Source organism: Bos grunniens, chromosome X (genome assembly GCF_055505025.1).
Source record: "Bos grunniens cultivar Pamir isolate PY7600 chromosome X, Bosgru_T2T1.0, whole genome shotgun sequence".
In the NCBI taxonomy this organism is placed as follows: Eukaryota; Metazoa; Chordata; class Mammalia; order Artiodactyla; family Bovidae; genus Bos; species Bos grunniens.
This window is the reverse complement of record NC_141194.1, coordinates 69,861,406-69,933,494: the sequence shown is the minus strand read 5'-3', so window position 1 is coordinate 69,933,494 and position 72,089 is coordinate 69,861,406. Positions and strand designations below refer to the sequence as shown.

The window sequence follows — 72,089 nt, the reverse complement described above, 5'->3', positions numbered from 1 at the left end:
AAGAATCAACCTACCTGACTTCAGGCTCTACTACAAAGCCACAGTTATCAAGACAGTATGGTACTGGCCCAAAGACAGAAATATAGATCAATGGAACAAAATAGAAAGCCCAGAGATAAATCCACGCACATATGGACACCTTATCTTTGACAAAGGAGGCAAGAATATACAATGGATTAAAGACAATCTCTTTAACAAGTGGTGCTGGGAAATCTGGTCAACCACTTGTAAAAGAATGAAACTAAACCACTTTCTAACACCATACACAAAAATAAACTCAAAATGGATTAAAGATCTAAACGTAAGACCAGAAACTATAAAACTCCTGAGGAGAACATAGGCAAAACACTCTCTGACATACATCACAGCAGGATCCTCTATGACCCACCTCCCAGAATATTGGAAATAAAAGCAAAAATAAACAAATGGGACCTAATTAACCTTAAAAGCTTCTGCACATCAAAGGAAACTATTAGCAAGGTGAAAAGACAGCCTTCAGAATGGGAGAAAATAATTGCAAATGAAGTAACTGACAAACAACTAATCTCAAAAATATACAAGCAACTCCTACAGCTCAACTCCAGAAAAATAAATGACCCAATCAAAAAATGGACCAAAGAACTAAACAGACATTTCTCCAAAGAAGACATACAGATGGCTAACAAACACATGAAAAGATGCTCAACATCACTCATTATCAGAGAAATGCAAATCAAAACCACTATGAGGTACCATTTCACACCAGTCAGAATGGCTGCGATCCAAAAGTCTACAAATAATAAATGCTGGAGAGGGTGTGGAGAAAAGGGAACCCTCTTACACTGTTGGTGGGAATGCAAACTAGTACAGCCTCTATGGAGAACAGTGTGGAGATTCCTTAAAAAACTGGAAATAGAACTGCCTTATGATCCAGCAATACCACTGCTGGGCATACACACTGAGGAAACCAGAAGGGAAAGACACACGTGTACCCCAATGTTCATCGCAGCACTGTTTATAATAGCCAGGACATGGAAGCAACCTAGATGTCCACCAGCAGATGAATGGATAAGAAAGGAGTGGTACATATACACAATGGAGTATTACTCAGCCATTAAAAAGAATACATTTGAATCAGTTCTAATGGGGTGGATGAAACTGGAGCCTATTATACAGAGTGAAGTAAGCCAGAAGGAAAAACATAAATACAGTATACTAATGCATATATATGGAATTTAGAAAGATGGTAACAATAACCTGGTGTACGAGATAGCAAAAGAGACACTGATGTATAGAACAGTCTTATGGACTCTGTGGGAGAGGGAGAGGGTGGGAAGATTTGGGAGAGTGACATTGAAACATGTAGAATATCATGTAAGAAACGAGTTGCCAGTCCAGGTTCGATGCATGATACTGGATGCTTGGGGCTGGTGCACTGGGACGACCCAGAGGGATGGTGTGGGGAGGGAGGAGGGAGGAGGGTTCAGGATGGGGAACACATGTATGCCTGTGGCGGATTCATTTTGATATTTTGCAAAACTAATACAATTATGTAAAGTTTAAAAATAAAATAAAATTTAAAAGAAAAAAAAAAGCTTTTTATTCACCACAATGGATTTTTAAGAAAAATCTAACAAACTTGGGGCTTTTCAGGTGGCACTAATGGTAAAGATACTGCCTGTCAATGCAGCAGACATAAAAGACATGGGTTCAATCCATGAGTATGGATCCCTTCACAAACATCTTCTTTAAACTTCACTGAAACAGAGGTGACACCAGTAGTGGGCAGAGAGTCTTACTCTTGAAATCCCACTGCAAGCACCCATGGCTTGGTCAATGGCCTCTTGAGGATTTCTTCAGTTTCCCTTCATAGGCCTATAGTTAGACTATATTGTTTAGAGACTATGACTCTTAAAATTGCTTTATGAGTGTCAAGCTCCATTTATTTCATTTAAAGTTTTTAGCCCTTCTTGAAATACTAGCTCTGCAAATATCTTTTAGGCAAATGGTAATCCTTCTAGACTGAAGACCACATCCTCTTTTTTCCAACTACGGGACCATGAATGCTTTCCACCTCTGTTTGTCAGTGCTTGCTAGACACAGCTGCTGGTTTTAGATAACAAAGGCTTGGATACAGAATAATCTCACCACTATTTTTCTCCATTGGTTTCATCTGAATTTCATGTTTCTTTCTAGAAATTAAGCCAGCAGAGATGGTTGCAGAGTATTACCTTTCCAGAAAGATTAACAATAAGAAATTACCTGCTTCTTCATGGCCCAACACATTGGCCCCAATGATGGAGGATTCTACTCACAGAAAACTTTTCAAATAATTTGAATCTTCATATTCATGATCTCATTTAGTAAGGCACAGGCACAAAGTGGTAAAGTAACTTGCCTGAGGATAAAGAACACCATAGTTGACTTTGAAATGTAGCTAGAAATCACCCTCTCACTCTAATAATCTTTCTACTTGACCTGGCTGCCTCCATGATGAGAAAAGAAAGTTCTATATGAACCTACCCAAAGACATATACACTTAATGGCAGGAAAAAGCATGGAATAGTTGAGTCGTGGGTTCAGGGGAAAGACGGATGGGTATCCATAAGAACTTTTTTGTCTTATTTTAATTATTTTATTTTTTAATTGGAGGATAACTACATAACAATATTGTGTTAGTTTCTACCATACATCAGCATGAATCAGCCAAAGATATACATGTGTCCCCTCCCTCTTGAATCTCTTTCCCAACTCCCACCCCACCCCATCCCTGTAGATTGTCACAGAGGAAATGTTTTATTACACTAATTTAGCCTTTCCTATTCTCCTCCACCTATAGCAGTCGTTCTTTGAAGTACGCACAGGACTTGGGGCCCTTCTCTTCGTTAGCTTACTTTGTATAATTCAAGTACAAAACAACCCCCATCTGGGCCTTAGAATGCAACTTTCTCTCTAAATATAATAAATATTATTTAATTAATGTAACATTTTAACATGGTTTTAATATGTTAGACATTGTTTTAGGTAATGATGATAAGGTGGTATATAGACAGGCATACTCTCTGCTTCATGAAGCTTTTAATCTCATAGTACTATATCTACCCCATTGTCTCTGCCCCCCAAAGTAATACTCACCCATCAAAGTTATATTTAAGTTGTATATTCTTAATGACGGTTTCTCTGAAAGCCTTTCATAGCCCTCCTGCTACATTCTCTTGCTAGAAATAGAATAAGTAATGCAATGAACCAGTTAACATTGAAATATTAGTTACTGGCTATAGCTTAAAACAGTATTTGTACTTAAGGGGTAAAGGATTAAAGGGAAAATAATTTTGTTTAAATAAGAAAGCTGTAGTACATATACAGAATGGAGTATTACTCAGCCATTAAAAAAATACATTTGAATCAGATCTAATGAGGTGGATGAAACTGGAGCCTATTATACAGAGTGAAGTAAGTCAGAAAGAAAAACACCAATACAGTATACTAATGCATATATATGGAATTTAGAAAGATGGTAACGATAACCCTGTATGCGAGACAGCAAAAGAGACACAGATGTATAGAATAGTCTTTTGGACTCTGTGGGAGAGGGTGAGGGTGGGACGATTTGGGAGAATGGCATTGAAACATGTATAATATCATATGTAAAACGAATCACCAGTCCAAGTTCGATGCATGATACAGGATGCTCGGGGCTGGTGCACTGGGATGGCCCAGAGGGATGGTATGGGGAGGGAGGTGGGAGGGGAGTTCAGGATGGGGACCATGTGTACACCTGTGACAGATTTATGTTGATGTATGGCAAAACCAATACAATATTGTAAAGTAATTAGCCTTCAATTAAAATAAATAAATTTATATTAAAAAAAAGAATTGATATAATTTCAAACAGTAATGTTACAATCAAAAGATAAAAGGGGCAAGGGATCTTTTTGCACCTCTCAAACCATCACTATTGACTAATAAATTATTTTGTGCCTGTGTAAATCCAGCTCTGCTCTAAAGCTTACTGTTTCTTGATGAGAGTAACACGAAATCTTATGCTATCTATATCAAATTGTATTATTTGTCTGTCTCCTTTTACACTCAAGGAGGGTGGCATTGGAAAATAAGACCCAGGAAAGGAAAGCAGTGGCTAACTTTATAGAAAAAACCCAGTGTTCTATACAGAATCTAATACTCTGTGGTAACTTTAAGTTTTTTTTTTTTTACTTTTGTTCCATGACTGCAGGAAAACATAAGAATTAGTAGTTTATGCCCACACAGTGAAATAAAATGTTTTCTTTTCTCCCCTGGCCCACTATCTTGTTTTTCAAGGCCACAAGAATGCCCGAATGTAGTCTATTAAGGAACCAAATGAATAACATTTCATTGGTAATTTAGCATCTTGAAGAAGATCATAGAATTTAGTGTTAAACTGTCTAATTTTGAATACTGACTCTGTCACATACTAATTGTGGGTAAGTTTATTAACCTCCATGTACCTTAGTTTCCTTCTTTTCAAATGGAAATAACAACAGGCTTATTGCAAGTACCTAGCTTACAGTCCAGAATGGGCAATGGCACCCCACTCCAGTACTCTTGCCTGGAAAAATCCCATGGATGGAGGAGCCTGGTAGGCTGCAGTCCATGGGGTCACTAAGAGTCGGACATGACTGAGCGACTTCACTTTCACTTTTCACTTTCATGCATTGGAGAAGGAAATGGCAACCCACTCCAGTATTCTTGCCTGGAGAATCCCAGGGATGGGGGAGCCTGGTGGGTTGCCGTCTATGGGGTTGCACAGAGTCGGAAATGACTGAAGCAACTTAGCAGCAGCAGTAGCAGCAGCTTACAGTTAGCACTTAATTTATAGCAACTATTATCATTAGTATTTAGCAGTCATATATGTCTGTGGCCATCCTTCTATAAAGTCAATGGGAAAGGCTGTGCTTTGGGTAAAGTTGTGTGAAAGGAAGAATAAAGAGACTGGGGCAAAAACAGACTAGCCTCTGTGACTGGAATAGTTCTTGGTCCTGGGTTATACAAGATGTATGCAATACTTTTTCATTTATTTAGCAATATGACACTGTCATGTGTTAAGCTTTTTGTTAACTTTTCCTTTCTTACATTTTACTTAGAACTTCTTCAGCTAAACTGAAGAGTCAGAGAATCATAGTTCCAGAATAGAACCTAAGGATCACCTAGTATATGACTTTTGTGCTAAAATGAAGAATCTGAAGCCCTGAAAGTGAAAGACTTTGCCCAATGACACCCAGAAAACTCCAAAATAAGCAGGTCTTGAATCCAGTTCTTGCCCTGTTCATCATAATTTTCCTACTATATCATTTTATTCAACATTTAATTCTATTCAGATTTGAATTTTTCTACAGTCATTTTACACTTGTTAGTCCACATTATTCCCCAAGTCTGGATGCTGCCACACTGGGTAGAGACTTGTCAATATGTGGATTACATTTGGGGATATAGTAGTAGTTACACATGAAATGGTATCTAGGGGACACTGCAAAGGTACCACCATACTTACTTTGGAAAGCTGTCTCAGAATATGTAAGAGCATATTCACGACTCAAGTATCCCATAGGATTGAATAAAGATTCAGAATGCATAGATGCTAATTCATTATAAAATCTAACATGCAAAGTTTAAAGATCCTAAGTTGCAAGCTAGAGCTGTTGTTCAGTCACTCAGTCATGTCTGATTCTCTGTGACCCCATGGACTGCAGTATGCCAGGCTTCCCTGTCCTTCACCATCTCCCAAAGCTTGCTAAAACGCACATCCATTGAGTTGGTGATGCCATCCAACCATCTCATCCTCTGTCGTCCCCTTCTCCTCCTGCCTTCAATCTTTCCCAGCTTCAGGGTCTTTTCTAATGAGTCAGTCCTTCACATCAAGTGGCCAAAGTATTGGAGCTTCAGCTTCAGCATCAGTCCTTCCAATGAAAATTCAGGACTGATTTCCTTTAGGATTAACTAGTTTGATCTCCTTGCAGTCCGAGGGACTGTCAAGAGTCTTCTCCAACAGTTCAAAAGCATCAATTCTTCAGCACTCAGCGTTCTTTATGGTTCAACTCTCAAACCTACGTGTGACCACTGGATAAACCATAGCTTTGACTATATGGACCTTTATCTGCAAATAATGTCTCTGTTTTTTAATATGCTGTCTAGGTTTTTTATAGCTTTTCTTCTAAGGAGCAAGCATCTTTTAATTTCATGGCTGCTGTCACAGTCTGTAGTGATTTTGAAGCCCAAGAAAATGAAGTCCAATAATTTTTTCTGTTGGCTCCCCATTTATTTGCCATGAAGTTATGGGACCGAATGTCATGATTTTAGTTTTCTGAGTGCTGAATTTTAAGCCAGCTTTTTCACTTTCCTCTTTCACATTCATCAATAGTTTTTTTATTATTATTATTCTTTGCTTTTTGCCATAAGAGAGTATAGCAAGCTATAGGGAGTATAGAAAGCTGGTTTTAGGTCTGGCATATACTCTTTCTGCTGCTCCTTTCTCCATTTTTGATAATGCATTCATCCCTATTACACACCTAATGTTCAGGCCTTCTTATTATTTTTAGTTTACTGAAACCTGCTTTCAAGAGAAGTAGTTCATTTTAAAACATAAATGACCAATTACAATTTTCACTCCATCTAAATAAAGTTATAATTTAGCAGTGAGCAAAGCCATAACCTGTCTGTCTTGGGTGCCCCCACATGGCATGGCTTAGTTTCATTGAGTTAGACAAGCTGTGGTCCATGTGATCATATTGGCGAGTCTGTCTGCTCTCTGATGCCCTCTATCAATGCTACCGTCTTACTTGGGTTTCTCTTACCTTGGATATCTTGGGGTATCTCTTCACGGCTGCTCCAGCAAAGTGCAGCCACTGCTCCTTACCTTGAATGTGGGGTAGCTCCTCTTGGCCACAGCCCCTGATTTTGGATGCAGGGTAGCTCCTCTCGGCTGCCGCCCCTGAACTTGGACGTGGGGTAGCTCCTCTCGGCCGCTCCTGTGCCAAGAACCGTGAATGTCCAGATGTTCAAGCTGGTTTTATAAAAGGCAGAGGAAACAGAGATCAAATTGCCAAAATCTGCTGGATCATCGAAAAAGCAAGAGAGTTCTAGAAAACCATCTATTTCTGCTTTATTGACTATGCCAAAGCCTTTAACTGTGTGGATCACAATAAATTGTGGAGAACTCTGAAAGAAATGGGAATACCAGACCACCTGACCTGCCTCTTGAGAAATCTGTATGCAGGTCAGGAAGCAACAGTTAGAACTGGACATGGAACAACAGACTGGTTCCAAATAGGAAAAAGAGTACCTCAAGGCTGTATATTGCCACCCTGGTCATTTAACTTATATGCAGAGTACATCACGCGAAATGCTGGACTGGAGGAAGCACAAGCTGGAATCAAGATTGCCAGGAGAAATATCAATAACCTCAGACATGCAGATGACACCACCCTTATGGCAGAAAGTGAAGAAGAAATAAAGAGCCTCTTGATGAAAGTGGAAGAGGAGAGTGAAAAGTTGGCTTAAAGCTTAACATTCAGAAAACGAAGATCATGGCATCTGGTCCCATCACTTCATGGCAAATAGATGGGGAAACAGTGGAAACTGTGGCAACTGCAGCTCACTTTGTTTTTTGGGGCTCCAAAATCACTGCAGATGATGTTTGCAGCCATGAAATTAAAAGACGTTTAGTCCTTGGGAAAAAAGTCATGACCAACCAAGACAGCATATTAAAAAGCAGAGACATTACTTCTCGAACAAAGGTCTGTCTAGTCAAGGCTATGGTTTTTCCAGTAGTCATGTATGGATGTGAGAGTTGAACTATAAAGAAAGCTGAAAGCCAAAGAATTGATGCTTTTGAACTGTAGTGTTGGAGAACACTCTTGAGAGTCTGTTGGACTGCAAGGAGATCCAACCAGTCCATCATAAAGGAGATCAGTCCTGGGTGTTCATTGGAAGCACTGATGTTGAAGCTGAAACTCCAATACTTTGGCCACCTGATGTGAAAAACTGACTCATTTGAAAAGACCCTGATGCTGTGAAAGATTGAGGGTGGGAAGAGAAGGGAAGGACAGAGGATGAGATGGTTGGATGGCATCACAGACTCAATGGACATGAGTTTTGGTAAACTCTGGGAATTGATGATGGACAGGGAGGCCTGGTGTGCTGTGGTTCATGGGATTGCAAAGAGTCAGAAACGACTGAGTGACTGACTGAACTGAAAGCCATAACCTAATTCATTTCAAATATTTTTTCTCATAAAAATCCCTAGTGATATTTTCACTGCTAAATACAGTAAATTTATATATAACCTCATAATATCTGACTTCTGCTCAGCATTTGGTTCTGCCAACTACTTCTTATTCTTGAAAAACTTTCTTCTTTTGGTTTCTGTCATTTCACATTTTTTTTAACTCCTCTTTTTCTGATTACTCTTTATCTTTTTCTGATAATTCCTCTGATAATTCCATAAATCATGGTGTTCCCTGGGTGTTGCCCTAAGCCTTTCATTTCAGTCTATGTGCTTTCTCTAGACTACCTTATCTACTTCTATATCTTCAACTATTGGATATAAGCTCATGATTCTCAAATTTGTAGCTTAAACCTACATCTATTTCCTGAGCTCTACACACACACACACATATAAATGAATTGCTTATTAGACTATTTGTATGTTTCATTTTTACTTCAAATTAAAACTTTGAAAACAAAGTATAAAATTTCTCTAGAGGTGGTCCTAAGATGGTGGAAGAATAAGACAGGGAGATCACTTTCTGCCCCACAAATTCATCAAAAGAACATTTGAACGCTGAGTAAATTCCACAAAACAATTTCTGAATGCCGGCAGAGGATATCATGCACCCAGAAAAGCAGCCCATTGTCTTCAAAAGGAGGTAGGAAAAAAATACCAAAGACAAAAAGAGGTAGGGATGGAGCTCTGTCCCCGGAAGGGAGTCTTTAAAAAGAGAGAAGTTTCCAAACACCGGGAAACAGTCTCACTGCCAAGTCTGTGGCGAGCACTGGAACCACAGAGGGCGACATAACCGGGAGGAAAAGTAAATAATTAAAACCCATAGATTATGTGCCCAACAGTAACTCCCCCAGCGGAGAAGCAGCACAGACGCCTGCACCCGCCACTAGCAAGCGGGAGCTGGGCAGGGAGACGAGAGCTGCATTGCTTAGAGTAAGGACCTGGCCTGAATACCCCGAGGGCAATCTGAAGGAACTAACTTGGGCTAGCAAACCAGACCATGGGATAGCAACCATGCAAAAAGCCCTAACCTAAGACACTACCAGGCCCACTCACAGAACAAAGGACTGACTAGAGCTACGCAAAAAGCCCTAACCTAAGATAACATTAGGCCCGCTCACTTAACAAAGGACTGAGCAGACTAGCTGGCTGCAGGCCATTCCCCTCCAATGACAGACAGCCAGAGTCAGAAGAGGGCAATTGCGGCCCCAGAGAGGCATTATCTACCAAAATGCAATCAGACTTTTCTGCTAACTAAGACTTCTTGGGATTTTGGATGGTCAACATCTTGCCTGAGAAGGTGTGCCGGTTGTACACCCAGAAAACCGAGCAGCAGAGATGGGGGAAGTGCTAAGTAGCAGGGACCAAGCTCGTCAAACACCTGGTCACCTGAGCTGCTTGGACCTGGGAAGGGCAGAAAACACAGGCCCAACTGAATCTGTGTCTCTGAGGACTACCCGAGTACCTGAACCTGAGTGGCTTAGACCTTGGAAGTGCATACAACCCAGGGCCAGCCTCAGACAGTTCCCAACAGAGCAACCTAGAGCCTAAGCAGTGTTGACAGGGAAAGCACACACTCCAAGAGCAGGGGCAAACCCAGTTTGGCTGAGACACTGCTAGCACATGTCACTGTTATTTGTTAGCAGCGTCCCTCCCTCCCTACAGCACGACTGAACAAGTGAGCCTAAAAACGTGTCCACTACCGCCCCCTTGTGTCAGGCCGGAAATTAGACAATGAAGAGACCAGCATACAGAAGAAGCTAAAACAGAGGGATCGTCCTTGGAAGTGACAGGTGCAATAGATTAAAACCCTGTAGTTAGTACCAACTATAAGCAAGCGGAGAAGGCAATGGCACCCCACTCCAGTACTCTTGCCTGGAAAATCCCATGGACGGAGGAACCTGATGGGCTACAGTCCATGGGGTCGCTAAGAGTCGGACACTACTGAGCGACTTCACTTTCACTTCTCACTTTCATGCATTGGAGAAGGAAATGGCAACCCACTCCAGTGTTCTTACCTGGAGAATCCCAGGGACGGGGGAGCCTGGTGGGCTACTGTCTATGGGGTCGCACAGAGTCGGACACGACTGAAGCAACTTAGCAGCATCAGCAGTAGCACATAGGAAGGGGCCTATAGATCTTGAGAAATATAAGCTGGATAAAGGAACTATCCGAAAATGAACTGACCCCACACTGCGCACAACAACACCAAGGAAAGTCCTAGGTATATTTCTACTATCATTCTTTTTTAATTTATTTTATTTAATTTTAAGTCCTCTACTACTCCTTTAATTTTCATTTTTATAACCTACTAATACTTTTCAAAAAAAAAGAGACCCTATCTTATAAAGCAAATTTCATATATATATATTTATTTATAATTTTTGTGATTTTTTTAATTTAATATTGAACTTTTGAAAATCCAACTTCTACTCTAGATTTTTAATCTTTGCTTTTTGGTATTTGTTATCAATTTTGTACCTTTAAGAACCCCATCTTCAGTACCCATTATTACTTGGGAGCGAGATTACTGGCTTGACTGCTCTCTCCCACTTTGGACTCTCCTTCTCCAGCAGGTCTCCACTATCTCCTCCCTCCCCCTTCTCTTCTCTACCCAACTCTGTGAATCTCTTAGTGTGTTTCAGACTGTGGAGAACACTTAGAGAACTGATTACTGGCTGGATCTGTCTCTCACCTTTTGATTCCCCCCATTATCCTCCTGGCCACCTCTGTCTCCTTCCGCCCTCTTCTCTTCTCTGTATAACTTCGTGAATATCTCTGAGCAGTCCAGACTGTGGAGCACACATAAGGAAGTGATTACTGGCTAGCTTGCTCTTTCCTCTTTTGATTTTACCTCATCTCATTTGGGTCACCTCTATCTCCCTCCTCCCTCTTCTCTTCTCCATGTAACTCTATGAAGCTCTCTGGGTGTCCCTCATTGTGAAGAAACTTTTCATCTTTAAGCTAGATGTTTTATCAATGGTGCTGTATAGATGGAGAAGCCTAGAGGCTACTGTAAAAATAAGACTGAAAACGAGAAGCAGGAGGCTTAAGTCCAAATCCTGAGAACACCAGAGAACTCCTGACTCCAGGGAACATTAATTGACAGGAGCTCATCAAACGCCTCCATACCTACACTGAAACTAAGAACCACCCAAGGGCCAACAAGTTCCACAGCAAAACATACGATGCAAATTCTCCAGCAACACAGGAAAACAACCCTGAGCTTCAGTATACAGGCTGCCCAAAGCCACTCCAAACCCACTGACATCTCATAACTCATTGGTGTACACTTCATTGCACTCCAGAGAGAAGAAACCCAGCTCCACCCAACAGAACATCGTCACAAGCTTCCCTAAACAGGAAACATTGACAAGCCACCCATACAACCCCAGCCACAGTGAAGAAACTCCACAATAAAGAGAACTCCACAAACTGCCAGAATACAGAATGGCCACCCCAAACACAGCAATATAAACAAGATGAAGAGACAGAGGAATACACAGCAGGTAAAGGAACAGGGTAAATGCCTACCTAATCAAACAAAAGAGGAAGAGATAGGGAATATACCTGATAAAGAGTTCTGGATAATGATACTGAAAATGATCCAAAAAATTTGAAAACAAAATGGAATCACAGATAAATAGCCTGGAGACAAGGATGGAGAAGATGCAAGAAAGGTTTAACAAGGACCTAGAAGAAATATAAAAGAGTCAATATATAATGAATACTGCAATAAATGAGAAAAAAAGAACTCTGGAGGGAAACAACAGTAGAAAAACAGAGGCAGAAGATAGGATTAGTTAGGTAGAAGCTGGAAAGGTAGAAATAAATGAATCAGAGAGGAAAAAAGAAAAACTAATTAAAAGAAATGAGGACAACCTTAGAGACCTCTGGGACAACATTAAACTCCCCAACATTTGAATCATAGGAGTCCCAGAAGAAGAAGACAAAAAGAAAGACCATGAGAAAATACTTGAGGACATAATAGTTGAAAATTTCCCTAAAATGGGGAAGGAAATAATCACCCAAGTCCAAGAAACCCAGAGAGTCCCAAACAGGATAAATCCAAGGCAAAACACCACAAGACACATATTAATAAAATTAACAAAGATCAAACACAAAGAACAAATATTAAAAGCAGCAAGGGGAAAACAAATAACACAAAAGGCGATTCGCATAAGGATAACAGCTAATCTTTCAATAGAAACTCTTCAGGCCAGGAGGGAATGGCTTAACATACTTAAAGTGATGAAAGAAAATAACCTACAGCCCAGATTACTGTACCCAGCAAGAATCTCATTCAAATATGAAGGAGAAATCAAAAGTTTTACACACAAGCAAAAGCTGAGAGAATTCAGCACCACCAAACCAGCTCTCCAACAAATGCTAAAGGATCTTCTCTAGACAGGAAACACAAAAAGAGTGTATAAATTCGAACCCAAAACAATAAAGTAAATGGAAACGGGATCATACTTATCAATAATTACCTTAAAAGTAAATGTGTTGAATGCCCCAACCAAAAGACAAAGACTGGCTGACTGGATATAAAAACAAGACCCCTACATATGTTGTCTACAAGAGACCCACCTCAAAACAAGGGCCACATACAGACTGAAAGTGAAGGGCTGGAAAAAGATATTCCATGTAAATAGAGACCAAAAGAAAGCAGGAGTAGCAATACTCATATCAGATAAAATAGACTTTAAAACAAAGGCTGTGAAAAGAGACAAAGATGGACACTACATAATGATCAAAGGATCAATCCAAGAAGAAGATATAACAATTATAAATATATATGCACCCAACATAGGACCACCACAATATCTAAGACAAATGCTAACAAGTATGAAAGGTGAAATTAACAATAACACAATAATAGTGGGAGACTTTAATACCCCACTCACAACTATGTATAGATATATAGATCAACTAAACAGAAAATTAACAAGGAAACACAAACTTTAAATGATACAATGGACCAGTTAGACCTAATTGATATCCATAGGACATTTCACCCTAAAACAATTAATTTCACCGTTTTCTAAAGCACACAGGGAACCTTCTCCAGGATAGATCACATCCTGGGCCATAAATCTAGCTTTGGTAAATTCAAAAAATAATTGAAATCATTCCAAACATCATTTCTGACCACAACGCAGTAAGATTAGATTTCAATGGCAGGGGAAAAACTATTAAAAATTCTAACATATGGAGGCTGAACAACACGCTGCTGAATAACCAACAAATCACCGATGAAATAAAAAAAAGAAATAAAAATATACATAGAAAGAAACGAAAATGAAAACACAACAACCCAAAACCTGTGGGACACTGTAAAATCAGTGCTAAGGGGAAGGTTCATAGCATTACAGGCATACCTCAAGAAACAAGAAAAAAGTCAAATAAATAACCTAACTCTACACCTAAAGCAACTAGAAAAGGAAGAAATGAAGAACCCCAGGGTTAGTAGAAGGAAAGAAATCTTAAAAATTAGAGCAGAAATAAATGCAAAAGAAACAAAAGGGACCATATCAAAAATCAACAAAGCCAAAAGCTGCCTCTTTGAAAGGATAAATAAAATTGACAAGCCATTAGCCAGACTCATCAAGAAACAAATGGAGAAAAATCAGATCAATAAAATAAGAAATGAAAATGGAGAGATCACAACAGACAACACAGAAATAAAAAGGATCATGAGAGACTACTATCAGCAACTATATGCCAATAAAATGGACAACTAGGAAGAAATGGACAAATTCTTGGAAAAGTACAACTTTCCAAAACTGAACCAGGAAAAAATAGAAAATCTTAACAGACCCGTCACAAGCACAGAAACTGAAACTGTAATTAGAAAACTTCCAGCAAACAAAAGCTCAGGTCCAGACAGCTTCACAGCTAAATTCTACCAAAAATTTAGAGAAGAGCTAACGCCTATCCTACTCAAACTCTTCCAGAAAATTGCAGAGAAAGGTAAACTTCCAAACTCATTCTATGAGGCCACCATCACTCTAATACCAAAACATGACAAAGATGCCACAAAGAAAACTGCAGGCCAATATCACTGATGAACATAGACGCAAATATCCTTAACAAAAGTTTAGAAATCAGAATCCAACAACATATTAAAAAGATCATACACCAAGACCAAGTGATCTTTATCCCAGGGATGCAAGGATTCTTCAATATCTGCAAATCAGTCAACGTAATACACCACTTTAACAAATTGAAAAATAAAAGCCATATGATTGTCTCAATAGATGAAGAGAAAGCCTTTGACAAAACTCAACATCCATTTATGATAAAAACTCTACAGAAAGCAGGAATAGAAGGAACATACCTCAACATAATAAAAGCTATATATGACAAACCCACAGCACACATTATCCTCAATGGTGAAAAAATGAAAGCATTTCCCCTAAAGTCAGGAACAAGACAAAGGTGCCCACCTTCACCACTACTATTCAATATAGTTTTGGAGGTTTTGGCCACAACAATCAGAGAAGAAAAATAAATAAAAGGAATCAAATTGGAAAAGAAGAAGTAAAACTCTCACTGTTTGCAGATGACATGAACCTCTACATAGAAAACCCTACAGACTCCACCAGAAAATTACTAGAGCTAATCAATGAATATAGCAAAGTGGAAGGGTATAAAATTAACACACAGAACTCCCTTGCATTCCTATACACTAATAATGAGAAAATAGAAAGAGAAATTAAAGAAACAATTCCATTCACCATTGCAATGAAAAGAACAAAATACTTAAGAATATATCTACCTAAAGAAACAAAAGACCTATATATAGAAAGCTATAAAACATTGGTGAAAGAAATCAAGAAGGACACTACTAGATGGAGAAATATACCATGTTCATGGATTGTAAGAATCAATATAGTGAAAATGAGTATACTACCCAAAGCAATCTATAGATTCAATGCAATCCCTATCAAGCTACCAATGGTGTTTTTCCCAGAGCTAGAACAAATAATTTCACAATTTGTATGGAAATACAAAAAATCCTCAAAGAGCCAAAGCAATCTTGAGAAAGAAGAATGGAACAGGAGGAATCAACCTGCCTGACTTCAGGCTCTACTACAAAGCCACAGTCATAAGGACAGTATGGTACTTGCACAAAGACAGCAATATAGATCAATGGAACAAAATAGAAAGCCCAGAGATAAACCCATGCACCTATGGACAACTTATCTTTGACAAAGGAGGCAAGAATATACAATGGAGAAAAGACAATCTCTTTAACAAGTGGTCCTGGGAAAACTGGTCAACCATTTGTAAAAGAATTAAACTAGAACACTTTCTAACACCATACACAAAAATAAACTCAAAATGGATTAAAGATGTAAACGTAAGACCAGAAACTATAAAACTCCTAGTGGAGAACATAGGCAAAAAACTCTCCGACATACATCACAGCAGGATCCTCTATGACCCACCTCCCAGAATATTGGAAATAAATGCAAAAATAAACAAATGGGACCTAATTAAACTTAAAAGCTTCTGCACAACAAAGGGAACTATAAGCAAGGTGAAAAGACAGCCTTCAGAATGGGAGAAAATAATAGCAAATGAAGCAACTGACAAACAACTAATCTCAAAAATATACAAGCGACTCCTACAGCTCAATTCCAGAAAAATAAGTGACCCAATAAAAAAATGGGCCAAAGAACTAAACAGACATTTCTCCAAAGAAGACATACAGATGGCTAACAAACACATGAATAGATGCTCAACATCACTCATTATCAGAGAAATGCAAATCAAAACCACTATGAGGTACCATTTCATGCCAGTCAGAATGGCTGCAATCCAAAAGTCTACAAGCAGTAAATGCTGGAGAGGGTGTGGAGAAAAGGGAACCCTCTTACACTGTTGATGGGAATGCAAACTAGTACAGCCACTATGGAGAACAGTGTGGAGATTCCTTAAAAACCTGGAAATAGAACTGCCTTATGACCCAGCAATCCCACTGCTGGGCATACGCACTGAGGAAAGCAGAATTGAAAGAGACACATGTACCCCAATGTTCATCGCAGCACTCTTTATAATAGCCAGGACATGGAAGCAACCTAGATGTCCATCAGCAGATGAATGGATAAGAAAGGAGTGGTACATATACACAATGGAGTGTTACTCAGCCATTAAAAAGAATACATTTGAATCAGTTCTAATGAGGTGGATGAAACTGGAGCCTATTATACAGAGTGAAGTAAGCCAGAAAGAAAAACACCAATACAGTATACTAACTCATATATATGGAATTTAGAAAGATGGTAACAATAATCCTGTATACGAGACAGCAAAAGAGGCACTGATATATAGAACAGTATTCTGGACTCTGTGGGAGAGGGAGACGGTGGGATGACTTGGGAGAATGGCATTGAAACATGTATAATATCATATATGAAATGAGTCACCAGTCCAGGTTCGATGCATGATACTGGATGCTTGGGGCTGGTGCACTGGGATGACCCAGAGGGAGGGTATGGGGAGGGAGGAGGGAGGAGGGTTCAGGATGGGGAACACATGTATACTTGTGGTGGATTTATTTTGATATATGGCAAAACCAATACAATATTGAAAAGTTAAAAAATAAAATAAAAATTTTAAAAAATTTAAAAAAAGAATAATTTTCTAAAACTTTGTACTTTGTTGTAGACTCTCCATACATAAAAGACTAGCAAAAAAGACTATGGAAAATTTTATGCATTTAAATTAAAACCTTAGAAGGCTTTCCAAGATTGTTGAGGAATAGGAGGATGTGGAGTTCATCTCTCCCTACAGACACATCAATAATACATCTACAAATGAAACAGTTCTCAAAAAGCATCTGCTAAACATGAGCAGAGGACCTCAGACACCTAAAAGGACAAGAGAGATCCCGGCATAACTGGGTAGGACAAAAGAAAGAAGACGAGAAAAGGAAGAGAAAAAGTAGAGTGGGACTGCAACCCTGTGAAGGAACTGAAGTTTAGGAGAGGTTCCCACATCTGGAGACGCCTGCTCACTGGTGGGGAGATCAGCTGAGAGAGAAGAGGAGGTTCAGGGCCTTGAAAAGGAGCCTAACAACTCGTTAGAGACAGGCAGGACAGAGTGAGACCTATGCCGATGGTCTCTGTCATAGCCCTGCATGCCCCAGCCTGAGATGGGTGTCTACCAGTGTACACAAGTGCTGTGAGCTGGAACATAAGGTTAGGAGAGCAGACTCAGGGAGAGGACCGCTGTTGGCTGTGAGTAAATAGCCTGAAAGGAATGGGAGTGAGTAGCTCCACAACTGAGAATGTTCATGGAGGAAGCTCAGGCTGCCACAGAATCTAAGCACTATTGTTGAGTGATGCACAAAGGGCAGGGAAACCACTGCAGCCTCTCTCTTCATCTACCACTACCTAGCTTCACAAACACTCAGGAGGGATCCAAACAGAGTTGGCTAATGCACCTCTGCCATCACCTTCTCTGCCTGCCTGGGCAACACACCACCTTATGGGCACATGAGTTCCAATTGCTCTACCAACATCATTCCGCCTGTGCAGCCCACTCCCCCTGCTCAACACCTGAGGGTCTTACACATTTCAATCATTGCCCTAGCACTCTGCCACCTGGGTAGCACACTCAGCCTAATTTCCTGATCTCTGCCTGAAGGGTTCACACATTCCAAATGCTACTTCAGTATCCTACCACAGGGGTGGCCTACTGGCCCTGATTTCTGCCTTGGCTCCTTCCTGCCTGAGGGGCTTGTGTGCCCCAGGAATCTCTGAAGCAGACTCTGGTTGGAGGAACACATACAGAAGTGGGGCTGAAACTACAGCTGAGCCCCAGGGGCCTTGTGCGTAAGAAAGAAGAGCTGAAATTTCTCCTTGTGACCATGTGAACCATGAAGTTGCATTTAAATTCAATATTAGTGAAACATCTGAAAGGATAAGTTCTGCAAGTAGAATGCATTTGGCTTTAGCAGCTATGGGCTTCATGGGCATGTACACATGGGGTTGGGCCAGGCCAAAGTCTTACCTGCCTCCATAGTCCCAACAGCAGATCAAGGTGCACAACTACTACAGTCCAGGGATCTGACTTCAGTGAATCTGTGCTGGTGGCCTGGTGAAAGTAACACTTGGGAGTAACCAGAGCCAACTGCCAGCTATTATAATTACAATTGCTTTTACAATTTTTTATTGTTTTTAATTTTGTAACAACTTAGTTAAGTGATTTTCAATCCTGATTATGTATTTGCCTTTTCTATTGTGATTTTCTAAGGATTCTTGCTTCTTTTTTAATTTAGAGAAGATCCTTCAATATTTCTTTTAGGGTAGGCTTAGTATTGCTTAATTTTTGTTTGTCTGGGGAATTCTTAATTTCTTCTATTCTAAATGATACTCTTGCTGGGTAGAGTGTCCTAGATTGCAGATTTTATCCTTTTAGCACCTTGAATATATCATGCTACTCCCTCTGGCCTGCAAAGTTTCTGCAGAGAAATCAGCTGATAACCTTATGGGGGTTCCCTTGTTACTGACTCTTTATTTTTCTCTTAACTGCCCATAGAATTCTCTTTTTTAAAAAAGTTTACCATTTTAATTATTATATATCTTGGTGTGAGTCTGTTTGGGTTCATCTTGTTTGGAACCATCTATGTTTCTAGTATCTGGATATCTGTTTCCGTCTTTAGATCTGGGAAATTTTCATGAAAAATTTCTTCAAATACATTTTCAATTCCCCTCTCTTTATGTTCCTTCTAGAATCTCTATTTTGTATAGGTTAGAACATTTTATATTATCCCATCAATTTTTTTTATCCCATCAATTTTGTATGTTACTTTCTTTTACTTTTTTCATTGTCTTTGTGTCTGCTGTTCTGATTCTGTGATTTCCATTATTCTAACTTCCAGATCACTTATTCATTCACCCATGTCATTTAGCCTGCTATTTATTACTTTCAGATTACTTTCAATTTTGATAATTGAATTGTCTATTTTCGATTGATTCATTTTTATAGTTTCTAGTTCCTTATTACAATAATCTTTCTTAATTAAGTTAGAATTTTAATAAACCTTTTTGAGCTCAGTGTCTGACAGATTGGTAATCTCTATTTCATTATTTATTCTTTCAGGGCAACTTTCTTGCTCTTTTATTTATTTATTTTTGCCTTTTTATTAGTATTATTATTTTTTTTTTTTTACTTTACAATATTATATTGGTTTTGCCATACATCAACATGAATCTGCCATGGGTGTACATGTGTTCCCTGGAAGTCATTCCTCTACTTTTTTGTTTTACCTAACTTTATCTGTCTCTATGAATTTAGGAGAAATAGTTATTGATTGTGGTCTTGAAGGGATGTTTTCATATGAGAACTTTTCTATGTAGACTCTGTGTGTTCAGTGTCTTTGGTGTGGGAGCTTATTTTGATATGGATGCCAGCCATGTCTTTATTCAGAGTATGCTGGCCACTATCACCTTGAAAGGGGCTTTAGTTAGTGTTGGAAGATCTAAAACTTATGCAGTACAGGAGCCAGGACTTCCTCCCTCCTCCAAGGCTGTTATCACCTTTTCAGGGGTGGAATCTGCTCTTCTGTCCTTAGATCAGAAACCCCCAGGAGCAGCCTTGATCAGGCATTATTCCTCTTTATTGAGTGTCTTACCTCAGAGGAGGGGAGTGCTGAAGCAAGTGAGGCCAGTGCACTTATAGAAGTCTGATGCAAAAAAAAAAAAAAAGAAGTCTGATGCACCATCTATATAAGCAATCATGGCTCCATTCAGATACAGCTCAAGTTTGCATTTCTTCCCCTGCTCTGGTGGTTCCAAATCTAGTGCAAGGCTGTGGTGTAGAATGGGCAAGACTGGGGCAATCGTTACATGGGGGCTGGGGATTGTGGCTGCAGGAATTAAAATGCCCTCATAGATCCAGTTTACTTCTGTGGCAGTCTTCTCCTAGGACCTGACTGCTCCAGATGAGGTGTCAAGTTCTGGTGTGGAGTGGATGAGGCCAGATCGATTGCTTAGCTAGGAAACAAACTGCAAAATGATGGTTGCAGTGGCTCCCGAGGTGCTACCTGTATAACTGCAAATAATGGACACTGCTCCTTTACCTGGGCCACACCCAAAGCCTTTTGTATCCCTAGATCCCAAGACTTTTCTGCTTGAGATCCAGCACCAAGTTCTAGTGTGGAGTGGGTGGGGCTGGAGGACTTAATAGGCTGTGAGATCACCATGGCACACTGGTCACCATGATTCTGGAGGTACCACCACAGGAAGAACTGACAATGGCCTCTGAGGTCTCATGTGGACCACACACCAGGTCCCCGGACCATCTCTCTGTATTGCTAGTTTTTTTCCTAAGGTCCAGATGGCACAGATCCAGCACAAAGCTGTGCTGTGGAATGAGTGGGCCAGGGTGTTCACCTGACTTGGATTGGGGAGTGTGGCATCTGGTAGTGCAGGCTCTCTCCACTCTGTAAGTCAGCACCCATGCACTCTTCATGAGTGAAATTTAGGTTTCTCCAGCTCTTTCAACTGTCCCAGCAGCCAAGGAGAATTGTCTCTTCTCTGTAGGACCCCACCACCAAGGCACCAAGTATGTTTTACTTTCTTTCTTTCTTTTGCTGCCCTGATTGGGTGAGTTCCCATGCCCTTTGTTTGAATTTACTGATTTTTTACTCTTCTTTATGTACTCTTCAGTCAAATCTCTCTAGTATTTTACTTTTCAGTAAAACATTTGCATTTTTTTCAACTCTGCAACTTTTGCTTAGTACTTTCTCATACTTTCTATCTCTTTGTTGAAGTTCTTATCATTCTGCTCCTGATTTTAGTAAGCATCTTCATGATCATCACTTTTAACACTTTAATATGTAAATTACATATTTTTACTTAATTAAGGTTTATTTTCCCCCCTGAATTATCTTATTCTTTCACTTGGAACATATTTCATTATTCCTTCACTTTCCCTGACTTTCCTTGTTTATTTCTATGTACAGGATCAAACAGCCACCTCTTCCAGTCTTGAAAGATTCAAATTGTGTAGTATATAAAACTTATCATTCAACCCTATGCTTCATGGCAAATAGATGGGGAAAATGTGTAAATAGTGACACATTTCATTTTCTTGGACTTCAAAATCATTGCAGATGGTGACTGCAGCCATGAAATTAAAAGATGCTTGATCCTTGGAAGAAAAGCTATGACAAATTTTGACAATGTATTAAAAATCAGAGACATGCCTTTGTCAGCAAAGGTTTGTACAGTCAAGGCTATGGTGTTTCCAGTGGTCATGTACAGATGTGAGAGTTGGACCATAAACAAGATTGAGTGCAAAGAAATGATGTTTTGAAACTGTGGTGTTGGGGAAGACTCCTGAGAGTCTTCTTGAGATAGCAAGGAGATCAAACCAGCTAATCCCAAAGGACATAAACCTGAATATTCATTCTTTGGAAGGACTGATTCTTAGGCTGAAGTTCCTAAACTTTGGCCAACTTATGTGAAGAGTCAACTATTTTGGAAAGACCCTTATGCTGGAGAAAAATGAAGGCAAGTGGAGAAAGGGGCAACAGAAAATGTGATGATTGGATGGGATCATGAGTTTGAGCAAACTCTTGGAAACAGTGAAGGACAGGGAAGCCTGGCATGCCTCAGTCCATGGAGTCACAAAGAGTCGGAATCAACTTAGCAGCCAAACAACAAGTTGAAGGTGTTCCAAGACCTTTGGGAGAGTCAGTATCCCTAAGTTGAGGATCTCAGTAAATAAAAAATTTATGCTGATTGGAAGCCAAACCCTCATGTACAGCTTTAAAAGAGTTCAAATACATATTGTTCTGTGGAAATGCAAACATAAGCCCCATTGGCCACCAAAGCCAGGTGATCTAGAGGTATCACATGGGAGGGAGTCACAAGAATTAGTCTCCAGATAATCGTAGAAACTCAATTTTAGGAGAAAAACTGTGAGTTGTAGTGAGGTTGTAGTGAGATAGGAAGAGGACACAAACATGGCCCCTGGCCTATATGCTCTGACAGGTCTTCAGTCAGTCAGTTCAGTTGCTTAGTCATGTTCAACTCTTTGTGACCCCATGAACTGTAGCACACCAGGGATCCCAGTCCATCACCAAGTCCCAGAGCATGCTCAAATTCATGCCCATCGAGTCAGTGATGCCATCCAATTATCTCATCCTCTGTTGTCCCCTTCTCTTCCTGGCTTCAATCTTTCCCACCATCAGGGTCTTTTCCAATTAGTCAGTTCCTCCCATCAGGTGACCAAAGTATTGGAGCTTCAGCATCAGTCCTTCCAATGAATAGTCAGGACTGATTTCCCTTGGGATTGACTGGTTTAATCTCCTGACGGTCAAAGGAACTCTCAAGAGTCTTCTCCAACACCACAATTCAAAAGCATCAATTTTTTGGAGTTCAACTTTCTTTATGGTTCAACTCTCACATCTATACGTGACTACTGGAAAAACCATACACTTGACTAGGCAGACTTTTGTTAGCAAAGTAATGTCCCTGCCTTTTTATATGCTGTCTAGGTGGGTCATAGCTTTTCTTCCAAGGAGCAAATGTCTTTTAATTTCATGGCTGCAGTCACCATCTACAGTGATTTTGGAGCACAAGAAAATAAACTCTGACACTGCTTCTATTGTTTCCTCATCTATTTGCCATGAAGTGATGGGACCGGATGCCATGATCTTAGTTTTTTGAATGTTAAGTTTAAGCCAGCTTTTTCACTCTCCTCTTTCACTGTCATCAAGAGGCTCCTTAGTTCCTCTCCACTTTCTGCCATAAGGGTGGTATCATCTGCATATCTGAGGTTATTGATATTTCTCCCGGCAATCTTGATTCCAGCTTGTGCTTCATCCAGCCCTGAATTTCACATGAAGTACTCTCCATATAGGTTAAATAAGCAGGGTGACACTATACAGCCTTGATATACTCCTTTCCCAATTTTGACCAGTCTGTTGTTCCATGTCCAGTTCTAACTGTTGCTTCTTGACCTGCATACAGATTTCTCAGGAGGCAAATAAAGTGGTCTGGTATTCCCAACGCTTTAAGATTTTTCCACAGTTTATTGTAATCCACACAGTCAAAGGCTTAGCATAGTCAATAAAACAGAAGTAGATGTTTTTCTGGAACTCGTTTGCTTTTTCAATGATCCACTGAATGTCAGAAATTTGATCTCTGGTTCCTCTGCCCTTTCTAAACCCAGCTTGAACATCTGGAAATTCACAGTTCATGTACTGTAGAAGCCTGGCTTGGAGAATTTTGAGCATTATTGTGCTAGTATGTGAGAGGAGTACAATTGTGCTATAGTTTGAAAATTCGACATTGCCTTTTTTGCTGATTGGAATAAAAATTGACCCCATCGAGTCCTGTGGCCATTGCTGAGTTGTCCAAATCTGTTGGCATACGGAGTATAGCACTTTAACAGCATCTTGTTTTAGGACTTGAATTAATTCAGCTGGAATTCCATCACCTCCACTAGCTCTTTTTAGAGTGATGTTTCTTAACACCCACTTGACTGCAGTCTCTAGGATGTCTGGCTCTTGGTGAGTGATCACACCATCATGGGTATCTGGGTCATGAAGGTCTTTTTTGTATATTTCTTCTGTGTATTCTTTCCACCTCTCCTTAGTATCTTCTGCTTCTGTTAAGTCCATACCTTCTGTCCTTTATTGTGCCCATCTTTGCATGAAATGTTCCCTTGGTATCTCTAATTATTTTGAAGAGATCACTAGTCTTCCCCATTCTATTGTTTTCCTCTATTTCTTTGCACTGATCACTGAGGAAGGCTTTCTTACCTCTCCTTGCTATTATTTGAAACTCTGCATTCAAATGGGTATATCTTCCCTTTTCTCCTTTGCCTTTAGCTTCTCTTCTTTTCTCTGCTATTTGTAAGGCCTTCTCAGACAACTATTTTGCCTTTCTGCATTTCTTTTTCTTGGGGATGCTCTTGATCACTGCCTCCTATACAATGTCACAAATCTCTGTCCATTGTTCTTCAGGCACTCTGTCTATCAGATCTAATCCCTTGAATCTATTTGTCACTTTCAAAGTATAATCATAAAGCATTTGATTTAGGTCATATTTGAATGGTTTAGTGGTTTTTGCTACTTTCTTCAATGTAAGCCTGAATTTGGCAATATGGAGTTCATGAACTGAGCCACAGTCAGCTTCCAGTCTTGTTTTTGCTGACTGTATAGAGCTTCTCCATCCTTGGGTGCAAAGAATATAATCAATCCGATTTTGGTGTTGACTGATGATGTCCATGTGTACAGTCCTCTGTTGTGTTTTTGGAAGAGAATGTTTGCTATGACCAGTGTGTTCTCTTAGAAAAGTCTGTTAGAACTTGCCTTGCTTCTTTTTGTCCTCCAAGGCCAAATTTGCCTGTTACTCTAGGTATCTCTTGACTTCCTACTTGTGCATCCCAGTCCCTGATGATGAAAAAGACAAGTTTTTTTGGTGTTAGTTCTAAAATTTCTTGTAGATCATCATAGAGGTCTTGGAGGTCTTCATAGAACCATTCAACTTCAGCTTCTTCAGCATTAGTGATTAGGCCATAGACTTGAATTACTCTGATATTGAATGGTTTGCCTTGGCAACAAACAAAGATCATTCTGACACTTTTGAGATCACACCCAAGTACTGCATTTTGGACTTTTTTGTTGACTATGAGGGCTACTCCGTTTCTTCTAAGGGATTCTTGCCCACAGTAGTAGGTAGAATAGGCATCTGAATTAATTTCACCCATTTTGGTCAATGTTAGTTCACTTGAAAAGACTCTTGAGAGTCCCTTGGACTGCAAGGAGATACAACCACTCAATCCTAAAGGAAATCAGTCCTGAATATTCATTGGAAGGACTGATATTGAAGCTGAAACTCCAATACTTTGGCCACCTAATGGAAAGAGCTGACTCATTTGAATATACCCTGATGCTGGGAAAGATTGAAGGCGGGAGGAGACGGGGACGACAGAGGATGAGATGGTTGGATGGCATCACCGACTCAATGGACATGAGTTTGAGTAAACTCCGGGAGTTGGTGATGGACAGGGAGGCCTGGCGTGCTGCAGTCCATGGGATTGCAAAGAGTGGCACATGACTGAGAGACTGAACTGAACTGAACTAATTTCTAAATTGTTGATGTTCACTCTTGCTATCTCCTGTTTGACCACTTCCAATTTACGTTGATTCATGAACCTAACATTCCAGGTTTGTATGCAAAACTGTTCTTTACAGCATCAGACTTTACTTCTATAATCAGTCACATCCACAACTGGGCAGTGTTTTCACTTTGGCTCTCTCTCTTCATTCTGTCTGTAGTTATTTCTCTATCCTTCTCCATTAGCACATCGGGCACCTACTGACCTGGGAAGTTCATCTTTCAGTGTCATAATTATTTGCCTTTTCATACTGTCCATGGGGTTCTCAAGGCAAGAATACAATAGTGGTCTTCAGTTACCCCTAAATGTGTACCGATCCTGAATCCTGCTCCTAAAACAGAATCTATAAGACAAGCAAGTAGGCCTTTTTATAATGTTTTTTTTTAATTATTTATTTTATATTGAAGGTAAATTCCTTTACAAATTTTGTTGTTTTCTGTCAAACCTCAACATGAATCAGCCATAGGTATACATATGTCCCTTCCTTCCCTTTTAAACCTCCCCCCCTCCCCGCCACCCCACACATCTAGGTTGATACAGAACCTCTGTGTGAGTTTCCTGCACCATTTCCAACAGCAAATTCCTGTTGGCTATCTATTTTACATATGGTAATGTAAGTTTCCATGTTACTCTTTACATACATCTGACCCTCTCCTCTCCTCTCATCATGTTCATAAGTCTATTCTCTATGTCTGTTTCTCCGTTGCTGCCCTATAAATAAATTCTTCAGTTCCATTTTTCTAGATTCCATATATATGCATTAGAATAAAATATTTATCTTTCTCCTCTGACTTACTTCACTCTGTATAATAGGTTCTAGGTTCACCCACCTCATTAGAACTAACTCAAATGCTTTCCTTTTTATGGCTGAGACATATTCCTTTGTGTATATGTACCATAATTTCTTTATCCATTCATCTGTCAATGGTTTTCTAGCTTGATTCCATGTTCTAGCTATTGTAAATAGTGCTGCAATGAACATCGGAATACATGTGTCTTTTTCAATTTTGGTTTCCTTACAGTATATACCTAAGAGTAAGATTGCTGGGTCCTGTGGTGGTTTTATTTATAGTTTTTTAAGGAATGTCCATACCATCTTTCATAGTGGCTGTATCAATTTACATTTCCACCAACACTGCAAGAGCATTCCCGTTTCTCCACACCCTCTCTAGCATTTATGTTTGTAGACTTTTTGATGATGACCATTTTGACCGGTGTGAGGTGATACTGCATTGTACTTTTGATTTGCATTTCTCCAGTAAGGAGTAATGTTGAGCACCTTTTCATGTGTTTGTTAGCCAATGACGTCTTTGGAGAAGTGTTTGTTTAGTCCTTTTTCCAAGTTTTTGATTAGGTTGTTTGTTTTTCTGGCATTGAGTTGTATGAGCTGATTGTATATTTTGAAAATTAATCATTTGTTAGTTGTTTCATTTGCTATTATTTCCTCCACTTCTGAGGGTTGTCTTTTCACCTTGCTTACAGTTTCCTTTGTTGTGCAAAAGCTTTTAAGTTTTATCAGGTCCCACTTGTTTTTGTTTGTTTTTATTTCTTTTACTCTAGGAGGTGTGTCATAGAGGATCTTGCTTTCATTTATGTCAGAAAGTGTTCTGCCTATGTTTTCCTCTAGGAGTTTCCTGGTTTCTGGTCTTGCATTTAGGTCTCTAATCCATTTTGAGTTTATCTTTGTGTATGATGTTATGAAGATTTCATTATTTTACAAATAGCTGTTCAGTTTTCCCAGCATGATTTATTGAAGAGGCTGTCTTTGCCCCATTGTATATTATTGCCTCCTTTGTCAAAAATAAGGTGCGTGGGTTTATTTCTATGCTTTCTATCTTGTTCCATTGGTCTATATTTCTGTTTTTGTGCCAGTACCATACTGTCTTGATGATTGTGGCTTTGTAGTATAATATAAAGTCAGGAAAGTGGATTCCACCAGCTCCATTCTTCTTTATCAAGACTGTTTTGGCTATTTGGGTTCTTTTGTGCTTCCATATAAATGGTGAGATTTTTTGTTCTAGTTCTGTGAAAAACACCATTGGTAATTTGATAGGGATAACATTGAATCTGTAGACTGTAATTGGTAACATAGTAATTTCCACAATATTAATTCTTCCTACCCAAGAACATGGAATATTTCTCCATCTGTTTATATCATCTTTGATTTCTTTCATTATTACCCTATAATTTTCTGTGTACAGTTCTTTTGTCTCCTTAGTAGATTTATTCTTAGATATTTAATTCTTTTTGTAACAATGGTGAATGGAATTGATTCCTTAATTCCTTTTTCTGATTTGTCATTGCTAGTATATAGAAATGCAAGTGATCTCTGTGTATTGATTTTGTATCCTGCAAATTTGCTAAACTCACTGATTAGCTCTAGTAATTTTCTGATACTATCTTTAGGGTTTCCTATGTACAGTATCATGTCATCTGCAAACACTGAGAGATTTATTTCTTCTTTTCTGATCTGGATTCCTTTTATTTCTTTTTCTTCTCTGATTGCTGTAGCTAGGACTTCCAGAACTATGTTGAATAATAGTGGTGAAAGTGGACACCCTTGTATTGTTCCTGATCTTAGGGGTACTTTCCCCCTAACATTTTGTAAGGGATTAGAAATTACATTCTAATCCCTTATAATTAAATAAAAATTAAAAAAATAAATTAAATTCTAATCCCTTATAATTAAAAATTCTAGAACAAATTGTTGTTTGTTTCCAAGTTGTCTTTTTCTCTCTCACTGAAATAGGGATTCACATGTCAGAAAAGCCCAAAGATTTCACTTTAATGGTGGAAAAATGAAATTTAATTTGTCCACTAATCTGCAGATCTGTTGCTTGTAGCACAACCTTTTGTCAGAAATCTGAAAGGAGAGAATATGAAGTGTGGCTCTTTACAACTGTGGTTCCTTTTCTTCATAAAGATAGCAGGAGGTGTAGTTTCAAATGGGTTTCTTTCCAAATCATCTCCTTAGGGTGGGGCTGTCTATGTAATCATTCTGATAATGCTACCATTAACTCCAAACATATCTGGCAACCCTCTTTGGGTTGTGCCTTTAAATGTTTATTAATTAAGCACAAGAAAAACATTTTAATTGCTTTATAATTACAGAATTTTATTCTTTCCTATAAAATGTATTTTTCTCTTTTAATGACTGCCTATTCAGTTGTCCCTACTTCCTCTTCCATAGACATTCTACTCAAATGGATGTCTGAGGACTACCACTTCCCTTCTTCCCTTGCACACCAAGTGTCCATGTTTTTAAATTGCTGGAAAAAAAAAATGAGAATGATGGATTTAGGTTCATAAATGCCAACAGGAGAATCTGAGGATTGCTTGTATTTAAATCCTCCATAGTAATGCTGAAATAATATTCATAATCCATAAAAAATGAAGATAAGAGGATTGTGAGAAGGAGGACATATACTTTTCACCACTCATTGATGACGTGATAATATTTTGTTTCCAATGCAATTCTGTGAATTTTACTCACAGAGAAGTTTCTTATAAACACAAATTTGTTCAGAGTAATGTATAGCAATGTTTAGGAATGGGCAAACTAAAAAAAAATAATAATTTTACAGAATACTCATCTTCTTTCTTTCATCTATGCATGGAATTTATATTACCCACATTAAGACTTACAATATATTTTGTGCTAAATAATTAACTATTTGGAGCATCTTATATCTAGATATCTAGGCATCACTGACTCGATGGACATGAGTCTGAGTGAACTCCAGGAGTTGGTGATGGACAGGGAGGCCTGGCGTGCTGTGATTCATGGGGTCGCAAAGAGTCGGACACAACTGAGTGACTGAACTGAACTGATATCAAGTTTGAGACAGTATTAGATCAAGCTATTTATTCTTTGATATCTTGCAACCTGAAGCCTGACACATCATCCCCACAATCTACAGACTTTTCAGATAATCTTCAGCAAATTGTGTACAAATGGTCTTGGTTTTGTGTAGCTTAGCCCTAGTCTGCGTTTTCACCATCCAAACAAAGCTTAGTATTCAGTTCACTTCAGTCACTCAGTCATGTCTGACTCTTTGTGACCCCATGGACTGCTGTACACCAGGCTTCCCTATCTGTCAACAACACTCAGAGCTTGCTCAAACTCAAGTCCATCAAGTAGATGACGCCATGCAACCATCTCATCCTCTGTCATCCCCTTCTCCTTCTGCTTTCAATCTTTCCCACCATCAGGGTCTTTTCCAATGAGTCAGTTCTTCACATCAGGTGGCCAAAGTGTTGTAGTTTCAGCTTCAGCATCAGTCCTTCCAATGAGTATTCAGGACTGATTTCCCTTAGGACTAACTGGTTTGATTTCCCTGCAGTCCAAGGGACTCTCAAGAGTCTTCTCCAACACCGCAGTTCAAAAGTATTAGTTCTTCAGTGCTCAGATTTTTTTTTATGGTCCAACTCTCACATCCATACGTGACTACAGGAAAAACCATAGCTTTGACTAGATAGACCTTTGTCGGCAAAGTAATGTCTCTTCTTTTTAATATGCTGTCTAGGTTGATCACCGGAGAAGGCAATGGTAACCAACTCCAGTACTCTTGCCTGGAAAATCCCGTGGATGGAGGGGCCTGGTGGGCTGCAGTCCATGGGGTCGCTAGAAGTCAGACACGACTGAGCGACTTCACTTTCACTTTTCACTTTCATGCATTGGAGAAAGAAATGGCAACCCACTCCAGTGTTCTTGCCTGGAGAATCCTAGGGCTGGGGAAGCCCTGTGGGCTGCCGTCTATGGGGTCACACAGAGTCGGACACGACTGAAGTGACTTAGCAGCAGCAGCAGCAGGTTGATCACAGTTTTTCTTCCAAGGAGAAAGCATCTTTTAATTTCATGGCTTCAATCACCACCTGCAGTAATTTTGGAGCCCAAGAAAATAATTTCTCTCACTGTTTCCATTGTTTTCCCATCTATTTGCCATGAAGTGATAGGACCAGATGCCATGATCTTAGTTTTTTTAATGTTGAGTTTTAAGTCAACTTTTTCACTCTCCTCTTTCACTTTCATCAAGAGGCTCTTCAGTTCTTCTCTGCTTTCTGCCATAAAGGTGGTGTCATCTGCATATCTGAGGTTACTGATATTTCTCCCAGCAATCTTGATTCCAGCTTGTGCATCATCCAGCCTGGCATTTCACACCATATACTCTGCATATAAGTTAAATAATCAGGGTGACAATATACAGCCTTGATGTACTCCTTTCCTAATTTGGAACCAGTCTGTTCTTCCATGTCATGTTCTAACTGTTGCTTCTGATCTGCATACAGATTTCTCAGGAGGCAGGTAAAGTGTTCTGGTATTCCCATCTCTTTAAGAATTTCCCATACTTTGTTGTGATCCACACAGTCAAAGGATTTGGCATAGTCAATAAAGCAGTAGTAGATAGTTTAGCATTAACCTAACAAATAACAACAGAAATAGAGGCAATATCCTAAGCATATGTGGTGTATTCAGGGCAAATTTTGCCTTAACACTCTTTATCCCCAGTGAAGTCGCTTCATCTCTCTGAGGTTTCATTTATTCATTTGGATTGGAACCTTCCACAAGTTTATTAGAAAAGCCAGATGACATTCTGTAGGTGAAAATACCCGAGAGAATGGCAACCCAGAATGCAATAGGCATCCAATATATTTTCAATGAATAAACACATTCCCATGCCTTTTCTTCAGTAAGGGTTTGTATCCTCAAATTTATTCACATGTTGCTTCAATGCTCACAACCCCTTGCCTGTGCACTTATGCCTTATAAAGACTGGAGAATGTTTTGCTTTCATTTACAGGTAATATTCTTCATATGAAAGAGATTTGCTTTTGGATTGTGTGAAGGATTCATGCATTTATTGTATCATTAACAGCATCACATTTACTAAAGAAAGGTTTAAGATAAAATAAGCAATTTTCATTTGTTTAAAACATATGTAAAATCTTAATCTAAATCTCTCAAGTAAGAAAGTGACTTGAATTTCAAAGAGGAAACAGGCAAATCTCATTTTCCCTTCCTCTCCCACATTTCACACTCTGCCTCTATTGTCACACCCCTGTGAGCACAAGTATTCCTGTTCTTCCCAAAGTTCAGTTATAGAAACGGTGTGTCTAGTCATTTTGGTCTTTGGCAAAAGTAATGAAACATAGTTAAACAAATCCATAATCAAGAGCTGTTTTATTTTTAACCAATCATTGACGAACCACTCTCCCTGCTCATTAGGCGGGAACGAGTCACAGAGCTGCCATGGCGAGATAGTTGGTCACGAAACTCTGAGGCCATGAAGTAATAGAGAATCGGATCCAAAAGGCAGCAGAGACTTGCAAGGCATAGACAAAAAGGATGGAAATACTGTGTGCTTTGGACAATGGGACAACTGCTAATGATAGCTTCCTTTACCATGGTATAAAAAATAAAGTTAATATGATAGGGAGTGAAGCAGATGAAGAAGACTGCAGCACACATGTAAACCATCCTCAGTGCTTTTTGCTTTTCACTGATTCCTTGGAAAGCCACAGGTGGTTGTCTCAAGGATATAGTCATTTTCCAGGTGCACCATGCAATGATGACTACTGGAATCACAAATCCTGCCAGTTCAGCAGCTGTAATCATCCCAACCAAAGCCACTGCATTCATTTTCCTGTAACCAAGATCAGCAAAGCAAGAGTCAGTGTTGTTGGCTAAGTCTGTGCTTCTCATGATGGGAAATGGCAAACAGGCAGTACCCACGATGACCCATATGGCAGCACTGATGCCTACATCGTACCTACGTTTCCAGTCTCTAGCCCTGAAGGGCTTGAGGAGAAAGAAGCACCTCTGAAGGCTGATGCATGTCAGGAAACAAATGCTGGCATACATGTTGAGATACTTCAGGTAGAAGCATAGCAGACAAGGGATCCTCTGGAAAGGCCAATGGTGGCTGATGTAATAGTAAATCCGGAAGGGTAAGGACAGCACGTGGGCAAGGTCAGCCACAGAGAGGTTTATCATGAAAATAATGGCTTTATTTTTCTTGCTGATAAAGCGGCACAGAACCCACAAGGCTGCACTGTTGGCCAGTAGACCAGGGATGAATATGAGGATGTAGGTGGTTGCGTAGAGAGGGTAATGAAATGTCAAATATGTTTCATTGCAGTTAGTCTCAGCATCGCTGGTACTGTTGCTGCTCATCTTGAATATTTCAGCATTTACCAAGGTAAGCCATGAAGTTATAATCCCTGCCCAAAACAAAACAAAACAAAAAAACAGTATCATGGTTAACCACTTTAGCTGACATCCAGATTTTCTTAAATTGAAGCTTAGTTGATTTAGATGATTCACAATGCTTTAAGTGTACAGCAAGGTGATTATCTATCTATCTATATATATATATATATATATATATATATATATATAGATTCTTTTCCATTAGAGGTTATTACAAGATATAGAGTATAGTTCCCTGTGCTACGCAGTACGTCCTTGTTGTGTATCTATTTTATATATAGAAGTGTATATCTCTTAAATTCAAATTTCTAATTTATCCATCCCTCTTTTTCCCTTATGGTAACTGTTTGTTTTCTATGTCTGTGAGTTTATTTTGGTTTTGTAAATAAGTTCATTTGTATTATTGCTTTAGATTCTAATGTAAGTGATAGCACATGACATTTGTTTTTATCTGTCTGACTTACTTCACTCAGTATGATAATCTCTAGGTCCATCCATGTTGCTACAAATGACATTATTTCATTCTCTTTATTGCTGAGTAATACTCCATATATATATATATATATATATATATATACACACACACACATATATATATACACACATATATATATACATATATATATGTATATATATATATATATATACATACACACAATATCTTAATAATCCATTCATTTGTAGATGGAACATTAGGTTGTTTCCATGTCTTGGCTTTTGTACATAGTGCTGCTATGAACATTGGGATACATGTAGCTTTTTGAATTAGAGTTTTTGCCTTTTCTGGCTATACGCCCAGAAGTGGGATTGATGGATCATATGGTAACTATTTCTGTATTCTTTTTCTTTTAAAGAAGCCTCAATATTGTTCTCCATAGTCACTGTACCAATTTATATTCTCATCTATGGTGTGGAAACGTTACTTTTTCTCCACAATCTCTCCAGTATTTATTATTTGTAGACTTTTCTATGATGGTCATTTGACTGGTGTGAGGTGATATTTCATGGAGACAGAGAAGACCCAGAAGAGCCAAAACAATATTGAGATAGAAGAATAGAGTTGGAGGAATCATATTCCCTGACCTTAGACTATGCTATGAAGTTACAGTAATCAAAATATTATGGTACCAGCACAGAAACAAACATATAGATCAATGGAACAGTATGGAAAGCACAGAAATAAACCCACACACTTAAGGTCAATTAATCTAATGACAAATGAGGCAAGAATATACAATGGAGAAAAAATAGTCACTTTAATAAGTAGTGTTGGGAAAACTGGACAGCTACATGTAAAAGAATGAAATTAGAACATTCTCTTACACCATATACAAAAACAAACTCAAAATAGATTAAATATCTAAATTAAAGACTAGACGCTATAACACTCCTAGAGGAAACATAGGCAGAATACTCTTTGGCATAAGTTACCGTGATTTTTTTTTTTTTTTTTTTGGAATTCATCTATTAGAGTAAGGAAACAAAAGCAAAAATAAACAAATGGGACCTAATTAAACCTAAAACCTTTTGTATAGCAAAAGAAAACATAAACAAAACACAAAGATAACCTATGGGAGAGAAATTATTTGCAAATGATGTTACTGATAAGGCCTTACTTTCCAAAATATATAAACAGTTTGCACAGCTCAATTAAAAAAAAAAAAAAAAAAACAAGAAAATAGCGGACAGAAGACCTAAGCAGACATACAAAGAAGACATACAGATGGCCAACAGGCATATGAAAAGATGCTGAACATCAATAATCATTAGAGAAATGCAAATTAAAAATGAGTTATTACTAGATTTGTTTTTATACCTACAAAGTCATAGGATATTAAAATTAGAAGGGACCTGTTTATAGGTGCTAAAGGAAGGTATACTGTTTATCCAAGCCCATCCAGTGAACCAAAGAACCACAGAATTGTCCTCAAACTGCCTTGCCAGATTGTCTAAGCTGTGTCTTGCACACAAGGAAGTCCTGAAATACTCAGTCTTTTGTTCTAATAGCAGAAAAAAAGAATATGATATTTGAGTCTGTTTCTTTTGCATCAATATTTCTCTTGCCTCTGGTTAGTATGAACACTGTTCACTCATTCCCAATTGCAATGGTAGAAATTCAGTCTTATTGTTCTGATCTGCTTGCCTCTCTTTTGTCCACCACCTTTCCCATTGGGTTCTGACTTCCTAACTTGGCACCACAGCACTGAGAAAATAGATTTGCCTCTTTTAGCCTGCAGTACCAGTGTCCTAGCTGATCTTTGTGGCTTGGGAAAATTACTTCCTTATTATTTTATCACAATAGCTGGTGGTTTTCATGCATTCTCTCTCTCTCTCTCTCTCTCTCGGCTTAGGTTTCATTTCCAAATTTGCATGAAACTTTTCAGTAATAAAAGGAAAAAAAAAACTAAGATCATGGCATCCAGTCCCATCACTTCATAGTAAATAGATGGGGAAAATGCAGAAATAGTGACAGATTTTATTTTCTTGGACTCCAAAATCACTGCGGATGGTGACTGCAGCCAAAAAATTAAAAGATGCTAGACAGCATATTAAAAAGCATAAACATCACTTTGCTGACAAAGGTCTGTATAGTGAAAACTATGATTTTTCCAGTAGTCATGTACAGATGTGAGAGTTGGACCATAAAGAAGGCTGAGAGCTGAAGAATTGATGCTTTTGAATTGTGCTGCTGGAGAAGACTCTTCAGAGTCCCTTGGACAGCAATGAGATCAAACCAGTCAATCCTAAAGGAAATCAATCCTGAATATTCATTAGAAGGACTGATGCTATAGCTGAAGCCCCAATACTTTGGCCACCTGATGCGAAGAATGAACTCATTGGAAGAGACCTTGATGCTGGGCATCAGGTCTGAAGGCAGGAGGGGAAGGGAACAACAGAAGACAGGATGGTTAGATAACATCACTGACTTAATGGACTTGAATTTGAGCAAACTCCAGGAGATAGTGAAGGGGAGAGAAGTCTGGTGTGCTGCAGTCTATGGAGTCGCAAAGAGTTGGACATGGCTTAATGACTAAACAACAAGAAATGAATTTAGAAGCTGAACCAGGATAGTTCCACTTATGTACTAGGGAAGGGGAGAAACCTATTCTCTATCTAAGGGAAATACTATACTGGTGCAACATCATCCCATGGCAGATTATCCAAAATCATGGTGAATACTGATTAGGGTATTAGCGAAATAGGTCACTAAAACCTTTTGAAACAATGTAAGGTTTAATTTTATTAAAATAGTCTTTGTAATGGGAAAAGTTTTCTTGGACTTAATCTTATTAAGGTAGAATAAGCAAGGCCAGAGGAGAGTTTATTAAGACCACAAATATACTAAATGAAGGATCTAAGACTTTAAATAGGAAGACAGAGCAGTTAATCTTTATACACACCCTTCTGTTCATCATTTGTTTTCCTCCTAAAGACAAATTTTACAAACATAGCTTCTATCCATAGTGCAGGAATGTTTATTGCCTTTAAAGCTAGAAGTAGAGAAAAAAAAGTGCAGAGGTTGTTCCTCAAATGGAGTTTTGTTGTTGGTATGTTTTATTTGGTTTCCTTTTAAGTATGTTTACAAAAACAGAGTGGCTTCTTTGAGATTCTCCTTGTAAATAGCAGAATGACTTTCTATATCATTCTAAGTCTTACTCCAGGAAATAGATAAATGATAAAAGAAAAGAACCCCAAGAGATTAACTCACAGATAAGAGAGTAGACTTTATCAGCTACCAATACTGTAAATAATACTTTCATCTTCCCTCCTCATATACTCCCTAGTTAGTCTATCTGTGATAGATCCTAAAGAGTCATGCAGTCATCTTTCTTATGTATGTATGACTCAGAGCAAAAGTAGAAGGATACTCACAGGTGAAAAGAAAGTAAATAATTACTATGATCTGATCAATGATATATGCCAGAATCTTCAATGGAATTTTTCATATACATTATGTAATTTAATTCTCACAACCATCCTAAGATGAAGTTCCATTATTATTCTTATAGTTCAGATGAGGAAACTGAGGTTCAGAGAGATTCAGTAAATTGTCTTGGGTAGCAAATTTAAAAATGAGATTTATTATCAAGCCTGATTTGCTCCAAAGTCTGTACTATTTCCATTATAACTATTTGCCTCTCCCTGCTCAAGAGGGACTTTTTAATAACATTAAGATCAGTGTGCCATCCAGAGAGCACATTATGGCAGAATCTTTCTCATCTCATAGAAGGACCTCAGGATCTTATAACCTTAGGACTGCTCTAGCTATGCCATCAAGATATAACTAAACATCTGTCATCATACATGTCACCAACCCTCCCTTACCACCCACTTTGACTTCAGTATTGATCTTATTTCTACTATAATCTATTACTTATGAATAGGCTGTGAAAGAACAAGGCAGGCTACATAAGGTGCATTACAGTACTAAGAACTAAAAACAACTCACACCCACCCATTCACACCTCCACTTCTGCATTTTACAAACATGGATATTTGTTTCTGCTTCATTGGTACAGAAATTTTCACTTATTAAAGAAGCAGATTGTATTTATACCTCTGTGCTAAATAACAAAGTCCTATTAGTCCAAAACAGCAAGCTAGGGGTCATGATCACAACTTATTTGTTTCTGTGGTTTATTATGCCTCTGCAATTCAGTTTATTTCAAGTTTAGAGATTTGTATGGCTTGCTTTCCAAAATGATTTTTCTCCTCCAGACTGAAGGGGAGGTAGAAAGGGTTTTTCCCCAAATATGTTTGGTGACAATTAAATGTAAAATCTCCATGGTGATAGGAGACTGGGGGAATTTGTGTTGGGTAGGGTGAAAATATAAGCTCTCTCAGATAGGGAACATTTCACTTCCTGTTAGCAATCTGTGACGCTTCTGAAATTTTAGAAAGGAGAACAACTTAAGAAGCCACTAACAAAAATAGGTTGAATGGAAGGGCCAAAGTCAAAACATGTTTCTTCTCTCAGTCTCTGCCTGTTTCTATCTCTTTTGTGTTTCTCCCTTTGGCTTTATTATTGACTATTTTTGGTTGGTTTGTGCCCTCTATGTTACCAATCTCTATCCCTTTAAATCTGGATATATCTTTGGTTCCACTCTTAGGAAAGATATGAAATTGGTGATTTACTCTTGAATCTAAGCTCTCCTTCTAGTCTGTGCCATGACCAGCTTCCTAAACATTACAGACAGAAACTGGGAATTCATCTAACTCCTATCACTACATTTCACCCATATCTAAACAGAAACCAGGTGATTATCTTGCCCTTAAAATCTCTGCAGTCTATCTCCAATCCATCTTCATTTCCACTGCTGCCTTTCTAATCCTCATAGTGGCACAATGATTATTACCATATTACAAATGAGGAAACTGAGATACAGAGAGGTTAAATAAATTGTGCCAAAGTCACAATACTCACATAGTGTAGACGTGGTATATTAGAATTGGAACCCATGCTTATCTCCATATTCCCTTACCTTTGCCATGGCAGATGATACTAATGATCCTACCTGCATGCAGGGAAGTAAAAGAGACACAGACATAAAGTACAGACTTTTGGACTCAGTAGGAGGAGAAGGTGGGATGATTTGAGAGAATAGCATTGAAACATATGCATAATCAGATGTAAAATAGATGACCAATGTGAGTTTGATGCATGAAGCAAGGCACCCAAAGCCAGTGTTCTGGGACAACATAGAAGGATAGGGTGGGAATGGAGGTGGGAAGGGAATTCAGGTTGGGGGAGACACATGTATCAGTTCAGTTCAGTTCAATCACTCAGTCATGTGCAACTCTTTGCGATCCCATGGACTGCAGCATGCCAGCCTTCCCTGTCCATCACCAACTCCCAGAGCTTGCTCAAACTCAGGTCCATCGAGTTGGTGATGCCATCCCACCATCTCATCTTCTGTCATCCCCTTTTCCTCCTGCCTTCAATCTTTCCCAGCATCAGAGTTTTTTCCAATGAGTCAGTTCTTCACATCAGGTGGCCAAAGTATTGGAGTTTCAGCTTCAGTGTCAGTCTTTCCAGTGAGTATTCAGGACTGATTTCCTTTAGGATTGACTGATTTGGTCTCCTTGCAGTCCAAGGGACTCTCAACATGTAGGACACGTAGGACACATGTATACCTATGGTCAGTTCATGTTGATATATGGCAAAACCCATCAAAATATTGTAAATCAATTATCCTCCAATTAAAATAAATTAATTAAAAAGATAACATTACAATCACTGAACTTCACTGCAAGTTGCATCATGTTAGCTTGCACCACACACTCACAGAGACCTTAAACTTCTCTCCATTTCTCATGGCCCAATCTGGCACCCTCCCTCATTTTGCTTCGTTCTCTATGCAGACTAGATTCAATGGTCAAATTAACTATTCTTACACAAGAATCCTCAACCTTCTTTGCTCACCATTCTTCTGCTGTACCAGATTAAAAAGCTAGTGTTGGTCCCTGAGTTGTGTCCTACTCTTTGCAACCCCATGGACTGTGGCCTGCCAGTCTCCTTTGTCCATGCAATTCTCCAGGCAAGAATACTGAAGTGAATTGCCATTTCCTTCTCCAGGGGATATTCCTAACTCAGGGACGGAACCCAGATCTCCCTCATTGCAAGCTGATTCTTTACTGTCTGAGCCACTAGCGAAGCCTGGCAAGGTCTTAATCCCAGATTAAGTCCACAAACCATTTTATTTTTTTATTATCCAAACTGATGAATGATCCTATTAAAAATACCAGGATCTATTTGAAGTGCTAAAACTAGAAATCATAAATTTCTAGTTTCAGCACTTTACATAGAAGATTTTTTTTTGCTTCAGTCTCTTTTTCCACACCTCTGATTAGTTTATTCTCCTAAGAAATTAATCAAGGTGCGCAAAAAGAGAGTGCTGGCTATTTAGCACTTTCATAACTCTACTAAAATTTCTTCTACTCTTCTGCTCTCCCATCCTCATATTTCTCAGCAGAGGCTCTTACCTCTTAAATCACAAGAAAATTGAGGCTATTGAATGAGAAGTAACTCAGTTTCAAACACTGTCCCCTTCCAACACACGCAATCTTATCTATAACTGCATCCTTCCCAACAAAGCTGTCTTTCCTGTTGTACAAGTTGAATTCCCATGCTCTTAATCCCTTTTAGCTTTCTCAGTATTTTCTTTCATTAATTGTTCCCTTTCACTCCCAAATCATCATGTTGTCCTTCACTCTCAGCTAGATATTTGTCATTAAGTCTCTTCAACTTCCACAATAATATTTCTCTTGTCAATGCATCTTATTCTAGCTTTGTGTCATGTTCCTTCTTTTCTTAAATAAACATCTCATAGTATTTTTTGACACTGATTGCTTTCTTTTCCTCACTTTATATCCTTCCTTTAATGCACTACAATGTGGCATGCATGTCTTTATAATCTCACTGAAACTGCTTTAGTAAAGGTAACAAGTGGCCATCATGTTGTTAAATCAAGCAGGGCTTTTCTGCTGTGTTAGACAGTCTGACCACTTCCATGTTTTTGAAATGCTCTCTCTTGTTGGCTTCTAAGCCACAACTCTGTTTTGAGTCTCCTCTTAACTATCGGCCCATGCATACTGAGTCTTCTTTATGTTTTCTTTCATCTCTGCACATCCTTTAAATGTTTGCTTTCCCTAGGTCTGCATATTCTCTCCTTATTCAGTGTCTTCATGCTAAGTAACATCACCCACTTTCATGACTTCAATCACCACCCATATCCGGATAGCTCTTATGTCTCTTTGTCCAGGGCTGGCCTCTTCTCAGATATTAAATCTGTATGTCCAATTTTCAGCTGAGATTTCCCATTTCAGTGTTTTCTAGGCATTTCTAAATAAAAATGCCCAAAACTAAATTCATCATACTCTCTGACCTTTTACTTATCCACCACCATCTATCCAATTACAAGAGCCAGAATACTTAAAAAAATTCTAGACTCCTCTCTAATTCAATCAACCAAGTTTTCTCTCTCTCGACTCATTCTCTCTCCTTTCTCTCTGAAATATTAAACCATTCTTTAATTGATCTACCTGGTTCTAGGACTGCTCTCTTAAAAATATATTCTATACTCTGCTGCCAAAATGATATATCAAAATGGCAGTTCTGGATTACCATGCTGTCACAGGGATTGCTTTAACAATGTACTTAGTGCACCATATTGAGTGTTTTCCTTCATATCTCTTTATTTCTAGCTAAACTATGAGCATTTTGAAGGCAAAGGCTATGACTTTCTTTAAATTTCCAGAATTATCGATACATAATCAGTTAGTAAATATTTTAAGTGGGTAAATATTCTGCCTTATGACAACACATTTGTTGTTCATTTGTTTATGAATCACTCTAAACTGGGCTGTGAGCTTTGTGAAGTCAGAGGTTATGCCCTAAATTTTGTTCTGTCTTTCTCTCTAAACCCAAAGCAAGGCTAAATATACAGCACTATTTTAAAAATTGATGTTAACTGGTCCATGTAGGGATTAACCTTCAAAAGTTAATCTCATTGCTGTTGCATAACCAACTCAGCTAATCAGGATCACCACACAGATAACACAACCCAGGAAAAATTATAAGCTGTGAAAATACAATATCTTCAGAATATACTTGAACTCCTAGCTGTATTATTGTGAACCACCCAGATAGATATGAGGATCAAATTCCCAGTGCCTCCAATACCATTCTTAAAAAAGTAACCGCCTCTTGGTTTAACCAGTGTCAGTGCTCTATCCAGAGTATATTCTGCCTACATCAAAGGCCAGGAGCTTCATAGAGGGATGTCTCTTTCCTTTAAAAAGAGTTCTGGTAACAGGAGCCAAACTCTAAAGGGAATGATCAGCATAGACTTCTAATCTAATAATCAAAGAGGATAATTAGCTACCTTCACTGAACTAACAAGATTCACTTCCAATGTGTTGCTGTAAGAATATTTCTGATAATGAAGATTGGTATAAAGTTTGATGAAACTTCATCAAACTCTTTTCTCCCTGGATCCCATCTCAGAAGTCAGTAATTTACTCTTCTCTTGAGATCCTATCTCAACTCTAATCATTTCCTTGCATGGGGAAATCTATTCGGACCTTTTCCTTTGTACTTTCATTGGACACTTAGGCTACACTATAAAAATGTAGTCTCCATGAGGGACGACTGTATCTTGCACTTTTATATCTCTCATTTTGCTTAGCAGAGGGTTAAGCATGCAGTAGGAACTCAGCTCATAAACATTGGTTTATAAAGGGAACAGTATGGAGAATAAGTACATATTAGCAGAGTCTTAGTCAGTTTTACTTCTAATGTCTATTCTATAAGCTACTCTCCCAAGCAATAGTCATAGTTTTTCTCCCTTTGTTACTGAGAAAACTATGGTCAAGGCAAGGATAATAAGGTTGGAATCTAACATATCTGGATACCTAAAAGCTCCAAAGCCTGTAATCTAAACCTTTTATTTTAAAACCAGCAGCAATTTCATAAGGTTAAGTGAGAATTCTGTCATTAAACATTTGACTTTATCGGTTCAGTTCAGTTCAGTCACTTAGTCGTGTCTGACTCTTTGTGACCCCATGAACCGCAGAATGCCAGGCCTCCCTGTCCATCACCAACTCCTGGAGTCCACCCAAACACATGTCCATTGAGTCGGTGATGCCATCCATCCATCTTATCCTTTGTCACCCCCTTCTCCTTCTGCCCTCAATCCTTCCCAGAATCAGGGTCTTTTCTAAGGAGTCAGCTCTTCGGATCAGCTGGCCAAAGTATTGGAGCTTCTGCTCCAATGTCAATCTTTCCAATGAACACTCAGGACCGATCTCCTTTAGGATGGACTGGCTAGATCTCCTTGCAGTCCAAGGGACTCTCAAGAGTCTCCTCCAACACTAGTTCAAAAGCATTGATTCTTCAGCACTCAGCTTTCTTTATAGTCCAACTCTCACATCCATACATGACCACTGGAAAAGCCATAGCCTTGACTAAACAGACCTTTGTTGACAAAGTAATGTGTCTGCTTTTCAATATGCTGTCTAGGTTGGTCATAACTTTCCTTTCAAGGAATAAGTGTCTTTTAATTTCATGGCTGCAGTCACCATCTGCAGTGATTTTGGAGCCCAGAAAAATAAAGTCAGCCACTGTTTCCCCATCTATTTGCCATGAAGTGATGGGACAAGATGCCATGATCTTAGTTTTCTGAATGTTGAGCTTTAAGCCAGTTTTTTCACTCTCCTCTTTCACTTTCATCAAGAGGCTCTTTAGTTCTTATTCACTTTCTACCATAAGGGTGGTGTCATCTGCATATTTGAGGTTATTGATATTTCTTCCAGCAGTATTGATTCCAGCTTGTGCTTCATCCAGCCCAGCGTTTCTTATGATGTACTCTGGATAGAAGTTAAATAAGCAGGGTGACAATATACAGCCTTGATGTACTCCTTTTCCTATTTGGAACCAGTCTGCTGTTCCATGACCAATTCTAACTGTTGCTTCCTGATCTGCATACAAGTTTTTCAAGAGACAGGTCAGGTGGTCTGGTATTCCCATCTCTTTCATAATTTTCCACAGTTTATTGTGATCCACACAGTCAAATGCTTTGGCATACTCAATAAAGTAGAAAGAGATGTTTTTCTGGAACTCTCTTGCTTTTTCGATGATCCAGGGGATGTTGGCAATTTGATCTCTGGTTCCTCTGTCTTTTCTAAAACCAGCTTGAACTTCCGGAAGTTCATGGTTAATGTATTGCTGAAGCCTGGCTTGGAGAATTTTGAGCATTACTTTGCTAGTCTGTGAGATGAGTGCAATTGTGCGGTAGTTTGAGTATTCTTTGGCATTGCCTTTCTTTGGGATTGGAATGAAAACTGACCTTTTCCAGTCCTGTGGCCACTGCTGAGTTTTCCAAATTTGCTGACATATTGAGTGCAGCACTTTCACAGCATCATCTTTTAGGATTTGAAAAGGCTCAACTCAAATTCCATCACCACCACTAGCTTTGTTCTTAGTGATGCTTCCTAAGGCCCACTTGCCTTCACATTCCAGGATGTCTGGCTCTAGGTGAGTGATCACAATAACTAAATTTTGTTTTAGAACACAAAGTTAGGTCAGGCCTCTAAATATGAATCAGTGAGTCTGAATACAAGAACATTGTAGGTACTAATAATGTCTATGTAAAAGCAGCTTCACTTCCCTACCAACTGGCTCAATGCTGTGTTTTTGCAAAGGCACAAAGTGAACTTATATTATGATGGCATTAGAATTTGTTTCAGACTCCTAAGTTTCAGTGAAATACTAAGTACAAGAAGTTTCCACTTGCATCCTGCCACTAGATAAGTGATATTACTAATATATTACCTTTGACCTTTGAGAGAACCCTGAGTTATTATTATACTGATTTTAGGGCTTCCCTGTTGGCTCAGACATTAAAGAATCTGCCTGCAGTGCAGGAGACCTTGGCTCGAACCCTGGGTCTGGAAGATTTCCTGGAGAAGGGAATGGCAACCCACTCCAGTATTCTGGCCTGGAGAATTCCATAGACAGAGCAACCTGGATGGGCTACAGTCCATGGGGTTGCAAAGAGTCAGACACGACTGAGCAACTAACACTTTCATACCCTTTTATAGATCAGAAAATGAAGACTCAAAATTATTGCTTCTTCCTCAAAGTCTCAGTTATTAAAATTTCAGTCATAATGAGGCTCTTCATGAGCAGAGAAAGCTAAAAATTTTCCTTTGGAAGCAATTTGTTGCACAAAAATAGGTTAAAGTCACATTTATATGGATAAAACCATTCTTCAGAGGCGAAGATGCTAATAATCTCAGTTGTATGTCTAGCATTTTATGACTATGTTTTTGTTGTTGTTCAGTCACCAAGTTGTATTTGCCTCTGTGATCCCATGGATTGCACCATGCCAGGCTTCCCTGTCCCTCACCATCTCTGGGAGTTTGCTCAAGTTCATGTCTATTGAATCAGTGATTCCCTCCAACCATCTCATCCTCTGTTGTCCTCGTCTCCTTCTGCCTTCAATCTTTCCCAGAATCGGGGTTCTATCTAATCAGTCAGCTGTTCGCATCCAGAGGCCCAAGTATTGGAACTTCAGCTTCAGCATCAGTCCTTCCAAAGAGTATTCAGGGTTGATTTATTTTAAGATCTTTGGTTTGGTCTCCTTGCTTTCCAAAGGACTCTCAAGAGTCTTCTACAGCACCACAGTTCAAAAGCATCAATTCTCCAGCGTTCTGCCTTCTTTCTTGTCCAGTTCTCACATCTGAACATGACTACTGGAAAGACCATAGCCTTGACTATATGGACCTTTGTCAGCAGAGTAATGTCTCTGCTTTTCAAAACACTGTCTAGGTTTGTCATAGCTTTCCTGCTAAGAAGCAGTCATCTTCTAATTTCATGGCTGCAGTCACCATCTACAGTGATTTTAGAGCTTAAGAAGAGATTTTCACTGTTTCCACCTTTTCCCTTTCTATTTCTCATGAAGTGATGTATCACTGCACATATATGGCAAATGATTGCCACCAGGTGTCTGGGTACGGTACTATCAAAACCAGGAATCTTTAACAAGTTTTGCTTATGAACCCAAACCACAATAGATCTATGGATAAAGTACTGGAATGATGGATTTATAAGAGTATTGTATGCTCATTTGTTCAGTCATCTCCAACTCTTTTCAAACCCATAGACTGTAGCTCTCCATGTTCCTCTGTCCGTGTGATCCTCCAGGCAATAATACTGGAGTGGATTGCCATTTCCTTCTCTAGATCTTTCTGATCCAGGGATTGAACCATGTGTCCTGAGTCTCCTGCATTGGCAGGCAGAGTCTTTACCACTGAGCCACCTGGAAAGCCCTAATAGTAGTGAGCCAAATGTAACAAGTCATGTAAGATGGGGAAGACTCAGAAGCTGTAAAATATATTATAAAGAACACTGGATTTGGAGCTATAATACTTCCCCTTCCTTTATGCGAGTTTCATTTCCCTCATTATTAAGATAAAATAATATGAACTGTATGATCTTAACTACCTTCTGCTCTAACTTGCCATGACTTTTTGGGCCTGGACTCTCTAAACCCCTGCCTCTAACTAATACCATCAGCACTGCCACTTCCATCATTAATGCAACTGTCACCATCTCAACCTACCTGCACTTTACAAAGCATTATTACAACTATAATTGCTATTAATTATTATTTAAAGTTCATATATACGTATTACACTATATGTATATGTGTATATATATATATATATATATATATATATATATGTATAACAAATTAGGTCATTCCCATTCTACAGATCACAAAAGTGAGACTCAAAGAAGTCATCACATTTATCACATTTACCTGAGTGCTATACAAATGGCAGAGTGAAGAGTGTGGAATCTAGGCTTCTGGCATCGAGGTAACCACTCAGTTCTACAAAGCTTTAGCTTCTCAGTCCTCTCCCTCTCTTCATCTCTCATCACTAAGTCAGTAATACCATTAAGTGAACAAATTTATCAAATGTCAAAAATCAAATATGTGTCTCCTATTTTCTTTGATAATAGGACCAGCATGTGGGCTTATTATCTTGGGAGGAAAAGAGAAAATTAGAGAAAGGTTGCTGATAGGGGACCTCCCCACTTTCCAGGGGAGAATATTCACCGGCCATTTGGGAATGTAACTTGCCTTTTTTTTTTTTTTTTTTAGCATTTTTCTTCTTATTTGAATCATAAAAGTCTCACATGAACTACCCAAGCCAGTCAGATACCCATGCACACAATGTCCTTCATTCAATCATTCATAACCACAGCCAAAGAAGAGCAACTGGAATTTGGAGCTCTACCATTTCCTGAGTTAATTAAAATCAACTGTAAATAACATGGCTTGATTTCAGAAATATAGAAGTTCAGAAATGTTCTCCAAGTCTAGACATTTCCCCTATAAATTAGAAGTGAAAATTATTTTTATCCTTAAAATGAATTAAATAAAATTTGAATTGAACTTCCATGCATGTATCTTTATTGGATTTTTAATCAGATAAGAAGGAGGCCTAATTATTCATCATTTTTGCATTTGGGGCAGTATTTTGCAGATGGAAAGAATCATGTTCTTTGGACAGACCTAGGGTAATGTCTTGACTCACTTATTAGCTCTCCAGCCTGAAATGACTCACTTCATATTTAGTGGCTTCAGTTTCCTCATTTATAACATTAGGATCATAGTACCTTTAAATATATCATTGCAAAGATTAAATAAGAAATGTACATGATTAAGGAGTCTGGTGGCTCAGATGGTAAAGCGTCTGTCTACAATACAGGGGACCTGGGTTCGATCCCTGGGTCGGGAAGATTCCCTGGAGGAGGAAATGGCAACCCACTCCAGTACTCTTGCCTAGAAAATCCCATGGACAGAGGAGCCTGGTGCAGGCCACTGTCCATGGGGTTGCAAAGAGTCAGACACAACTGAGTGACTTCACTTTCACTTTCAAGATCAAACCAGTCAATCCTAAAGGAAATCAACCCTGAATATTCATTGGAAGGACTGATGCTTTGACTACCTGATAAAAAGAGCCGGCTCTTTGGAAAAGACTCTAGTGCTGGGAAAGATTGAGGGCAGGAGGAGAAGGGGCATCATCGACTGAATGGACATGAGTTTAAGCAAACTCCAAGAGATAGTGAAAAACAGGGAAGCCTTGTGTGCTGCAGTCCATCCCACAAATAGTCAGACAGGACTGAGTGAACAACAATGACAAAAAAGTAGAAAACATATCAATAATCCTGTCTGGTACACAGTATACATTAAATAAATGTTAGTTCATTTATACTTTACTTGTACTGAGAGTAACCTCCATGAGCTTTTGGTTGGATCGTGTACTTTTCTGAGTTTAGAAAATCTCCCCAAAAGCATAGGTGTGAGAAATATTGAGTAGGATTAATGCAATAATTCTTAATGTAAAAGAGTGGGAAACATGTATTACTTGAAAAAAAGATCCTTATTATGGTAAATACATTTGGAAATCAAAATTATTTTCCGTATAATACAAACTGAAAGCACAGATCTACAAAAATCTTTTTGCCTGTTTGTCCCACAGTACTTGGAAAATGTCAATGTGATGGGATAAGTCTTTTTAGGAGTCCAGGATCAGGATCTAGTTCCTAATTAGTCAAGTCCACAATAACTTTGCAGTAAGACTTTTATGTTTTTCAAATGGAACTTTTCATTTAAAAGATTAAGAAATACTGATTAAGTGACACTGTCAGTGTGTAAATCAGATTTCATAATTCTTTCCCTTGTGTGTTTTCATTTTATTATTTAAAAAAAGGAAATTATTTACAAAACACTTGCCCGTGGTCTAAAAGTTAAAACTCTCATGATGGCATTACTCTGAAAGAAGTATAGTGGCCCTCAGCATAGATTACTGAGTTCCCTTTGAAAGCTAGACTGTATTTCCAGAAGGTTCTAACTGTAGTTAGATTTCCCTACTGTCTCATTATTTACCACTTCATGATATACTCTTCTCAGGCACCAGGAGCCTAGAGTCAAACCACTCTACTAGGAAGGAAATTAAAAGACTATCTATTTCAAGCCCCCACCTTATTATAGATGAGACTACTGAGACTCAGAAAAATAAAGTAACTTGCCCAAAGCCAAAAGTGAATCTTTGACAGAACTTGAACTAAAATCAAGGTTTCTTTCTGCACTTTGGTCCATATATTTCATCACTCTGCCTGTGATGCATGTGAATCAATACTAGATGAAAATTTAAATGCAAAATATCCTGACTTGAAATATAAGTAGACATTTTTAGCAAGAGTTTTTAAATAAAGCATAGACTTCCTGCCAGTCATTACCCTGATTGTAGAAACACTTAGAAAAGGTGGATTCACAAAGACAGCTCTGTCCTCTTTACTTGGACCATACACCTTCCTGCTTCTTAGGACATAGATTGACTTACCTCAAACACAACAAGCTGTGAAAAGTCACCCAAAACCATCCAGAAGTATATTCACTCATTTGAAGTCTTGTGTTCCACAACTGCCAGGATTTACACAGTTTGTACAACTTAAATTCAACAATTTTTCCAGTTGACCCAAAAAAAAAGAACTGCTTTTGACTAAAGAAGGACCTTTGTTCGACAGGAACTGTTGCAAACATTATTACACCAAATGCATGACTTTATTTTCTTTCAGGCCATTTCCACCTCAATATATCAGCATATCACATATTTTTTAACAGTGAATAATTTCACTGTGTTGCAGTTGCTAAGGGATAACGTCCTCAAATAATAGAAAGGACAATGACTCCCACATCCATTTGGAAAAAAAAATAAAAAATATTCCCACTTGCAGGATTCTTGGGACTGAGACCACTCCATCCAAAATGCACCACAAAGCTTGTTATCATTATATCCAAAATGATCCTGGTACCAACTGTTGTGGCACAGTTCACCTTGAAGAATTCCTCAACTGGAAGTTTTCTTTAGATTCAGTCATCTTAGCTCAGAACCAGAAAGGTTGCTAGCGCTCAACATAATAAGAATGATAACTGCTGAAAAGATAGGCACCACTTCTGGGAGCTCTGTTATCTAGTAGGTCTGAAATTGGGTCAAAATACAGCTTTCAAAGGATCAAGAAATGCCTTTGAACAGATTGAAATAATTTTAACAGAGTTTGTCATCTGGGATATTTTCTTCCTTCCTAACCTACAATCCAACATAGTTATAAATATATTTACAGTATTCTCTGGGAGATACAGGCTTCTGTAGAAAAAAGAGACCATGATTTAGAAGACATATGTTCTAGTTCCAGCTCTGCCACTGACCAGCTGGGTGATCTCAAATGTCTTCATTTCATAGCCTCTCAGTTTTCCCATCTGTATTGTGAGGGATTTGGATCCCTAGGAGCTCCTTCATCTCCAAAATCTATGATTATTAAGCAACTACAGAGCAGAAATCCAAATCCTCTTTTTCTGGCCGAATAGGTCAAGCTGTCCCAATAAATATTACTGAATGTACTCTTTCCTTACCACTTTGTGCTGTCTTACCTGAATGATAATGAAGCAAAGAGCCCTCAGCAAAGAGTGAGCTGCATCACAGACTCCTTGAACCTGTAATAATGGTGTGGACTAATGGCATTAACCTTAACTTTGTATTCTAATCAGAACCAAGGAAAATCACCATTGCTCCTGCTGTAATAAGTCTGAAAGAGGCCAGAGACCATTTTAAAATTGGACACTGGTCTCATGTCTGCCCTTGTCTTGGATCTTCATGCCCCCACCAACCTTCCCACGTGGAATTTTACCAGTTCCCATATGTTAAGCTGAAACTTACCTTGGAGCCTTGCTGGGCTTGTTTCTTTGCAGGGAGTTGGTGGTGAAAAAGCCTAACTCTTGGTGGCTCGGAGCCTACTGATAACTGACAAATTTGTTATTGAAAGAGGAAGTTGAGTACATTTGGTGTCTCACCACAGAAACCTAAAGGTAAGTCCCTTGAGCAGAAGATATTACTCGTTTTATTTAGTTTTTATTTTGTTGGTGCAAAGAAATTCAAAAAGCTGAGAGCCAAAGAATGTGCAAAATCAAATGATGACTACATACCAGCTTTCCTCATTGTTTCTTACCCTATCTCCTTCCAGCACAACCCACATGCCTATCCATTTCACTATATTCCAGTAAGCTCTATGTTAAGATGGGATTCTGAGGCAAAATCTGAATACAGTTTATCTAAGAACAAGAAAAGAGCAATTTTTTCAAACCTGAGAGGTAAAGAGTGAGAAAACTTCAAGAATATGTGTCAGAACTAATAGCAGTAGGACTACATTTGCTTAAGCTATTCCTTCCAATTGTAGTACCCTTCCTTCAGCCTTTCATCTCAAGGCTTTCTTAGTGTACTGCAAACTGCTTAGGGGCAAAAATCATATCTGACTTGTTCTTGTATTTCTAACTAGTCTAGCACAGGCACTTTCATGAATGATTGTTGAATGAAAAAGTGAAAGAATGAATGAAAAAATATTCAAATAATGAATAAATAAATGAACCGTATATCCTACAGTCTCCCTCCAATTTACCAATGTACCAAGGTTTCAGTTTCTGTGATGTCTGTGGGGCCTTTAAAAGTATGCAAGTAAAGAAAGATCATACACTTGGGGACTATAGAGTAGTTCTGAAAAACAAGTCTTGCAAAGCAACACAAACCTCTGTGGGCATGTGAGGAAATTGCATTTAGAATCCAGGGCCTAGAACTGCAAAGAGACTTCTGGGTAATAATAATAACAAAGGAGAAAAAAAATACTGCTGGTTAAATCAAACACTAGCATTCAGATTTACGGATAGGGCTGATTAAAGAAGGAAGTGGATGACAACATTTTTGTAAAAGGCAACCTGGATCTCCCTGTAAAACTAGAATCATGGAGCAATGCCCGACACTCAGAGATCACCAATATAAATTTCAAGGGCATAGAGAGATGGAAAAGATACACTTTCATCACTAGAAACTGAGAACTTTAACTGATTGATGAAAAAGCCATGGCTTGTAAGAACTGGTAAAGGAAGAGGGTACCCATCCTGGCTGAGGTATATCAAATGAAACATGCCTGACCTCACAATCCCCTTCTTAACTCTTATTTTATATATTTATACAGCTCCAATCTGTTAATTTAGTTTGCTGACTTGGCATACCTACTGAAAGGAGAATGCACTGATAGGCCAAAACATGTTTCATTCCATTTGGTAGTTCTAATCTTAAGTATAAATTATTAATATTAAACTGTCTTTCTGTTACAAATTCATCCTTTCTGAGCTGGGGAAACATGAGCCAGTTTTCCTAAGCTATGATCTTTCTCAGGCCAAAGAAAATTTCAGACCTGTTGATTTTTAAAGCCAAACCTTAGGACAAAAGGATAAAAAGAACCCTTTCCTGACAATTAGCTATAGTCATTACCACTACCTTCATTTCCCAGACAACATCTTAACATTGCAAAGAAAATGGCTTGCCAGCTTGCTTCATTGCTCTCTTGCACGCAAGTATCTTCTCCTTTCATTAGTTCTAAAAAGGGAAACAAAAGTAGCTCAGAAGTCAGTGACCCACTTTTGGCAAAGGATATTTTAACTCAGCTAAAATTTTGAATGTTAGTTAAAAGGAGCAAAACTGTACACAAACCAGAAAAATGATAATTTAATAATCATCTCCAATTAACTTTTAGAAGAACATCTTCTAACTATTGAGTATGACTGATAATCTAAGACTTATTATCATCTCAAACCAAGTAGTAAAAATAACCAGTCATAAGAGTCTAAAAAAATAGTTCAGCTTCCCCATTTTGCTCATAGTTCTGAATTCTTCCCTTTTCTCATATGTACACTTTCAAAGTTTAACTGGGGCATAATATCTTTACTAGATCTGGGAAAGTTTATGAGTTGTTGCTTCAAAGGCTCTTATGTCTTCGCTAACCGCAACAGTGTATTAGGTGTGATAGCTATTGTTGAGGATATCATTTGTTACAATACACTATGTTTTCTAAAAGGGATATTGGGAAGAGCTAGATTTTTCCTAATTGGTTTGATTAAATTCCTAACAGATAGTGATAATTGTGACATGTGTCCTTTTTATAGAGTCTGCTGAAAACCATGGACCTAATTTAGGTCTGCTGATTGCAAGTTTGGAGATATTTTTATGGTGTACTTTTCTTTCATGGCTTTAATTTTATGACCTTTTCTATTTTTTCTTTGTTATGTCCACCTATTATTCATTTATATATCTTACTATAGTATGCATCCTTTTAAACTATCTTCAATTCTTTCTGGAACAATAGTATAACAAAAAGTGGAAAAAAAAGAGGAAAGAGTGAGTTGTGATTTCAATTCCTTTTCCATCAGAACTGCTGCTGCTGCTGCTAAGTCACTTCAGTCGTGTTCAACTCTGTGTGACCCCATAGATGGAAGCCCACCAGGCTCCCCCATCCCTGGGATTCTCTAAGCAAGAACACTGGAGTGGGTTGCCATTTCCTTCTTCAATGCATGAAAGTGAAAAGTGAAAGTGAAGTCGCTCAGTCATATCCAACTCTTAGCGTCCCCATGGACTGCAGCCTACCAGGCTTCTCTATACTTGGGATTTTCCAGGCAAGAGTACTGGAGTGGGGTGCCATCATCTTCTCCATTCCATTAGAACTAGTGAGTGTTAATTGCTTCAGATAAACTGTCTTTAAGAATTTCCTATATCTGATTCTGTAAACACAGATTATTCCTGCACTTTTCCAAAAATAATCATTCAATAGATACTTATGGAGCTATAACAATGATTGATTTGGTATACTTAGTGGGAAGAGTGGGATTCAGAAGCGTAAAATATGTCCTCTAGCTTCCAAGAATACATAGTTTAAGTAACAGGTTAATCACTCATAAACAAATTAGAAAACATAAACAGTATGATTTACTATTAAATTATGTGGAAGTTAAGATGAGTTCAGTACAGGCTAAATCTGGGAAGATTGGCTGGTCTTTGCTCAATAGACAAATTTGGTTTCAGAAGTATTTGCAATGAGTGAACCATGTCCCACTGAAGACATGCAAGTTTATTTTGGGTGGTACAAGGAATGCCTTTTTAAACATTTTCAAGTTATACAGTTTGTTTTTAAGGCTCTAAAATGTAATAAAATTGTACTTCACATCTATGATTTCATGCATAATACTACTTAAGATGAAGCTAAAGTAGGTAGCTAAGTTTTTAAAAGTTTGATTAAGCAACACACACACAAATAAAAGTATAGAAGGTAAGTCAGTCAATTCAGTTGCTCAGTCGTGTCTGACTCTTTGCGACCTCATGGACTGCAGCACACCAGGCTTCCTTGTCCTTCTCCATGGAGGGTAAGTAGATATAACAAAAATAATAGAGAGAGAGATTTGCATATCGTAAATTTAACAAATATCATCTTAAAGAGAGAAGGGAAGTCAAAGGACTCCAGGAGAGAGAAGAAATATTGCCAAGGATGTGAAAGAAGAATAAGCATACTATTTGTGTGACAGTGAGGACAAAATTTTGACTACTGCAAGGGCATGCTAAGGAACAGAAGGAAAGAAACTTTGAGGGTGAAACCATACAAAGAAGAACTTAAGAGCATAGAAGCCATAGGATAAAAGAAATCATTGAATGCTTTTAAACAGAGCTGAGAGGGGGAAATTAAAAAGTCTTATTTAGTGTGTGTACTTTGTACTGGTCATCATTTTAAGCAATTTGCATGCATCATTTTACTTAATCCTCAGAATAATCCTAAGGAATAGGAACTAATATTATGTCCTGTCTTAGCCATAAATAAACTGAAGCACAGAGAAGTTAACTTCCCTAATATCATACAACAAATAAGTGGGAGAGGAGAGATTCAGATCCGAGTATGTCTGACTCCAAAGCCCAACCTCTTTACTACCACTTCCTGAAGGATTACTGAGACAAAGGTGCACAGAATGCATTGGGAAAAAGATGAAACAGGAGTTGGAGAGCCCTAATGGAGGAAACACCAATAATTTAAATTTAAGGTATTAATAACAAGAGCATTAATTAAGAATACTCTTAGTTAAGTAAGAATGAAGATAAAGAGTAATTTCAAAAGAACTAGTTTTCTTAAAAGAACACAAAACTGTAATCAATAAAAATGAAAGAGGAAGTGAATCTTCACAAGTAGGAATCTTCACAAACAGTCTTTGAAGTGGTTTAGTTTTTGCATATTTTTCACTAAAACTTTTTTTGATTCATACACTAAAATATTTCTCTCCAGTGGGAAGACCTTACTTTGCAACTGGAAGAGGAATTACTTTCCCTGAACCCCAGAAGCTTGTTTTGAAGACAAATATAAGCATAGGGCAACTTCTTGAGACCCCCTCTGAGGAACCTACAATCCTGAAAAGGGAAATGGTTAGTCTCACAGGTTGTGAATTTCTAAAGAAATGTATTTCAGAAAATTTCCATAAGAAGAAGGTTTCTTCAGCTAACTGGCTGGTTGTATATAGATGTTGTGAATTGTTTTTATATAATCAAAGTTATAAACAATGGGCAAAAAGCCAAGGGATGAGGAAAAATATTTCTTCTCTAGGTTTCTTATTTTGGGTTCCTTGCTATGAGGCTTACTAACTTTATGTATTTCACTAGGAAAGTGGTGGAATAGGTGAAGGCTATATTTGTGTCCTACCTTCTTTTTCTGGCCTTTTTGTTCAGCTTTCTCTCCAAGGATATGGTGCCTTCTAGACTCTCTGGGATCCTGCTGTCACAAAAGAATTTGATGTGATTAGGTCTTTAACAGTAAAACAGGAAGTTTTTTTTAGGATTTGGACACTGCAAACACATGCGAATGGATTCCAAGTGTCTGAAATTTCAGGCATTGACAAGTGGCAAAGATTCTTCAAATCAGCAATTAAATAAAATTCTCCAAATAAGCAATTCTCAAGCTTTTTCTCTCAGACCCCTTTACACTCTTAAAAATTATTTGGAATCCCCAAAATGTTTTTGCTTATACGGGTTGTATCTATTGTAAGTAATAAACAAAAACTTAGAGTTGGGAGTCCAGAAGGTGAAGCTCTCAAGCTCTACAACTATGACTGAGCCCAGAAAGACTCCTCTTCTTTCCTAGCAAGTATTCAGTGAATGAAAAGCCACAGACTCTTTGTTTATTATCACCCTCCCAGCTTCCTTTTCCTCTCTATAAAGCACTCTCCTTCCCTTTCTGTGTAGGGACTTACACTTGGCACATCATGTTTATAGACCCCCAAATTGCAATTCTCTGTTGATCCTGATAAACCCATGTTTGCTGGAAAAATATCTGGCTATTTTGTTTCAACAAACAAAATTTGTCTATTTGTTTCAACACTATCAATATTTCCCATACTAGACATTAAAAATTGATAACATAGAAAACAAACTTATGATTATTGAAGGGGAGATGATGTGGGGAGGAACAAATCAGGGTATAGGACTGTGCACATGTTAAGTCGCTTCAGTCATGTCCAACTCTTTGCAACCCCATGAACTGTAGCCCACCAGGCTGCTCTGTCCATGGGATTCTCCAGGCAAGAATACTGAAGTGAGTTGCCATGTCCTTCTCCAGGGGATCTTCCTGACCCAGGGATTGAACCTGTGTCTCTTATGTCTCCTGCACTGGCAAGCAGGTTCTCTGTCACTAGCACCACCTGGGAATCCTTTGGGGTATGGGACTAACAGATACAAACTACTATATGTAAAATAGATGAGAAACAGGATTTTCTGCATAGCACAGGGAAATATATTCAATATCTTGCAATAACCTATAATGGAATATAATCTAAATATAATTGCTTTGTGTACATTTAAAACCAACACAATATTGTAAGTCAACTATACTTTAATAAAAAACTTTAGTTTATTAATCCACTTAAAATAATAAAAATTGTATGTTAACATAAGTAACACCTATTTTGTGAGATAGAACTAATTTGCAAAAAAAAAAAAAAAGCGACAATGTTTTGTATTTTTGCAAACCTCCTTAACAGAAAATATCTGGACTCTAATACCTTTATTTTTTTCATTCAATCTGTTGTGATATATTGTTTTGGTTGTAATTTAGGAGAAAATATATGATCTCATATGAATGAGATGAAAAACAGTGAGCATTTTAATAATATTTTTATTTAATTGTACATATTCTTTGTAAGAGGGCTTTCTCAGTGGCTCAGCAGTAATGAATCTGCTTGCCAAAGCAGGAGCCTGATGGGCTAAGGTCCATATGGTTGCAAAGATTCAGACATGACTGAAACAAGTTAGCACAAGCACTATTCTTTGTAACAACACCAAAAATAAACTAGCAGTACTCTTGCCTGGAAAATCCCATGGATGGAGGAGCCTGATGGGCTGCAGTCCATGGGGTCGCTAAGAGTCGGACACGACTGAGTGACTTCACTTTCACTCTTCACTTTCATGCATTGGAGAAGGAAATGGCAATCCACTCCAGTGTTCTTGCCTGGAGAATCCCAGGGAAGGGGGAGACTGATGGGCTGCCATCTATGGGGTTGCACAGAGTCGGACACGACTGAAGTGACTTAGCAGCAGTCTTTTACAGGATAATTGCAATTTGAATTCTGAAAACCCATCAAGGAATTTTTCCTATTCTATTTTAATAAAATTAATTGATATAGCTTGTATTTTGAATGGATCATTTAGCCGTGCATTATTTGTAACAACTTGCTTTGGAACATGTTGGTTCATTGAGTTATGCTACTGTTGATATCATTCACTACACAGAATCAAAAATTCATCACATTTGTTACCATTACCACTGATTTCATCAGAAAGTCTGTAAGTAATAGGAAACCATCAAGGATAGCATGATGGGTGAAAGTTGTCCAAATTTCTAATTTACTTGAAAATTTAAGTTTTAACATTGGCAACAAACACTTATCAGTTGTTTTTCCTTGAAGTGACACATTTACTATGATCATTTCTAAGGAATGTCTGCCAAATACTCAAATTTGAAAAACCATAATCTTCTTTCCATCCTTCTTTCAAGTAAAAAGGATGTTCTGTGCAAGAGTGTCTAGTTCAGCACAAACCTTAAATAATTTACAAGTGTTTTTCTTTGAGACAACCATTATACTTCAATGTGTGGCAGAAGTACATTGTATATACTCCCTATTTGTTTTTACACAAAACATTAAAAAGACTTTTATCCATCCAGCAATCCTACCCCTGAGCATATACCCAGAGAAAACCATAACTCAAACAGATACATACATCCCAGTGTTCATTGCAACACTATTTACAGTAGCCAGGACGTGGAAGCAACCTAAATACCCAGAAACAGAGGAATGAATAAAGAAGATGTGGTACATATATACAATAGAATATTACTCAACCATGTAAAGGAATATAATTGTGTCATTTACAGAGTCGTGGATGGATCTAGAGACTGTCATACAAAGTAAAGCATGTCAGAAAGAGAAAGACGAATATTGCATATTAACTTATATATGTGGAGTTGAGAAAAAGGGTAGAAATAATCTTATTTGCAAAGCAGAAATAGAAACACAGACATAGAGAACAAATGTTTGGATACCAAGAGGTAAGGAGAGGTGGAATGAACTGGGAGATTGGGAATGACACATATACACTACTACGTATAAAATAGATGACTAATGAGAACCTACAATTTAGCACAGGGACTCTACTTGGTGCTCTGTGGAGACCTAACTTGGAGAGAAATTAAAAAAAAAAAAAATGGGGATATATGTACACCTATGGCTGATTCATTTTGCTGTATAGCAGAAGCTGACACAGCAGTGTAAAGCAAATATATTCCATTAAAATATTAAAAGATTTGTACTCAATGGTCAGGATTTAATAAAATTAGTTTTACTGCTGCATTAAGGACACTCTTTTTTAAATATAAATTTATTTATTTTAATTGGAGGTTAATTACTTTACAATATTGTATTGGTTTTGCCATACATCAACATGAATCTGCCACAGGTATACACGTGTTCCCCATCCCGAAACCCTCTCCCTCCTCCCTCCCTGTACCATCCCTCTGGGTCATGCCAGTGCACCAGCCCCAAGCAACCAGTATCATGCGTCGAACTTGGACTGGTGATTCGTTTCATATATGATATTATACATGTTACAATGCCATTCTCCCAAATCATCCCACCCTCTCCCTCTCGCACAGAGTCCAAAAGACTGTTCTATACATCTGTGTCTCGCATACAGGGTTATCATTACCATCTTTCTAAATTCCATATATATGCATTAGTATACTGTATTGGTGTTTTTCTTTCTGGCTTACTTCACTCTGTATAATAGGCTCCAGTTTCATCCACCTCGTTAGAACTGATTCAAATGCATTCTTTTTAATGGCTGAGTAAAACTCCATTGAGTATATGTACCACGGCTTTCTTATCCATTCATCTGCTGATGGACATCTAGGTTGCTTCCATGTCCTGGCTATTATAAACAGTGCTGTGATGAACATTGGGGAACACGTGTCTCTTTCAATTCTGGTTTCCTCAGTGTGTATGCCCAGCAGTGGGATTGCTGGATCATAAGGCAGTTCTATTTCCAGGTTTTTAAGGAATCTCCGCACTGTTCTCCATAGTGGCTGTACTAGTTTGCATTCCCACCAACAGTGTAAGAGGGTTCCCTTTTCTCCACACCCTTTCCAGCATTTATTGCTTGCAGACTTTTGGATCGCAGCCATTCTGACTGGCATGAAATGGTACCTCATAGTGGTTTTGATTTGCATTTCTCTGATAATGAGTGATGTTGAGCATCTTTTCATGTGTTTGTTAGCCATCTGTATGTCTTCTTTGGAGAAATGTCTATTTAGTTCTTTGGTCCACTTTTTCATTGGGTCGTTTATTTTTCTGGAATTGAGCTGCAAGAGTTGTTTGTATATTTTTGAGATTAGTTGTTTGTCAGTTGCTTCATTTGCTATTATTTTCTCCCATTCTGAAGGCTGTCTTTTCACCTTGCTAATAGTTTCCTTTGTTTTGCAGAAGATTTTAAGTTTAATTAGGTCCCATTTGTTTATTTTTGCTTTTATTTCCAATATTCTGGGAGGTGGGTCATAGAGGATCCTGCTGTGATGTATGTCGGAGCGTGTTTTGCCTATGTTCTCCTCTAGGAGTTTTATAGTTTCCGGTCTTATGCTTAGATCTTTAATCCATTTTGAGTTCATTTTTGTGTATGGTGTTAGAAAGTGTTCTAGTCTCATTCTTCTACAAGTGTTTGACCAGTTTTCCCAGTACCATTTCTTAAAGAGATTGGCTTTCCTCCCTTGTATATTCTTTCCTCCTTTGTCGAAGATAAGGTGTCCATAGGTGCATGGATTTATCTCTGGGCTTTCTATTTTGTTCCATTGACCTATATTTCTGTCTTTGTGCCAGTACCATACTGTCTTGATGACTGTGGCTTTGTAGTAGAGCCTGAAGTCAGGCAGGTTGATTCCTCCAGTTCCATTCTTCTTTCTCAAGATTGCTTTGGCTATTCAAGGTTTTTTGTATTTCCATACAAATTGTGAAATTATTTGTTCTAGCTCTGGGAAAAATACCATTGATAGCTTGATAGGGATTGCGTTGAATCTATAGATTGCTTTGGGTAGTATACTCATTTTCACTCTATTGATTCTTCCGATCCATGAACATGGTATATTTCTCCATCTATTAGTGTCCTCTTTGATTTCTCTCACCAGTGTTTTATAGTTTTCTATATATAGTTCTTTAGTTTCTTTAGGTAGATATATCCCTAAGTATTTTATTCTTTTCATTGCAATGGTGAATGGAATTGTTTCTTTAATTTCTCTTTCTATTTTCTCATTATTAGTGTATAGGAATGCAAGGGATTTCTGTGTTTTGATTTTATATCCTGCCACTTTACTATATTTATTGATTAGCTCTAGTACTTTTCTGGTGGAGTCTTTAGGGTTTTCTATGTAGAGGATCATGCCATCTGCAAACAGTGAGAGTTTTACTTCTTCTTTTCCAATTTGTACTCCTTTTATTTCTTTTTTCTGCTCTGATTGCTGTGGCCAAATCTATGTTGAATAGTAGTCTTGAAAGTGGACACCCTTGTCTTGTTCCTGACTTTAGGGGAAATGCTTTCAATTTTTCACCATTGAGGATAATGTTTGCTGTGAGTTTGTCATATATGGCTTTTATTATGTTGAGGTATGTTCCTTCTATTTCTGCTTTCTGGAGAGTTTTTATCATAAATTGATATTGAATTTTGTCAAAGTCTTTCTCTGCATCTATTGAGGACATTATTAAGAGAAACTGCTTTTTTTTAACAAATAAATTTATGGCAATGAAGAATACTTGTATACTTTGATACAACTGCCTTGATTGATATTAAGGCATCAGAAGTTTTACCCTCCATAGCTTTTGTACCATCAGTGCAAATATCAATACAATGGAAAAGTAAAAATTGTTTTAGTATTATTATGAAAATAGTTTTGATCTTGAGGGCTCACTAAAAGTCTTAATACCCTCAAGGATCCACAGAGCACACCTTATGAATCCATGTCTCAAATCATGTTTCATAGGTAACCATATAGGGCACTGTTTAAAATTTTAGTCAAAATATAATGATTAAATAGCTATAGATATAGTTAAACAACATTTAATGCTGGGAATAATGGTATATTATATTATTCTAACATTAATGTGAAAGTGATATGTTCCCTGTAGGTCGTTTTTGGCTGCCTTCAAATGTACCTTTGGTATACTCTTTGCTTTCTCCTCTGTCTTTATTTTCCTTTATTCATTTGAATTCAAGATCTTGTTCTAGGATATGTTTGGGTGGATTCAGTGATAAATAAGTCCTTGCTCTTAAGTAATTTGAAACCTAATTTAGAAGGTTTAGAGATGTGTACACGTAGTGCTATAATACAATGCAGACTGTGATCAGATTTACTCAACTTCTCTCTTTCAGAGGCAACCACCATATTTAGGTCCTTATCTATGCTTTGACAGATACTCTATGCACATACAAGCACACACATGTGTTTGCTCTCTTGTTTTTTATACTAGAAAGTAGTATACTACATACATCCATCTGCATTTTGATTTTCCACTTAGTAAATTATCTTAGATATAATTGTTTATCTATAAAAATAGAGGTACCAATAATTTTTTACAATTTGACTATTTAATAATTTATTTAATTCTTTTCGACTGGTTATTTAATGGTCTATAATTTCTTACTATTGAAAATTGTTCTGTAAATAATATCATTTTACCTATGGCGTTTCAGCATATGAATTTATAAAGTAACATAATAGAGTGGTTTGGGTTTGATTCCTAGCCCTCCTACTTACTAGTTGTGTGACCTTAAGCAACTTTCTTAACCTGTATGAGCCTATCTCTTCATTTTAAAAAGAGCACAGGTTCATGTATGTGAAGAACTGATAGTAGTGTCTGACATATAGTAAACATTCAATACATGTAAATTATTGTTTTTAACCTTCATGGGACCAGTGAAGCCACTGAAATTGCTTGTAAAAGTTTGTGTGTACGTGAAATTTTCTAGAAGAGAATTCAAAGCTTTCATCAAAATCTGAAAGAAATATGGAATCCCCCCAAAAATGTAAGTACCACTCCTGGTACTTACATTTAATAGGCACTGGGTCAAATAATTTTGACTATCCTCTCTTACAGCACTAGCCTCCTTTGAATCATAACTCTTTCCTCAATTCCTTTAAAGAATAAATGCCTAATATTGATATATAAAACGTTTTACATCCATTATATGTAACCCTCACAACAATACTGCAAGACAGAAGTTTACATTTTACTCCTGAGGAAATTGACATTCAGAGAAGTCAGTTAATAGGCCCAGGATTAATAGACTGTATTTGAGCTTAGTATAGTCTTTCTTCAAAGTTTGAAAGGTTAACTATATACTAACCTTTTACCTTCCTCACTTGAATAATTGCATTTTCCTTATGCCAATAACCTTCTCTATGCTCATTCTACAAATGCAATACCTGATACCTGGCTTCCACTACCTCTTCTGTACTAAAATTGGTTTATTAAAGGTTGTCAAATGCATCATAATCACACATTCTGATGGATCTTTATTCAATACCTTCTTGAACTATCTGATATTTGACATCATTAGCCAGTATGAAGACATCATGTACAAGAAATTAGGTCTCAGTGTGGCTGAGATATCCACAATGGTGTGATCACTCACCTAGAACCAGACATCCTGGAATGCAAAGTCAAGTGGGCCTTAGGAAGCATCATTACAAAGAAAGCCTGTGTAAGTGATGAAATTCCAGTTAAATTCCAGATGAAATTGCGGTTGAAATTTTAATATATATAGACATATATTAAATGTACCTATTAAATATATATTATGTTTATTATAAATAAATAATTTTCCACTAAATGTCATGTGGCAACCTGGAGGCTAGGTGAGTTTGGGAAAGAATAGATGTGTGTATATGTATGACTGAGTCCCTTGGCTGTTAACCTGAAACTATCACATTATTAATCGCCTGTACCCCAATACAAAATAAAATGTTTAAATAAATAAATAAGTAAATTTCCATAAAGAAAAGTCCAGGCACAGATGACTTACTGGTGAATTCTACCAATTATTTTTTTTAGAAACTAATAAAAATTCTTCACAAACACTTCAAAAAAAATAAAATATGAGAGAGTACTTATTAACTGATTTTACAAGGTCAGATTATACTGAAAGAAATCAGAACAAATTTGCAAGAAAATGAAACTATAGATCAATATCCATTATGAACACAGATACAGAGACCCTGAACAATATTAGAATGCCTAATCCAGGAATATACAAAAAAAGACTATTTTAGCAACACCAAGTGAGATTTATCCCAAGAATACAAAATTGATTCAAAATATGAAAAAAAGTCAATAAAATACATGATAGAATAAAACACACCAAAAAAACACATGATCTTAATATATGCAGAAAAAAAACATTTGACAAAATTTCATACACTTTCATTATTAAAATTCTCAGTGACCTAAGAATAGATGAGTACTTCCTCAATCTGATAAAAGGCATCTACAAAAAATTCCTGCAGTTAACATTATACTAAATGGTAAAAGATTGAATTTTTCTCATGTAACATCACCAAAAATGTAAGGCTATACAGATTTGTCCCTTTTATTTAACATTTTACTATAATTTCTAAACAATTTGTTATACAAAGAAAATATATTAAAGGTATACAGATTGTAAAGGAACAAGTGAAACTATCTCTATTCTCATATAACCTGATATCACATACAAATAATCCTAAGGAATTCACTAGTGAATTTCATGAACCAATAAATAAGTTCAGCAAAGTTGTAGGATAAAAGTTCAATATTTTAAAAAAATTCAATTTTTATTTCTATACAAGAGCAATTCAAAAAAATTTAGAAAGCTATTTCTTTTCCAATTGGTGAGAAAAGTACTTAAAATATTTGTGTAAATGGAATATATTTACACTGAAAACTACAAAATATTGTTGACAAAAGTTAAAGAACATATAAATAAATGGAAAGACAATTTATATTCATGGGTCAGAAGACCTAATATTGTTCGGATAACAATACTCCCCAAATTGAGCTGCAAGTTAAATTCAATCACTAACAATCTCTGCAAAGAGTCCGACACAAGTGAGCAACTGAACTGAACTGAACTGAACAATCTCCGGAGTGTTGTTTTGTTTTATTTCTTGCACAAATTGACAAATTGATCCTAAAATACATATTGAAAGGCACAGGTCCCAGCATAGCCAAGACAATCCTGAAATAAATCGATGAAATTGGACACCATCTGGATGAAGAAATTTTTCCTTTTTCAAACTTTACTACATAGTAACAGTAATGAAGATAACTGACATAACAACATAACCATATACATAAATATATAGATCAATGGAATAGAGTTGTGACACTAGAAATAATCATTTATATTTATGTCATAATTGATTTTCAACCAGGCTGTCAAGAAAAATTAATGGGGAAACAATAAATTTTTAACAAATTTTCCAAAGCGCAGTTGCTGGATTGTATGGTAAATGCAGTTTAGTTTATAAGAAATGCCAAACTATTTCAAAATTAGCTATACTATATTGGTTAACCTCTCCACAAGCAATATATTTACAACTCAATTTATCTGCTTCCTCACCAGAATTTGATGCTATTATTATTATTATTTTTATTTTTGTCATTCAGATATATCATTGTGGTTTTAGTTACATTTTTCAAATGGCTAATGAAGTTGAACATCATTTCAGGCCCTTATTTGTTACTCTTCTGTGTAGTGTCTGCTCAGCACTTCGTCATTTTTTATTTAATTTTGAGTGTTGAGAACTCTATATATTTTAGGTAATAGTCTTTTGTTGGACATATATTAAATAAATTTGTTCTAACAGTTTCTTTAGCTTGTGTTTTTATCTTTCTTTAAAAAAGATCCTTCAAAGAGCAAACTTATACTTTTCACTTCCTATGGATTGTGCATTTAGTGCCAAGCTTACTTCTGTATCTAGCCCTGGATCATGAAAATTTTTCGTATGTTTTTAAAAATAATTTGTAGGAAAACTTCTGGCTTCCCTGGTGGCTCAGTGGTAGAGAATCCATCTGACAATGCAGGAGATGCACATTTGATCCCTTGATAGGGAAGATGCCCTGGAGAAGGAAATGGCAGCCCACATCAGTATTCTTGCCTGAGCAATCCAGTGAATGGAGGACCCTGGTGGGCTACAGTCCATGGGTCGGACATGGGTTGCAAAGACTTGGACATGACTGAGTGACTAAACAACAACAACAACAAAACAAGACGAACTTCTAATGTCTTTTATTTTTTTATTTTTTTTAATTTTATTTTATTTTTAAACTTTACAATATTGTATTAGTTTTGCCAAATATCGAAATGAATCCACCACAGGTATACCCGCATTCCCCATCCTGAACCCTCCTCCTTCCTCCCTCCCCTACCCTCCCTCTGGGTCGTCCCAGTGCACCAGCCCCAAGCATCCAGTACCGTGCATTGAACCTGGACTGGCGACTCGTTTCATACATGATATTATACATGTTTCAATGCTATTTTCCCAAATCTCCCCACACTCTCCCTCTCCCACAGAGTCCATAAGACTGATCTATACATCGGTGTCTCTTTTGCTGTCTCGTACACAGGGTTATTGTTTCCATATTTCTAAAGTCCATATATATGCGTTAGTATACTGTACTGGTGTTTTTCTTTCTGGCTTACTTCACTCTGTATAATAGGTTCCAGTTTCATCCACTTCATTAGAACTGATTCAAATGTATTCTTTTTAATGGCTGAGTAATACTCCATTGTGTATATGTACCACTCCTTTCTTATCCATTCATCTGCTGATGGGCATCTAGGTTGCTTCCATGTCCTGGCTATTATAAACAGTGCTGCGATGAACACTGGGGTACACGTGTCTCTTTCCCTTCTGGTTTCCTCAGTGTGTATGCCCAGCAGTGGGATTGCTGGATCATAAGGCAGTTCTATTTCCAGTTTTTTAAGGAATCTCCACACTGTTGTCCATAGTGGCTGTACTAGTTTGCATTCCCACCAACAGTGCAAGAGAGTTCCCTTCTCTCCACACCCTCTCCAGTATTTATTGCTTGTAGACTTATGGATTTCAGCCATTCTGACTGGTGTGAAATGGTACCTCAAAGTGGTTTTGATTTGCATTTCTCTGATAATGAGTGATGTTGAGCATCTTTTCATGTGTTTGTTAGCCATCTGTATGTCTTCTTTGGAGAAATGTCTATTTAGTTCTTTGGCCCATTTTTTGATTGGGTCATTTATTTTTCTGGAGTTGAGCTGTAGGAGTTGCTTGTATATTTTTGAGATTAGTTGTTTGTCAGTTGCTTCATTTGCTATTATTTTCTCCCATTCTGAAGGCTGCCTTTTCACCTTGCTAATAGTTTCCTTTGTTGTGCAGAAGCTTTTAAGTTTAATTAGGTCCCATTTGTTTATTTTTGCTTTTATTTCCAATATTCTGGGAGGTGGGTCATAGAGGATCCTGATGTGATGTATGTCGGAGAGTGTTTTGCCTATGTTCTCCTCTAGGAGTTTTATAGTTTCTGGTCTTACATTTAGATCTTTAATCCATTTTGAGTTTATTTTTGTGTATGGTGTTAGAAAGTGGTCTAGTCTCATTCTTTTACAAGTGGTTGACCAGTTTTCACAGCACCAATTGTTAAAGAGGTTGTCTTTAATCCATTGTATATTCGTGCCTCCTTTGTCAAAGATAAGGTGTCCATATGTGCATGGATTTATCTCTGGGCTTTCTATTTTGTTCCTTTGATCAATATTTCTGTCTTTGTGCCAGTACCATACTGTCTTGATAACTGTGGCTTTGTAATAGAGCCTGAAGTCAGGCAGGTTGATTCCTCCTGTTCCATTCTTCTTTCTCAAGATAGCTTTATCTATTCGAGGTTTTTTTGTATTTCCATACAAATTGTGAAATTATTTGTTCTAGCTCTGTGAAGAATACTGTTGGTAGCTTGATAGGGATTGCATTGAATCTATAAATTGCTTTGGGTAGTATACTCATTTTCACTATATTGATTCTTCCGATCCATGAACATGGTATATTTCTCGATCTATTAGTGTCCTCTTTGATTTCTTTCACCAGTGTTTTATAGTTTTCTATATATAGGTCTTTGGTTTCTTTAGGTAGATATATCCCTAAGTATTTTATTCTTTCCGTTGCAATGGTGAATGGAATTGTTTCCTTAATTTCTCTTTCAGTTTTCTCATTATTAGTGTATAGGAATGCAAGGAATTTCTGTGTGTTGATTTTATATCCTGCACCTTTACTATAATCATTGATTAGTTCTAGCAATTTTCTGGTGGAGTCTTTAGGGTTTTCTTTGTAAAGGATCATGTCATCTGCAAACAGTGAGAGTTTTACTACTTCTTTTCCAATTCGGATTCCTTTTATTTCTTTTTCTGCTCTGATTGCTGTGGCCAAAACTTCCAAAACTATGTTGAATAGTAATGGTGAAAGTGGGCACCCTTGTCTTGTTCCTGACTTTAGAGGAAATGCTTTCAATTTTTCACCACTGAGGATAATGTTTGCTGTGGGTTTGTCATATATAGCTTTTATTATGTTGAGGTATGTTCCTTCTATTCCTGCTTTCTGGAGAGTTCTTATCATAAATGGATGTTGAATTTTGTCAAAGGCTTTCTCTGCATCTATTGAGAAAATCATATGGTTTTTGTTTTTCAATTTGTTTTTTTTTTTTTTTTCTTTTTTTTTTTTTTTTTTGAGCCCCCCACCCTCCTCAGGCCGTTTTTCAATTTGTTAATGTGGTGTATAACATTGATTGTTTTGCGGATATTGAAGAATCCTTGCATCCCTGGGATAAAGCCCACTTGGTCATGGTGTATGATGTTTTTAATATGTTGTTGGATTCTGATTGCTAGAATTTTGTAAAGGATTTTTGCATCAATGTTCATCAGTGATATTGGCCTGTAGTTTTCTTTTTTTTGTGGGAGCTTTGTCAGGTTTTGGTATTAGGGTGATGGTGGCCTCATAGAATGAGTTTGGAAGTTTACCTTCCTCTGCAATTTTCTGGAAGAGTTTGAGCAGGATAGGTGTTAGCTCTTCTCTAAATTTTTGGTAGAATTCAGCTGTGAAGCCGTCTAGACCTGGGCTTTTGTTTGCTGGAAGATTTTTTATTACAGTTTAAATTTCCGTGCTTGTGATGGGTCTGTTAAGATTTTCTATTTCTTCCTGGTCCGATTTTGGAAAGTTGTAGTTTTCTAAGAATTTGTCCATTTCTTCCACGTTGTCCATTTTATTGGCATATAATTGTTGATCGTAGTCTCTTATAATCCTTTGTATTTCTGTGTTGTCTGTTGTGATCTCTCAATTTTCATTTCTAATGTTATTGATTTGATTTTTCTCCCTTTGTTTCTTGATGAGTCTGGCTAATGGTTTGTCAATTTTATTTATCCTTTCAAAGAACCAGCTTTTGGCTTTGTTGATTTTTGCTATGGTCTCTTTTGTTTCTTTTGCATTTATTTCTTCCCTAATTTTTAAGATTTCTTTCCTTCTACTAACCCTGGGGTCCTTCATTTCTTCCTTTTCTAGTTGCTTTAGGTGTAGAGTTAGGTCATTTATTTGACTTTTTTCTTGTTTCTTGAGGTATGCCTGTATTGCTATGAACTTTCCCCTTAGGACTGCTTTTAAAGTGTCCCACCGGTTTTGAGTTGTTGTGTTTTCATTTTCATTAGTTTCTATGTAAATTTTGATTTCTTTTTTGATTTCTTCTGTGATTTGTTGGTTATTCAGCAGGGTGTTGTTCATCCTCCATATGTTGGAATTTTTAATAGTTTTTCTCCTGTAATTGAGATCTAATCTTACTGCATTGTGGTAGGAAAAGATGCTTGGAATGATTTCTATTTTTTTGAATTTACCAAGGCTAGATTTATGGCCCAGGATGTGATCTATCCTGGAGAAGGTTCCACGTGCGCTTGAGAAAAAGGTGAATTTCACCGTTTTGTTATGAAATGTCCTATAGATATCAATTAGGTCTAACTGGTCTATTGTATCGTTTAACGTTTGTGTTTCCTTGTTAATTTTCTGTTTAGTTGATCTATTCATAGATGTGAGTGGGGTATTAAAGTCTCCCACTATTATTGTGTTATTGTTAATTTCTCCTTTCATACTTGTTAGCATTTGTCTTACATATTGCGGCGCTCCCGTGTTGCGTGCATATATATTTATAATTGTTATATCTTCTTTTTGGATTGATCCTTTGATCATTACGTAGTGACCATCTTTGTCTCTTTTCACAGCCTTTGTTTTAAAGTCTATTTTATCTGATATGAGTATTGCTACTCCTGCTTTCTTTTGGTCCCTATTTGCATGGAAAATCTTTTTCCAGCCCTTCACTTTCAGTCTGTATGTGTCCCCTGTTTTGAGGTGGGTCTCTTGTAGACAACATATGTAGGGGTCTTGTTTTTGTATCCAGTCAGCCAGTCTTTGTCTTTTGGTTGGGGCATTCAACCCATTTACTTTTAAGGTAATTACTGATGAGTATGATCCCGTTGCCATTTACTTTATTGTTTTGGGTTTGGGTTTATACACTGTTTTTGTGTTTTCTTTCTAGAGAATATCCTTTAGTATTTGTTGGAGAGCTGGTTTGGTGGTGCTGAATTCTCTCAGCTTTTGCTTGTCTGAGAAGCTTTTGATTTCTCCTTCATATTTGAATGAGATCCTTGCTGGGTACAATAATCTGGACTGTAGGTTATTTTCTTTCATCACTTTAAGTATGTCTTGCCATTCCCTCCTGGCTTGAAGACTTTCTATTGAAAGATCAGCTGTTATCCTAATGGGAATTCCCTTGTGTGTTATTTGTTGTTTTTCCCTTGCTGCTTTTTATATTTGTTCTTTGTGTTTGATCTTTGTTAATTTGATTAATATGTGTCTTGGGGTGTTTCGCCTTGGGTTTATCCTGTTTGGGACTCTCTGGGTTTCTTGGACTTGGGTGATTATTTCCTTCCCCATTTTAGGGAAGTTTTCAACTATTATCTCTTCAAGTATTTTCTCATGGTCTTTCTTTTTGTCTTCTTCTTCTGGGACCCCTATGATTCGAATGTTGTAGCGTTTAATATTGTCCTGGAGGTCTCTGAGATTGTCCTCATTTCTTTTAATTCGTTTTTCTTTTATCCTCTCTGATTCATTTATTTCTACCATTCTATCTTCTAATTCACTAATCCTATCTTCTGCCTCTGTTATTCTACTATTTGTTGCCTCCAGAGTGTTTTTAATTTCATTTATTGCATTATTCATTTTATATTAACTTTCTTTTATTTCTTCTAGGTCCTTGTTAAACCTTTCTTGCATCTTCTCAATCCTTGTCTCCAGGCTATTTATCTGTGATTCCATTTTGATTTCAAGATTTTGGATCAATTTCACTATCATTATTCGGAATTCTTTATCAGGTAGATTCCCTATCTCTTCCTCTTTTGTTTGGTTTACTGGGCATTTATCCTGTTCCTTTATCTGCTGGGTATTCCTCTGTCTCTTCATCTTGTTTAAATTGCTGAGTTTGGGGTGTCCTTTCTGTATTCTGGCAGTTTGTGGAGTTCTATTTATTGTGGCATTTCCTCGCTCTTTGTGGGTTTGTACAGGTGGCTTGTCAAGGTTTCTTGGTTAGGGAAACTTGTGTCGGTGTTCTGGTGAGTGGAGCTGTATTTCTTCTCTCTGGAGTGCAATAAAATGTCCAGTAATGAGTTATGGGATGTCTATGGTTTTGGAGTGACTTTGAGCTGCCTGTATCTTGGAGCTCAGGGCTGTGTTCCTTGCTGCTGGAGAATTTGCTTGGTATGTCTTGCCCTGAAACTTGTTTCGCCCAAAGAGGTTTACAGCGTTATATGGAGAAGAGAAGAGTGAGGAGAGAGTTAGAGGTGACCCAAATGAGATGAGGTGGAATCAATAGAGGAGAGAGTGGGCTATTCAGTAATCTCTTCCTTATGTGCAGTCCACAACTCGACTGCTCAGAGTTGTTCACAGAGTTATACAGAGAAGAAGGAAGAAGGTGGCAGAGGTGGCCAGGAGGATAAATGGGGGGAATGAAAAGGAGGGAGACAGATCCAGCCAGTAATCAGTTCCCTAAGTGTTCACCGTCTGGAACACACAGAAATTCACAGAGTTGGGTAGAGTAGAGAGGGGTTAAGGAGGAGACACAGGCGACCTAGTGTAGAAAAAGGAGAGTCCAAAGGGAGAGAGAGCAATTAAGCCAGTAATCTCGCTCCCTAGTGAAAAATGGGTACTGAAGATTGGGTTCTTAAGGTACAAAATTGGTAACAAATACATAAAAACAAAAATTTAAAATCTAGAGTAGAATTTGGAATTTCAAAAATACGATGTTAAAGAAAAGAAGAAGGAAAAGAAAGAGAGAAAAAACGAACAAACAAAAACAAATAAGGTCACAAAAATTATAAAGAAAATATAGGTACAAAATTGATAACTAATACCAAAAAGCAAAAGTTAAAAATCTAGAGTAGAGTTTGGAATTTCAAAAATACAATGTTAAAAAAAAAAAAAAGAAGAAGAAAAAGAAAGAGAGAGAGAGGAAAAAAAAAAAAGAACAAACAAGGTCACATAAATTATATAAAAAAAAAAAAAGAATACAGGTACAAAATTGATAACAAATACCAAAAAGCATAAATTAAAAATCTAGAATAGAGTTTGGAATTTCAGATATACAATGTTATTTAAAAGAAGAGAAAGAAACAGAGAAAAAGAAAAAGAAAAAATAAAAAAGAGTCCCAGAAATTATATAAAAACAAAAACAAAAACAAACTATAGGTACAAAATTGATAACAAATACTAAAAAGCTAAAATTAAAAATCTAGAGTTTGGAATTTCAAAAATACAATGTTAAAGAAAAGAAGGAAAAAGAAAAAAAAGGTCAAAAAATTATTTAAAAAAATTATATATATATGAAGTTTGCTTTAAAAAAAATAGGGTCTTCTTTTTTTTTTTTTTTGCAAAGTAATCGGTTATAAAAGTGGAAATTAAAGGAATAATAGAGGACTTATTTTTATTTTTTTTTTATAGGCTCACTTGTTCAGTCGCACTGAGGGGAGGTAGGGAGGGATGCTGCAAACAAATAACACTAGCGTGTGCTCGCAGTGCCTCAGCCACACTGGGTCTGCCCCTGTTCACGGCGCGTGTAGCCTCTCTGCCCGTGCTGCTCAGGCTCTAGGTTGCTCCGCCATGAACCATCCGCGGCCGGCCCTGGGCTGCCTGTACTTCCCAGGTCCAAGCCGCTCAGGTTCAGGCACTCGGGTAGTCCTCAGAGGCGCAGACTCTCCATTGGGCTTGCGTTTTGTGCCCTTCCCAGATCCGAGCAGCTCAGGTGATGAGGTGTTTTGCGTGCGTGATTGCTGCAATTTATCACCTCCCTGCCGCTCGGTTATCTAGTTGCACACCAGCACACCTTCTCAGGCAGATGTTGACCGTCCAGACCCCCAAGAAGTTTTAGTTAGCAAAGA

At 37.8% G+C, this 72,089-nt stretch overlaps 1 protein-coding gene across 2 annotated transcripts; it reads right to left on the bottom strand.

Moving 5' to 3' along the window:
* Window positions 1-31,224: 31,224 nt before the first annotated feature.
* On the bottom strand, window positions 31,225-50,038 carry P2RY10 (P2Y receptor family member 10). Of its 2 annotated transcripts, XM_086388142.1 has the most exons (3): window positions 49,890-50,038; window positions 32,158-32,608; window positions 31,225-32,031 (listed from the first exon to the last, which is right to left on the bottom strand). In XM_086388142.1, the coding sequence occupies exons 2-3, from the start codon at window positions 32,559-32,561 to the stop codon at window positions 31,575-31,577; spliced, it is 861 nt and encodes a 286-aa protein (XP_086244268.1). In that variant the 5' UTR covers window positions 32,562-32,608; window positions 49,890-50,038; the 3' UTR covers window positions 31,225-31,574. The 2 variants fall into 2 exon arrangements, with proteins under 2 accessions (XP_086244268.1, XP_086244267.1); XM_086388141.1 differs by having other exon boundaries at window positions 31,225-32,608.
* Between the last annotated feature and the right edge of the window lie 22,051 nt (window positions 50,039-72,089).

What these genes read in the sequence shown, in the direction of transcription:
- P2RY10 (XM_086388141.1), bottom strand. Translation starts at nt 32,561, where the DNA reads ATGAGCAGCAACAGTACCAGCGATGCTGAGACTAACTGCAATGAAACA.